The sequence below is a fragment of the Tachypleus tridentatus genome, unplaced genomic scaffold, assembly GCF_004210375.1.
Source record: "Tachypleus tridentatus isolate NWPU-2018 unplaced genomic scaffold, ASM421037v1 Hic_cluster_2, whole genome shotgun sequence".
NCBI classification, from domain to species: domain Eukaryota; kingdom Metazoa; phylum Arthropoda; class Merostomata; order Xiphosura; family Limulidae; genus Tachypleus; species Tachypleus tridentatus.
In genome coordinates, this window is record NW_027467782.1 from 34,708,946 (window position 1) to 34,775,712 (window position 66,767).

At 32.3% G+C, this 66,767-nt stretch overlaps 1 protein-coding gene across 9 annotated transcripts; it reads left to right on the forward strand.

The window, feature by feature from the left end:
* The first annotated feature begins 45,446 nt into the window (after positions 1–45,446).
* LOC143242621 (uncharacterized) lies at positions 45,447–58,259 on the forward strand. 9 transcript variants are annotated; one of them, XM_076486095.1, is made up of 3 exons: positions 45,447–45,929; positions 53,541–53,987; positions 55,273–58,259. In XM_076486095.1, exons 1-2 carry the CDS (start codon positions 45,862–45,864, stop codon positions 53,797–53,799), a joined length of 327 nt encoding a protein of 108 aa, XP_076342210.1. In that variant the 5' UTR covers positions 45,447–45,861; the 3' UTR covers positions 53,800–53,987; positions 55,273–58,259. The 9 variants fall into 9 exon arrangements, 5 of the variants coding, with proteins under 5 accessions (XP_076342210.1, XP_076342213.1, XP_076342211.1 ...); XM_076486098.1 differs by having other exon boundaries at positions 55,804–56,269; XR_013023016.1 differs by having other exon boundaries at positions 45,449–45,834.
* Positions 58,260–66,767: the final 8,508 nt, after the last annotated feature.

Here is a 66,767-nt window from a genome sequence, read left to right on the forward strand (position 1 = left end):
TTCTTTGTAACAAGTGTTACATTAACATGAGTGTCTCTTGTTCTTTGTAACAAGTGTTATATTAACATGAGTGTCTCTTGTTCTTTGTAACAAGTGTTACATTAACATGAGTGTCTCTTGTTCTTTGTAACAAGTGTTACATTAACATGTCTCTTGTTCTTTGTAACAAGTGTTATATTAACATGAGTGTCTCTTGTTCTTTGTAACAACTGTTACATTAACATGAGTGTCTCTTGTTCTTTGTAACAAGTGTTACATTAACATGAGTGTCTCTTTCTTTGTAACAAGTGTTACATAAACACGAGTGTCTCTTGTTCTTTGTAACAAGTGTTACATTAACATGAGTGTTTCTTGTTCTTTGTAACAAGTGTTACATTATTACATGAGTGTCTCTTGTTCTTTGTAACAAGTGTTACATTAACATGAGTGTCTCTTGTTCTTTGTAACAAGTGTTACATTAACATGAGTGTCTCTTGTTCTTTGTAACAAGTGTTACATTAACATGAGTGTCTCTTGTTCTTTTACATTAACAAGTGTTACATTAACATGAGTGTCTCTTGTTCTTTGTAACAAGTGTTACATTAACATGAGTGTCTCTTGTTCTTTGTAACAAGTGTTACATTAACATGAGTGTCTCTTGTTCTTTGTAACAAGTGTTACATTAACATGAGTGTCTCTTGTTCTTTGTAACAAGTGTTATATTAACATGAGTGTCTCTTGTTCTTTGTAACAAGTGTTACATTAACATGAGTGTCTCTTGTTCTTTGTAACAAGTGTTATATTAACATGAGTGTCTTGTTGTTCTTTGTAACAAGTGTTACATTAACATGAGTGTTCTTAACATGAGTGTTCTTGTTCTTTGTAACAAGTGTTATATTAACATGATTGTCTCTTGTTCTTTGTAACAAGTGTTACATTAACATGAGTGTCTTTTGTTCTTTGTAACAAGTGTTACATTAACATGAGTGTCTCTTGTTCTTTGTAACAAGTGTTACATTAACATGAGTGTCTCTTGTTCTTTGTAACAAGTGTTACATTAACATGAACAAGTGTTACATCATGAGTGTCTTGTTCTTTGTTAATTAACATGTGTTACTTGTTAACAAGTGTTACATTAACATGAGTGTCTCTTGTTCTTTGTAACAAGTGTTACATTAACATGAGTGTCTCTTGTTCTTTGTAACAAGTGTTATATTAACACGAGTTCTCTTGTTCTTTGTAACAAGTGTTACATTAACATGAGTGTCTCTTGTTCTTTGTAACAAGTGTTACATTAACATGAGTGTCTCTTGTTCTTTGTAACAAGTGTTACATTAACATGAGTGTCTCTTGTTCTTTGTAACAAGTGTTACATTAACATGAGTGTCTCTTGTTCTTTGTAAACAAGTGTTACATTAACATGAGTGTGAGTGTCTCTTGTTCTTTGTAACAAGTGTTACATTAACATGAGTGTCTCTTGTTCTTTGTAACAAGTGTTACATTAACATGAGTGTCTCTTGTTTCTTTGTAACAAGTGTTACATTAACATGAGTGTCTCTTGTTCTTTGTAACAAGTGTTACATTAACATGAGTGTCTCTTGTTCTTTGTAACAAGTGTTACATTAACATGAGTGTCTCTTTACATTAACTTGTTCTTTGTAACAAGTGTTAACAAGTGTTATTAACATGAGTGTCTCTTGTTCTTTGTAACAAGTGTTACATTAACATGAGTGTCTCTTGTTCTTTGTAACAAGTGTTACATTAACATGAGTGTCTCTTGTTCTTTGTAACAAGTGTTACATTAACATGAGTGTCTCTTGTTCTTTGTAACAAGTGTTACATTAACATGAGTGTCTCTTGTTCTTTGTAACAAGTGTTACATTAACATGAGTGTCTCTTGTTCTTTGTAACAAGTGTTACATTAACATGAGTGTCTCTTGTTCTTTGTAACAAGTGTTACATTAACATGAGTGTCTCTTGTTCTTTGTAACAAGTGTTATATTAACATGAGTGTCTCTTGTTCTTTTTGTAACAAGTGTTACATTAACATGAGTGTCTGTTACATTAACATGTTCTTTCTTTGTAACAAGTGTTACATTAACATGAGTGTCTCTTGTTCTTTGTAACAAGTGTTATATTAACATGAGTGTCTCTTGTTCTTTGTAACAAGTGTTACATTAACATGACATGTCATGAGTGTCTTGTTCTTTGTAACAAGTGTTACATTAACATGAGTGTCTCTTGTTCTTTGTAACAAGTGTTATATTAACATGAGTGTCTCTTGTTCTTTGTAACAAGTGTTATATTAACATGAGTGTGTCTTTGTTCTTTGTAACAAGTGTTACATTAACATGAGTGTCTCTTGTTCTTTGTAACAAGTGTTACATTAACATGAGTGTCTCTTGTTCTTTGTAACAAGTGTTACATTAACATGAGTGTCTCTTGTTCTTTGTAACAAGTGTTACATTAACATGAGTGTCTCTTGTTCTTTGTAACAAGTGTTACATTAACATGAGTGTCTCTTGTTCTTTGTAACAAGTGTTATATTAACATGAGTGTCTCTTGTTCTTTGTAACAAGTGTTAACATGAGTGTTCTTTGTAACAAGTGTTAATTAACATGAGTGTCTCTTGTTCTTTGTAACAAGTGTTACATTAACATGAGTGTCTTGTTCTTTTAACTGTTATATTAAACAAGTGTTACATTAACATGAGTGTCTCTTGTTCTTTGTAACAAGTGTTACATTAACATGAGTGTCTCTTGTTCTTTGTAACAAGTGTTACATTAACATGATTGTTCTTTTGTTCTTTGTAACAAGTGTTACATTAACATGAGTGTCTCTTGTTCTTTGTAACAAGTGTTACATTAACATGAGTGTCAACAAGTGTTACATTAACATGAGTGTCTCTTGTTCTTTGTAACAAGTGTTACATTAACATGAGTGTCTCTTGTTCTTTGTAACAAGTGTTACATTAACATGAGTGTCTCTTGTTCTTTGTAACAAGTGTTACATTAACATGAAGTGTCTCTTGTTCTTTGTAACAAGTGTTACATTAACATGAGTGTCTCTTGTTCTTTGTAACAAGTGTTACATTAACATGAGTGTCTCTTGTTCTTTGTAACAAGTGTTACATTAACATGAGTGTCTCTTGTTCTTTGTAACAAGTGTTACATTAACATGAGTGTTAACAAGTGTTAATTAACATGAGTGTCTCTTGTTCTTTGTAACAAGTGTTATATTAACATGAGTTGTCTCTTGTTCTTTGTAACAAGTGTTACATTAACATGAGTGTCTCTTGTTCTTTGTAACAAGTGTTACATTAACATGAGTGTTTCTTGTTCTTTGTAACAAGTGTTACATTAACATGAGTGTCTCTTGTTCTTTGTTGTTACATTAACATGAGTTCTCTTGTTCTTTGTAACAAGTGTTACATTAACATGAGTGTCTCTTGTTCTTTGTAACAAGTGTTATATTAACATGAGTGTCTCTTGTTCTTTGTAACAAGTGTTACATTAACATGAGTGTCTTTTGTTCTTTGTAACAAGTGTTACATTAACATGAGTGTCTCTTGTTCTTTGTAACAAGTGTTACATTAACATGAGTGTCTCTTGTTCTTTGTAACAAGTGTTACATTAACATGAGTGTCTCTTGTTTTAACAAGTGTTACATTAACATGAGTGTTATTCTTTGTAACAAGTGTTATATTAACATGAGTCTCTTGTTCTTTTTGTAACAAGTGTTACATTAACTTTAGTGTATTTTGTTCTTTGTAACATCTGTTATATTAATATGAGTGTCTCTTGTTCTTTGTAACATCTGTTATATTAATATGAGTGTCTCTTGTTCTTTGTAACAAGTGTTACATTAACATGAGTGTCTCTTGTTCTTTGTAACAGGTGTTTCATTAACATGAGTGTCTCTTGTTCTTTGTAACAAGTGTTACATTAACATGAGTGTTTCTTGTTCTTTGTAACAAGTGTTACATTAACATGAGTGTCTCTTGTTCTTTGTAACAAGTGTTATATTAACATGAGTGTCTCTTGTTCTTTGTAACAAGTGTTACATTAACATGAGTGTCTCTTGTTCTTTGTAACAAGTGTTACATTAACATGAGTGTTCTTTGTTGTTACATTAACATGAGTGTGTTCTTTGTAACAAGTGTTACATTAACATGAGTGTCTCTTGTTCTTTGTAACAAGTGTTATATTAACATGAGTGTCTCTTGTTCTTTGTAACAAGTGTTATATTAACATGAGTGTCTCTTTCTTTGTAACAAGTGTTATGTAACAAACAAGTGTTACATTAACATGAGTGTCTCTTGTTCTTTGTAACAAGTGTTATATTAACATGAGTTCTCTTGTTCTTTTTGTAACAAGTGTTACATTAACATGAGTGTCTTCTTTGTTCTTTGTAACAAGTGTTACATTAACATGAGTGTCTCTTGTTCTTTGTAACAAGTGTTACATTAACATGAGTGTCTCTTGTTCTTTGTAACAAGTGTTACATTGACAACAAGTGTTACATTAACATGAGTGTCTCTTGTTCTTTGTAACAAGTGTTACATTAACATGAGTGTCTCTTGTTCTTTGTAACAAGTGTTACATTAACATGAGTGTCTCTTGTTCTTTGTAACAAGTGTTACATTAACATGAGTGTCTCTTGTTCTTTGTAACAAGTGTTACATTAACATGAGTGTCTCTTGTTCTTTGTAACAAGTGTTACATTAACATGAGTGTCTCTTGTTCTTTGTAACAAGTGTTATATTAACATGAGTGTCTCTTGTTCTTTGTAACAAGTGTTACATTAACATGAGTGTCTCTTGTTCTTTGTAACAAGTGTTATATTAACATGAGTGTCTCTTGTTCTTTGTAACAAGTGTTACATTAACATGAGTGTCTCTTGTTCTTTGTAACAAGTGTTACATTAACATGAGTGTCTCTTGTTCTTTGTAACAAGTGTTACATTAACATGAGTGTCTCTTGTTCTTTTCTAAACAAGTGTTACATTAACATGAGTGTCTCTTGTTCTTTGTAACAAGTGTTACATTAACATGAGTGTCTCTTGTTCTTTTTGTAACAAGTGTTACATTAACATGAGTGTCTCTTGTTCTTTGTAACAAGTGTTACATTAACATGAGTGTCTCTTGTTCTTTGTAACAAGTGTTACATTAACATGAGTGTCTCTTGTTCTTTGTAACAAGTGTTATATTAACATGAGTGTCTCTTGTTCTTTGTAACAAGTGTTACATTAACATGAGTGTCTCTTGTTCTTTGTAACAAGTGTTACATTAACATGTTGTCTTCTTTGTAACAAGTGTTACATTAACATGAGTGTCTCTTGTTCTTTGTAACAAGTGTTACATTAACATGAGTGTCTCTTGTTCTTTGTAACAAGTGTTACATTAACATGAGTGTCTCTTGTTCTTTGTAACAAGTGTTACATTAACATGAGTGTCTCTTGTTCTTTGTAACAAGTGTTACATTAACAAGTGTTACATTAACATGAGTGTCTCTTGTTCTTTGTAACAAGTGTTACATTAACATGAGTGTCTCTTGTTCTTTGTAACAAGTGTTACATTAACATGAGTGTCTCTTTGTTCTTTGTAACAAGTGTTACATTAACATGAGTGTCTCTTGTTCTTTGTAACAAGTGTTACATTAACATGAGTGTCTCTTGTTCTTTGTAACAAGTGTTACATTAACATGAGTGTCTCTTGTTCTTTGTAACAAGTGTTACATTAACATGAGTGTCTCTTGTTCTTTGTAACAAGTGTTACATTAACATGAGTGTTACATTGTTCTTTTCTAACAAGTGTTACATTAACATGAGTTCTCTTGTTCTTTGTAACAAGTGTTACATTAACATGAGTGTCTCTTGTTCTTTGTAACAAGTGTTACATTAACATGAGTGTCTCTTGTTCTTTGTAACAAGTGTTATATTAACATGATTGTCTCTTGTTCTTTGTAACAAGTGTTACATTAACATGAGTGTCTCTTGTTCTTTATAATAAGTGTTACATTAACATGAGTGTCTTTTCTTCTTTGTAACAAGTGTTATATTAACATAACAAGTGTTCTCTTGTTCTTTTTGTAACAAGTGTTACATTAACATGAGTGTCTTTTGTTCTTTGTAACAAGTGTTACATTAACATGAGTGTCTCTTGTTCTTTGTAACAAGTGTTACATTAACATGATTGTTTCTTGTTCTTTGTAACAAGTGTTACATTAACATGAGTGTCTCTTGTTCTTTGTAACAAGTGTTACATTAACATGAGTGTCTCTTGTTCTTTGTAACAAGTGTTACATTAACATGAGTGTCTCTTGTTCTTTGTAACAAGTGTTACATTAACATGAGTGTCTCTTGTTCTTTGTAACAAGTGTTACATTAACATGAGTTCTTTGTAACAAGTGTTACATTAACATGAGTTTCTTGTTCTTTGTAACAAGTGTTACATTAACATGAGTGTCTCTTGTTCTTTGTAACAAGTGTTACATTAACATGAGTGTCTCTTTGTTCTTTGTAACAAGTGTTACATTAACATGAGTGTCTCTTGTTCTTTGTAACAAGTGTTATATTAACATGAGTGTCTCTTGTTCTTTGTAACAAGTGTTACATTAACATGAACAAGTGTTAACATCTGTTTCTTTGTAACAAGTGTTACATTAACATGAGTGTCTCTTGTTCTTTGTAACAAGTGTTACATTAACATGAGTGTCTCTTGTTCTTTGTAACAAGTGTTATATTAACATGAGTGTCTCTTGTTCTTTGTAACAAGTGTTACATTAACATGAGTGTCTCTTGTTCTTTGTAACAAGTGTTACATTAACATGAGTTCTTTGTAACAAGTGTTACTTAACATGTTCTTTGTAACAAGTGTTACATTAACATGAGTGTCTCTTGTTCTTTGTAACAAGTGTTACATTAACATGAGTGTCTTCTTGTTCTTTGTAACAAGTGTTACATTAACATGAGTGTCTCTTGTTCTTTGTAACAAGTGTTACATTAACATGAGTGTCTCTTGTTCTTTGTAACAAGTGTTACATTAACATGACTCTGTTCTTTTTGTAACAAGTGTTACATTAACATGAGTGTCTCTTGTTCTTTGTAACAAGTGTTACATTAACATGATTGTCTCTTGTTCTTTGTAACAAGTGTTACATTAACATGAGTGTCTCTTGTTCTTTGTAACAAGTGTTATATTAACATGAGTGTCTCTTGTTCTTTGTAACAAGTGTTACATTAACATGTGTTACATTAACATGAGTGTCTTGTTCTTTGTAACAAGTTCTTTTAACATAACAAGTGTTACATTAACATGAGTGTCTCTTGTTCTTTGTAACAAGTGTTACATTAACATGAGTGTCTTCTTGTTCTTTGTAACAAGTGTTACATTAACATGAGTGTCTCTTGTTCTTTGTAACAAGTGTTATATTAACATGAGTGTCTCTTGTTCTTTGTAACAAGTGTTACATTAACATGAGTGTCTCTTGTTCTTTGTAACAAGTGTTACATTAACATGAGTGTCTCTTGTTCTTTGTAACAAGTGTTATATTAACATGATGTTCTTGTTTCTTTGTAACAAGTGTTACATTAACATGAGTGTCTTTTGTTCTTTGTAACAAGTGTTACATTAACATGAGTGTCTCTTGTTCTTTGTAACAAGTGTTATATTAACATGATTGTCTCTTGTTCTTTGTAACAAGTGTTACATTACATTAACATGAGTGTCTCTTGTTCTTTGTAACAAGTGTTACATTAACATGAGTGTCTCTTGTTCTTTGTAACAAGTGTTACATTAACATGATTGTTTCTTGTTCTTTGTAACAAGTGTTACATTAACATGAGTGTCTCTTGTTCTTTGTAACAAGTGTTACATTAACATGAGTGTCTCTTGTTCTTTGTAACAAGTGTTACATTAACATGAGTGTTACATTGTTCTTTGTAACAAGTGTTACATTAACATGAGTGTCTCTTGTTCTTTGTAACAAGTGTTACATTAACATGAGTGTCTCTTTGTAACAAGTGTTACATTAACATGAGTGTCTCTTGTTCTTTGTAACAAGTGTTACATTAACATGAGTGTAACTGTTACATTAACATTCTTTTTGTAACAAGTGTTACATTAACATGAGTGTTTCTTGTTCTTTGTAACAAGTGTTACATTAACATGAGTGTCTCTTGTTCTTTGTAACAAGTGTTACATTAACATGAGTGTCTCTTGTTCTTTGTAACAAGTGTTATATTAACATGAGTGTCTCCTGTTCTTTGTAACAAGTTTTATATTAACAAGAGTGTCTCTTTCTTTGTAACGAGTGTTATATTAACATGAATGTCTCTTGTTCTTTGTAAAAAGTGTTATATTAACATGAGTGTCTCGTTCTTTGTAACAAGTGTTACATTAACATGAGTGTCTTCTTGTTCTTTGTAACAAGTGTTACATTAACATGAGTGTCTCTTGTTCTTTGTAACAAGTGTTACATTAACATGAGTGTTTCTTGTTCTTTGTAACAAGTGTTACATTAACATGAGTGTCTCTTGTTCTTTGTAACAAGTGTTATATTAACATGAGTGTCTCTTGTTCTTTGTAATAAGTGTTACATTAACATGAGTGTCTTTTGTTCTTTGTAACAAGTGTTACATTAACATGAGTGTCTTGTTCTTTGTAACAAGTGTTACATTAACATGAGTGTCTCTTGTTCTTTGTAACAAGTGTTACATTGACATGATTGTTTCTTGTTCTTTGTAACAAGTGTTACATTAACATGAGTGTCTCTTGTTCTTTGTAACAAGTGCTATATTAACGTGATTGTTTCTTGTTCTTTGTAACAAGTGTTATATTAACATGATTGTTTCTTGTTCTTTGTAACAAGTGTTACATTAACATGAGTGTCTCTTGTTCTTTGTAACAAGTGTTACATTAACACGAGTGTCTCTTGTTCTTTGTAAGAAGTGTTATATTAACATGAGTGTCTTTTTCTTTCTAACATGTGTTACATTAACATGAGTGTCTCTAGTTCTTTGTAACAAGTGTTATATTAACATGAGTGTCTCTTGTTCTTTGTAACAAGTGTTACATTAACATGATGAGTCTCTTGTTCTTTGTAACAAGTGTTATTAACATTAACATGAACAAGTGTTACATTAACATGTCTCTTGTTCTTTGTAACAAGTGTTACATTAACATGAGTGTCTCTTGTTCTTTAACAAGTGTTACAACATGAGTGTTATTGTTAACAAGTGTTATATTAACATGAGTGTCTTTTTCTTTCTAACATGTGTTACATTAACATGAGTGTCTCTAGTTCTTTGTAACAAGTGCTATATTAACACGACTTTGTCGTTCTTTGTAATAAGTGTTACATTAACATGAGTGTCTCTTGTTCTTTGTAACAAGTGTTACATTAACATGAGTGTCTCTTGTTCTTTGTAACAAGTGTTACATTAACATGAGTTGTTTCTTGTTCTTTGTAACAAGTGTTACATTAACATGAGTGTCTCTTGTTCTTTGTGTTAATTAACAAACAAGTGTTACATTAACATGAGTGTCTCTTGTTCTTTGTAACAAGTGTTACATTAACATGAGTGTCTCTTGTTCTTTGTAACAAGTGTTAACAAGTGTTACATTAACATGAGTGTCTCTAGTTCTTTGTAACAAGTGTTATATTAACATGAGTGTTTCTTGTTTTTTGTAACGTTATATTAACATGATTGTCTCTTGTTCTTTGTAACAAGTGTTATATTAACATGATTGTTCTTGTTCTTCGTAACAAGTGTCACATTAACATGAATGTCTCTTGTTCTTTGTAACAAGTGTTACATTAACATGAGTGTTTTGTATTGTTCTTTGTAACAAGTGTTACATTAACACGAGTGTCTCTTGTTCTTTGTAACAAGTGTTATATTAACATGAGTGTCTCTTGTTCTTTGTAACAAGTGTTATATTAACATGAGTGTTTTGTTCTTTGTAACAAGTGTTATATTAACATGATTGTCTCTTGTTCTTTGTAACAAGTGTTATATTAACATGATTCTCTTGTTCTTCGTAACAAGTGTTACATTAACATGAGTGTCTCTTGTTCTTTGTAACAAGTGTTATATTAACATGAGTGTCTCTTGTTCTTTGTAATAAGTGTTACATTAACATGAGTGTCTTTTGTTCTTTGTAACAAGTGTTACATTAACACGAGTGTCTCTTGTTCTTTGTAACAAGTGTTATATTAACATGATCTGTCTCTTTCTTTTCTTTGTAACAAGTGTTACATTAACATGAGTGTCTTTTGTTCTTTGTAACGAGTGTTATATTAACATGAGTGTATCTTGTTCTTTGTAACAAGTGTTACATTAACACATGTTTTCTTTTTTGTTACAAGTGTTACATTAACATGATTGTTTCTTGTTCTTTGTAACAAGTGTTACATTAACATGAGTGTCTCTTGTTCTTTGTAACAAGTGTTACATTAACATGAGTGTCTATAGTTCTTTATAATAAGTGTTACATTAACATGAGTGTCTCTTGTTCAAGTGTTATATTAACATGAGTGTGTTAACATTAACATGAGTGTCTCTTGTTCTTTGTAACAAGTGTTACATTAACATGAATGTCCCTTGTTCTTTGTAACAAGTGTTACATTAACATGAGTGTCTATAGTTCTTTATAATAAGTGTTACATTAACACGAGTTCTCTTCTTCTTTGTAACAAGTGTTACATTAACATGAGTGTCTCTTGTTCTTTGTAACAAGTGTTACATTAACATGAGTGTCTCTTGTTCTTTGTAACAAGTGTTACATTAACATGAGTGTCTTTGTTCTTTGTAACAAGTGTTATATTAACATGAGTGTTTCTTGTTCTTTTAACAAGTGTTACATTAACATGAATGTCTCTTGTTCTTTGTAACAAGTGTTATATTGACACGAGTTCTCTTGTTCTTTGTAACAAGTGTTATTATAACACGAGTTCTCTTGTTCTTTGTAAGAAGTATTACATTAACATGAGTGTCTGTTGTTCATTGTAAAAAGTGTTACATTAACATGAGTGTTTCTTGTTCTTTGTAACAAGTGTTACATTAACATGAGTGTTATATTAACATGAGTGTTCTTTGTAACAACAAGTGTTACATTAACATGAGTGTCTCTTGTTCTTTGTAACAAGTGTTACATTGTCTCTTGTTCTTTGTAACAAGTGTTACATTAACATGAGTGTCTCTTGTTCTTTGTAACAAGTGTTACATTAACATGAGTGTCTCTTGTTCTTTGTAAAAAGTGTTACATTAACATGAGTGTCTCTTGTTCTTTGTAACAAGTGTTACATTAACATGAGTGTCTCTTGTTCTTTGTAACAAGTGTTATATTAACATGAGTGTCTTCTTGTTCTTTGTAACAAGTGTTATATTAACATGATTGTTGTCTTGTTTCTTTGTAACAAGTGTTACATTAACATGAGTCTCTTGTTCTTTGTAACAAGTGTTATATTAACATGAGTGTCTCTTGTTCTTTGTAACAAGTGTTACATTAACATGAGTGTCTCTTGTTCTTTGTAACAAGTGTTACATTAACATGAGTGTCTCTTGTTCTTTGTAACAAGTGTTACATTGACATGATTGTTTCTTGTTCTTTGTAACAAGTGTTACATTAACATGAGTGTCTCTTGTTCTTTGTAACAAGTGTTACATTAACATGAGTGTCTCTTGTTCTTTGTAACAAGTGTTATATTAACATGAGTGTCTCTTGTTCTTTGTAACAAGTGTTACATTAACATGAGTGTCTCTTGTTCTTTGTAACAAGTGTTACATTAACATGTTACTTAACATGAGTGTCTTTTGTTCTTTGTAACAAGTGTTACATTAACATGAGTGTCTCTTGAGTGTCTCTTGTTCTTTGTAACAAGTGTTACATTAACATGAGTGTCTCTTGTTCTTTGTAACAAGTGTTACATTAACATGAGTGTCTCTTGTTCTTTGTAACAAGTGTTACATTAACATGAGTGTCTCTTGTTCTTTGTAACAAGTGTTACATTAACATGAGTGTCTCTTGTTCTTTGTAACAAGTGTTACATTAACATGAGTGTCTCTTGTTCTTTGTGTTACAAGTGTTACATTAACAAGTGTTATTTAACATGAACAAGTCTCTTCTTTGTAACAAGTGTTACATTAACATGAGTGTCTTTTTGTTCTTTGTAACAAGTGTTACATTAACATGAGTGTCTTGTTCTTTGTAACAAGTGTTACATTAACATGATTGTCTCTTGTTCTTTGTAACAAGTGTTACATTAACACGAGTGTCTCTTGTTCTTTGTAACAAGTGTTATATTAACATGAGTGTCTCTTGTTCTTTGTAACAAGTGTTACATTAACATGAGTGTCTCTTTGTTCTTTGTAACAAGTGTTACATTAACATGAGTGTTCTTTGTTGTTCTTTGTAACAAGTGTTACATTAACATGATTAACATGTTCTCTTGTTCTTTGTAACAAGTGTTACATTAACATGAGTGTCTCTTGTTCTTTGTAACAAGTGTTATATTAACATGAGTTGTCTCTTGTTCTTTGTAACAAGTGTTACATTGACATGATTGTTTCTTGTTCTTTGTAACAAGTGTTACATTAACATGAGTGTCTCTTGTTCTTTGTAACAAGTGTTACATTAACATGAGTGTCTCTTGTTCTTTGTAACAAGTGTTATATTAACATGAGTGTTCTTGTTCTTTGTAACAAGTTCTTTGTAACAAGTGTTACATTAACATGAGTGTAACATGAGTGTTGTTCTTTGTAACAAGTGTTATATTAACATGAGTGTCTCTTGTTCTTTGTAACAAGTGTTATATTAACAGGAGTGTTCTAGTTCTTTGTAACAAGTGTTACATTAACATGAGTGTCTCTTGTTCTTTGTAACAAGTGTTACATTAACTTGAGTGTCTCTTGTTCTTTGTAACAAGTGTTATATTAACATGAGTGTTTCTTGTTCTTTGTAACAAGTTTACATTAACATGAGTGTTTCTTGTTCTTTTTAACAAGCATTACATTAACATGAGTGTCTCTTGTTCTTTGTAACAAGTGTTACATTAACATGAGTGTCACCTGTTCTTTGTATCAAGTGTTATATTAACATGAGTTCTCTTGTTCATGAGTGTCTTGTAACAAGTGTTACATTAACATGAGTGTTTCTTGTTCTTTGTAACAAGTGTTACATTAACATGAGTGTCTCTTGTTCTTTGTAACAAGTGTTACATTAACATGAGTGTCTCTTGTTCTTTGTAACAAGTGTTATATTAACATGATTGTTTCTTGTTCTTTGTAACAAGTGTTACATTAACATGATTGTCTCTTGTTCTTTGTAACAAGTGTTATATTAACATGAGTGTCTCTTGTTCTTTGTAACAAGTGTTACATTAACATGAGTGTCTCTTGTTCTTTGTAACAAGTGTTACATTAACATGAGTGTCTCTTGTTCTTTGTAACAAGTGTTACATTAACATGAGTGTCTCTTGTTCTTTGTAACAAGTGTTACATTAACATGAGTGTCTCTTGTTCTTTGTAACAAGTGTTACTTTAACAAGTGTTACATTAACATGTGTCTCTTGTTCTTTGTAACAAGTGTTACATTAACATGAGTGTCTCTTGTTTCTTTGTAACAAGTGTTACATTAACATGAGTGTCTCTTGTTCTTTGTAACAAGTGTTATATTAACATGAGTGTCTCTTGTTCTTTGTAACAAGTGTTACATTAACATGAGTTCTCTTGTTCTTTGTAACAAGTGTTATATTAACATGAGTGTCTCTTGTTCTTTGTAACAAGTGTTACATTAACATGAGTTCTCTTTTGTTCTTTGTAACAAGTGTTACATTAACATGAGTGTCTCTTGTTCTTTGTAACAAGTGTTACATTAACATGAGTGTCTCTTGTTCTTTGTAACAAGTGTTACATTAACATGAGTGTTTCTTGTTCTTTTGTAACAAGTGTTACATTAACATGAGTGTCTCTTGTTCTTTGTAACAAGTGTTACATTAACATGAGTGTTTCTTGTTCTTTGTAACAAGTGTTACATTAACATGATGTGTTCTTTGTAACAAGTGTTATATTAACATGAGTCTTTGTAACAAGTGTTACATTAACATGATATTAACATGAGTGTCTCTTGTTCTTTGTAACAAGTTCTTTGTAACAAGTGTTACATTAACATGAGTGTCTTTTGTTCTTTGTAACAAGTGTTACATTAACATGAGTGTCTCTTGTTCTTTGTAACAAGTGTTATATTAACAAGTGATTAACATGATTCTTTGTTCTTTGTAACAAGTGTTACATTAACATGATTGTCTCTTGTTCTTTGTAACAAGTGTTACATTAACATGAGTGTCTCTTGTTCTTTGTAACAAGTGTTACATTAACATGAGTGTCTCTTGTTCTTTGTAACAAGTGTTATATTAACATGAGTGTCTCTTGTTCTTTGTAACAAGTGTTACATTAACATGAGTGTCTCTTGTTCTTTGTAACAAGTGTTACATTAACATGAGTGTCTCTTGTTCTTTGTAACAAGTGTTACATTAACATGAGTGTCTAGTTCTTTGTAACAAGTGTTACATTAACATGATTGTTTCTTGTTCTTTGTAACAAGTGTTACATTAACATGAGTGTCTTTGTAACAAGTGTTACATTAACATGTTCTTTTCTTTGTAACAAGTGTTATATTAACATGAGTGTTTCTTGTTTTTTGTAACAAGTGTTATATTAACATGATTGTCTCTTGTTCTTTGTAACAAGTGTTATATTAACATGATTGTTTCTTGTTCTTTGTAACAAGTGTTACATTAACATGAGTGTCTCTTGTTCTTTGTAACAAGTGTTATATTAACATGAGTGTTTCTTGTTTTTTGTAACGTGTTATATTAACATGATTGTCTCTTGTTCTTTCTTTGTAACAAGTGTTATATTAACATGATTGTCTCTCTGTTCTTTGTAACAAGTGTTACATTAACATGAGTGTCTTTTGTTCTTTGTAACAAGTGTTACATTAACATGAGTGTCTTGTTCTTTGTAACAAGTGTTACATTAACAGGCCAAATTTATGATTTTGACCAACTATTTACTGTATAGATTTCTTTTATTTTCTTTGGGTTACTAGATGATGAATAAAGAAGAACTCAAAAAGCTCATAAATATTGGAAACAATATTTTCTAGTACCTTAAACAATGTCATCTCCAAAATCTGGGCCCGGCATGGCCAGGTGGATAAGGCACTCGACTCTTAATCTGAGGAGTCGCGGGCTCGAATCCAGGTTATAATGTGACGGTCAATTCCACAATTTGTTGGTAAAAGAGTGGCCCAAGAGTTGGCGGTAATGACTAATTATCTTCTCTCCAGTCTTACACCGCTAAATTAGGGACGGCTAGCGCAGATAACTCTCGAGTATCTTTGCGCGCAATTCAAAACAATCCAAAATCTGGTGTTGGCTATCGACGATGTTTTTGCAGCTACAACTCTGAAGAAGAAAAAGAAATATTTTGAAAGCCACATGAATGACATACATATCAACGTTCATATTATAACTGAAAACAAAGAAAATGAAACAATGATGATTTTAGATTAAATAAATAGAAAAACAACAAAGTCTTTAACACGCTTGGCCATGCCGGGCCCCTCAAGAAATAAATAAAAATAGTTTGTATTCCACTGTGATATGAACAAATTAAAAAAAAGAAAGATGTAAAAAGGTCATTAGAACATCCAGAAATAGCAACATCTAAAATAGCTCAAAATCATTAAAAATCACCAAAAAAGACAAACATTTTACAATTCTCTACTTTTATACTGACTCTAAATCTTAAATTTTGCCTCTACTTGAGGGTAGTAGTAATACAGAAGGTGTTTCTCTTTTACCTGGATGTAAAAAAAAAGAAGAAAGAAATCTCTTCCATAAACCCCCCTTGATAGTACAGCAGTATGTCTACGGATTTGCAACGCTAAAATCAGGGGTTCGATTTCTCTCGGTGGGCTCAGTAGATCGCTCGATGTGGCTTTGCAATAATAAAACGCACACAACATGCATCTTTTCCCTACACTGCATTTCATGGTACAAAATCACTTCAGTTTGTCAAAAATTTAATTCAAATATTGTGAAAAATGTACAGAATTGTCAAAAAAGATAATATAACAAAAAAGAAAAACCACAAAAAATAATAAGTATTATAAAAATAGTCATGAATCATTAAAGTTTTTAACCCTCAAAAATAAAAATAACAGTCATTGCTACAAAATGCTAACGTATGTTAACATGAAATTACAAGTTCAATGAAACGATTTTTCTGATTATTTCAACAGTTATTCTCTTATAAACATCCGTAAGATGGGTTGTGATGACTAGCTGCCTTTCTTCTAGTCTTACACTGCTAAATTAGGGACGGCTAGCACAGATTAGCTCGAGTAGCTGTGTGCGAAATTCAAAAAACAAGCAAACAAAACCTGGGTTTAGTTCACGAAGTTTCGATTGTAACGGCATTTTATTAACATATATTTATTTTAATATGAACGTTTGTTTTAGTTAAGTATATATTAATATTTGGAAATTCACGCCACTTCTTCTGTTAAATATATATTGTGAAATTCTCATCTGTTATATAAATTTGTAGAAGATTCTAGAGTAAAGAATCATCAATTGAAGATATGTGTATTTAAGTTCTAGTGACTGCAAGTATTGTTGCCAACTGAAATTTCTAGAACCTTGTCTAATGATTATAAAAGATAGTCATCAAACTCGCTGAGAAATAGCATATATTATTAGTTTGCAACAGTCAGTATACTATAAACCTCAGAATTGGTAACTGTGATAAACATTTTACATTTTGATAATGGCTGCTATGACATATAACCCGGAACCAGGATTGGAAAGGCCAACTTCAGGTGACTGACAGTGGTTCCTGAACTTACCTGTGAGTCTTCCTGGCGAGTTATGATCATTACCATTTTGCTAGAGAAAGTCCTTTACCACTTTGTAGACTGGATGTCAACATTGGTTTTATGCTATTTATGTTTTTCAATGCTGTTTTGTTTTACCTTCATTTCCTTTTATGAATTTTACTACATTTATTTTTTTTTTACCTTTTACCGGATGTTTGTCACAGATAACCTATTTGCTTTGTGCCATAAAACACTAAATCAACTAACCAACTTGCCTTTGTTACGACTCTCAAAGACAGCACCATTGTAAACATGTTCTGTTCCAAGGTTTGTCCATGATGTTAGACATTGTTATTGTTGAGGGGGACAATGGGCAGATTAGGTGATACGTTAGTTTGCAAGACCGGTTTTTGTGGCAAAAATGACTGCTAACATGAGGTTTCTCGTGTATATGTTACTTGGTTTGTTCAACAAACCAGGTTTGGAAATCCATGACATGTATTTAAAAAATATAATATTGTAACTTGCTCTAAATTTTATCTTGGCACATACTGATGTTGTTAATAATAAAATATTCCAGGTATTCTAATGACAATACTTTGCAAGTCTTGCATGTGTTATGAACCTGAGTTTATATAATGTTTACTATTTATAATTGTTACAGTGAAAGTGTGGATATCTATTGATATATACATTTGCAGTCTAAATACTAGATTTAGGCTTAGGTCTAAAATAACATTAGTATTCTTATGTGTAGCCTAGTAATAAAAACATTGCTGTTACAACAACACTTCTTTAAATGGATATATTGGTATTTACAAATTCCATCACAAGTGTTAAGATCTGTTATTTAGGACAGTAAGATGTGCAGTTACTTAACTTTCAGAGTGGAATAAAACATTTAAAGATTTGTAACCAATAGTGGGGCACAGCACAGATAGCCCATTGTGCAACTATATACTTAATTACAAAGAAATAAACCTTTTGTTTTATATATATCAAGAATAAGATAAACACTAAAGTACAGCAAGAATCATGGTATTACTGGAATAATTCCTGTATTTGTTTTTTGTCTACTGTGATACATATAACATTAAAGTTGGATATCTGAGCCATATAAAGCTTTGTTTGATATCATTGTAACAATGAAAATGTAGTTTGTTGTTGATTGTTTTTCACAGAATTTTTCAATCCAAAAGCTGGATTTGGCTGAGACAAAATGAATCAATACATTCCCATATGTGGCCTTAATTTGATTTTTACAAACACTACTCTCACTAGTCATTACTGGCAGGAACAATTTCTGTATTACAGATGCTTGTCCTTTTTTCTGCTCCCTCAGTGGGGCAGTGATACATCTACATACCTCATAATGCTAGAAACCAGGTTTTGATACCCACAGTGAGCAGAGCACAGATAGCCCATCATGTGGCTTTATGCTTAAATTTAAATATATCCTTTCTTCCTAAGTTATTTTGACTTAAACTTTAAATTTGGTAAAATAATGTACAGCATTAGATTCTGATGGGGACAGTGGAGATGAGTTATTTGAAACCAAAAGCATGTAAACAAAATTCAGCAGTACTGAAATAAATTTTGTATGTCTTACCTCTGGTACATGTGACGTAATACTTCAGTATTAGGTTGTGCTTCTCAAGGATTAAAAACAAAGCTGTTGACTGGACAGCTGCACATATATCGTAAAGTTGCATTTTATACAATATTTAAACATCTATTGCATATGATCACAAAACTTCATTCAGATTTAATGTGAAATAAACTTTTGTTTTTACAAGACAAATCATAGCTGGTTAATTTAGAAATGTGTAACTAGAGGTCTTACAAACCTAATTGGATATGTTGTTTCAAATACTTTACTAAGTTTATGTGATTGTCAGATTGATTCATGTGGTAAAATGACAAGTAAGTGATTTGATTTTTGTTTACAAAGCCTATTTCGTACTGAAAGTTGTCCAGGATGGCTCAATATGCATCTAAAAATATGTACAACCCCATGGCTTTGGGGGGAAGAGGGCTAGGTGGCTTTTAAAACTCCAGCTAATATATATATTTCAGTGAAATGTTCACTGAAAACTCACCCATGTTTATCCTCGGTTTATTTTTCCAAAACTGTTCTCTTATAAGCTTTTGTATGTACATGGAAACTACATGGTACAATTTATAAAATGTAAATCATACTAAACATACCGTACTAGCCCAAACATAAGTTGTTGTTTTTGCTGAAAGCATATAAGAACTAAACTTTCCATAATTGTTGTCTGCTGTCTGAGGCACCTTTTGAGCACATTATCAATGGGCTCTTGTTCGGTCTTTAACGTTATCTTTCATGTTAAAACATGCTCATGTTACTGTTGGTCTTAGTTGCAGAGAAATGCATTACATTGTTTGTGATGTCTATGTTTAAGATTGTATTGATTAAAATTGATCATGGAGGAAGCATCCATTAGGTTTGTGATATCCATAGTTTGTGGTTTCCATGTATTTGTAGGTGAGAAAGAAGTTTTCATAATTAACTATAGTTCAACTTAAATATGGTTATCAATAGATCTTTTTAAAATCCAGGTTTAGTCACAGGTGGTGTATCCAAGTCACTAACTGAAAGTGATCTGATTGTTTTATATGCTACTGAAAATGTTCAACATTTTAAATTAGAAGTCTCATTAGTTATTGTATCCACTATATTTTGTTTGATAAGAAACATTTCAGTGTTTGTTCCTTTCAATTTTTTCAGGGAATATTTTGGACTTAAGATAGTCCTGTACTTTGCTTGACTTGGATTTTACACCTGTATGTTGATTCCAGCTTCAGTAGTAGGAGTGTTGTGTTTTCTGTATGGGTGCTTCACCTTGTTGGGTGATGCTCACAGGTATGAATAAGGGGGAGAAAATGATAGTTATCAATGTCTACTAGTGTTACTGTCACGAATGCCACCTAGTTGATGTATGTAGCATTTGTTAAAGAATATTGTACATTAATGCGTGATCTACCTAAGATTATTACACATGTTACCTTATCAATGATGGAGTTATTTCTCCCCACTGGAAGCGCAAACATGAATATTTTCCTCACAGTAACTAAACTAACAATATCTTTACAGCTGACTCGCCACATCTCACTCTTGACTAAAATTGAGCAACTCATTTGAAAGTTAGGTCTACCTGTATTGTGGTGTAGTATCGTTCATATATCAGTTGGAACTAACGATCCATCTCTCTGATAGTTTCTCGTAAAGGCATAGGAGCTGTAGAGTAACCCTATTAATAAAAATGATGAAAAACTGCCACGATATTCACTGAAATTAATAAAGATGGCATTCTTACTTATAAAAAACAATTTGAATATTATGCCATTAGGTATCAGCCATAATTTTCTATGGTTTACCTTATATTTGTAAAGAAGGAGTTTCATTACGACCTATTGTTTTCGACAATTGAGTTTTCAGCCATACTTTACTGGGCTTTAGTTGAATTTTTAAAATGTTCACTATCATTGAATTTATATAAATAAATATCAGTATGTGTCTGTTTCTTATACTTCTCCACGTTTCTTGTTCAATTAACACAAAATTTAACACAGTGATATCGCTCTATTTGTTATTCGTGTGTGAATGTACGACAGCCTGAAAAGAAAACCAAAACTAACTGTATTAAATATATGTTAAAAGTTTGAGTTAATTTAGGTAGTCTCATTAAGAATGTTGTCTCAGATCATTGGATCTCTGTAAACGACCATCTAAATAATAGTGGAGGCACTTTGTGGACAAGAAAATGACTACTGTTTTACTATTTTCAAAATTAATAATACACCATCTGTCAAAACCTGTCATTCATGTGACGTTTTTCAAATACAAAATCCCAAATATAAAGAAAAACTTCTAGGTGGCACGTACTTGTTTTTTTACTGATAGTGCTAGAACTCAGGATTCAATCCCAACTGTGGACTCAATGCATATACTTTACTGCGTAGCTTTACTTTAAAGTTAAAAAAAATATCAAACTGAAAGATGATTAACAGAAATAGGTACATTATCTTGTGATCTAAAAACGTCAAGTTATTTATCGTTAATATAAATAGTATGCGACAATCATACTCAACATAAAACTTGTGTTTATTTGTTCTAGAGAGGAACCACATTGGGGTATTGATGTTATTTACGGATATATCTATTTTAATTGTAAGAAAGATTACAAACCCTCCCAAATTTCCTATCTATCAACACAATACAGAAACAGGACGTACGATTTCTTTCCCCCACTTTAAAATTCTTTCAACAACCGAACAAGATACTGAACTTAAATAAAAGAAATGTTATACATTAAAAAAACTATTCTTCCGTCCCTGAATAACACACAGTCTTGAATGGATTTAAACCTCTTTTAACTGTGCAACTTGTACCTCAGTTTTCATTTTCTCGTTTTGTATTTGTTTATTTCTTATTTATATATTTTTGTTGTAATCATAAATATCAACCTTGTCCATAGTTCAAAGCGTCTGAAAGTGTCTTATCCATCTGGACGTGCCGAGCCATGTTGATTTAACGATCTTTCCGTTTTGCTGGAAAAATCTGACTTCAAAATAAAGAAAGTAGATACAGATATATCTTCTATCAGTTTTCAAAACAAAAATGTTATTCCTAAGTCCTTTAATTTAAAACTATTATGTTACAGCTTACAATCAATGTCAAAATACCTGCTGGAAAAACTCCAGTGAAAAAAACAAACAAACACCGGCATAAAAGTCATCTCACGGCAAAGTTCAACAGAAGCGAGACTGATTTTAAGAACAGTGTTACATTGTTAGTTTTTATACATTTAGTGTTTAATTTTTAGATGTAAAAACGGAAAACTGCTCGTCACGTACATTTACAAAATACATAAATTATTAAGCTCTGTAAAGTTACTAACAGCAAAAAGATACTGACGTTAATCTTTAACTTTAAGGCCTCCTTAGGGACTTAAAAACAAAGAACAACAAAATAAAACTTTACAAACAGTGCGTGCACCACCAGGTATAATATACGGCCTTCCTAAGATTTATAAACAGAATCATCCATTGCGCCCGACTAGGCATGGGTAGCTGGTTCGGGTGTTTGACTCGTAATGTAAGGATCGCGAGTTCGAATCCCCGTTACATCAAACATGTTCGTCCTTTCTGTTATGGGGGCGTTATAAAGTTATGGTCAATCCCACAATTCGTTGGTAAAAGAGTAGCCCAAGAGTTGGCGGTGGGTAGTGATGGCTAACTGCCTTCCCTCTAGTCTTACATTACTAAATTATGGATGGCTAAAGCAGATAATCTTCATGTATCTTTGTACGAAATTCAAAACAAACAAACCAGTACGCCCTATATCTTCTGCAAGCAGAATGCACAGTTATAAATCAACCAAATTCCTTATACCTATTCTTAATCCATTAACATTTAATGAATTTATTGTTATTGGTTCATTTTCATTTGTTAAAGAGTTAAAAGAGCTACGCCCTCGAAATGAATGTTTATTGGGTCCTTTTGATGCAAGTTATTTATTCATAAACATTCCTTCGGATTAAACTGTTGACATTTGTTTGCAAAAAACTTTCAATAGGAGTCTCTTGTTCATGGCTTAATTAAATATCAACTTAGATCTTTAATTATTCGTTCTTTAAATAACAACCGTTTTGTATTTGATGGACAAATTTAAAAAGTTTGTCGAGATTATGGGAAGATTACGATGAAAAAGTTATATTACATTAATTTATTAACATAATTGTTTTAGGCCTTTTTACTTGAACTCAAGTCAGCAACTGCTTACAAAATCTAAGGATATTTTTACCGGCTAATTCCTCCTGATGAATTATGTAAAATATAAATCAATTTGCTTTTCCTTCTTTATTAAGAGCTCTGGATCAGATTTATTTGTTTTTGTTTACTTCCACTTAATTTAATATCGATAGTTTCTTGTGCTAACACTTTTGAGTTCAATCTATTTTCACTATTCGAATTAATGTTCTTTTCCGAATTTTGGGCTCGGCATGGCCAAGCGTGTTAAGGTGTGCGACTCGTAATCTGAGGGTCGCGGGTTCGCCTCCCCGTCGCGCCAAACATGTTCGCCCTTTTAGCCGTGGGGGCGTTATAATGTGACGGTCAATTTGTTGGTAAAAGAGTAGCCCAAAAGTTGGCGGTGGGTGGTGATGACTAGCTGCCTTCCCTCTAGTCTTACACTGCTAAATTAGGGACGGTTAGCACAGATAGCCCTCGAGTAGCTTTGTGCGAAATTCAAAAACAAAAACAAACTTTCCGAATTTCCGTTACGTTGCTATGATACAGTGACGTTTAACGATAGTTCTTGGACGTTGGACGTGCAGTGGTTGTTGAACTAGAGGTTCAGGTTTTTGTAAGAAGTTTAAAATATCCTTAATTTATGACATTAAAATGTTTTTATAATTACTTTCATTGATATGTAAATCTTATTTTATTCTTTTAAAAGTTGTATTTCTTTTTTATTACTTGGCGATGTTCCGATCAACCGTTCTTTTCAAGACAAAAACAAGCCTATCATTAGACAAACCCTTAAGAACGTTTTGAATTGAAACAATACGCGAAGACGGAATGTAACGGAGATAATGCAAAGAGAATTAAACAATTCCATAGTTTTCAGTTAATTTTAATTTTATTTCGGATAAGTCTCTGATATATTTGCATGTTTCGTACAACATCCAGAAGTTTGGATTTGAGCCTGGAAATTAATTAAATGTTGGTATGTATTAAATTTATGTTATTTGCCAATATGATTGATGCACACAATTTCCTTTTTTGTTTACATAAACACATTTTAATACAAAAACATAACAACAATTTTATTTATAATAACATTTATTACTAATAGTTATTACAAATGATGGTTTATATACAACAGTTTTACAAACTTACAAACAATACTGAATCTTATACCTGGCTTAGAACTGAATCTTTTATAGGCTAAGTCCACGCCGAACAAGTTGATGTTGCTGCACCTCGCTTGCTCTAACGCCGTCTTTCTTGGCTGGCCCCACACCCCTTACTTTATGGGTGAAGATGTCACAGTAAGAATAATAACGTCCGAAATTATTCTCTGAAGTTGAATGATTGGTAATGTTCAAAATCAATAAACGCTTCTGGTTCATTTCTGTTGTTTCCGATTAATAAACGTTACTCACAGTTATAGCTTCCTAGGCCTATAGCACACTGACTGGTTACTGTCTCTCAGCTCTGTATAAGAATTACGGAAGAGTGTACAGGATGTTCGGAAAGTCACTGTGCAGTTTTGTAATCATATTTTATTCAGTCTATTTCAAGCCAGCAACTGATAGCGGTGTTTAGGAACGAAGTAAGAAGGATCCAGGCCTGTATTGATGCCAACGGGGGTCACTTTCAACATTGTTTGTAATTGCCATTCATAGTTACTTCCTATATTCTATATTGAAACATGTCTGTTAATAAATGTAGAAGTGAACAGTGACTTTCCAAACACACTAGTTATTTTGACACTGTTCTCGCGCGCTTTTGTCAACTAGATATTGATGCTTTTCACTTTCAACAATTTTTAACAAATTTCAACAACAAGCAAGACTTGCACACAATACGTAGTCAACAATATACGTCACATGGAAAAAGAGAGCTATATAGAAACAAACGCAGGTATTAAAATAAATGTACAGCGGAAAATTCGTTACAGTACACATACAGATTCTTCTACCAAAGGTAAAATTTAAAAGAGGACTAATGACGTTGAGGCATAATGTTTCCCTTGATTGACCGTAACCACTGCTGTTGGTTGCAGTTTCGCCTGTTGAAGGCTCATCGGCGCAGCTTGAACTGGCTAATCAAATAAATATAATTAACTTCTTATTACCGTGATTTGTACACAACATTAACGGAAGGGGGGTTAAGTCGTCTTCAATCACCAATAAAGTAACCTAAAATAGTTTAAGTATTTGAATGATGTTAGAGGTCGTGCCTAAATCACTATTCCACATTATATATTGGACCAAGTATTTATTACTTTGTTAATGTGATTTATCGCAAAAAATTTATTTATTTATGACATTCGTATTTTTTTATGTATATACATATATAACTCTAATTCTCAAACATATGATTTCAGTTGTTTGTAAACATTGTTATACACGGTTATTTATTTTACATGAAATATTAGATTTGAAACTTTTTTCGTTTACGAATTTAATAATCAATTAGAGATACGAGGAGGTCTTTGTTTGAAATGCTGTATCTACAGCATAGCGTATTTTATATTTATCTGTACTTAACAACTTATTATCCGTGGTTAATATGTTATCAATTATTGTAAACAATAAGACAGTGAATTAATATTTTACGTCGTGTTCGCCTCCCAGAAACTGTCAAAGAATGATTACACATACTCTTGTAACACATATAAGTATTAAACCTGTTACATTTTTAAAAACACTCTTTTCTTCCTGATATTTGACTTTCCTTGATCATTAATATAATTTACTATTTCTATTTTACTTTTTTCTATAATATTTTCATTTTCTGCCTCGTTCAACTATTTTATTTTATTTCGTTTTGATTTCCTGTCACTGTTTCTTAACTCCAATAAGCCACCAAGTAACTCAGCAGCATGTTTTCGAACTTACAACACTTAATATCAGGTTGATGGACACAGCACAGATAGCCCACTCTGTGGCTTTATGTGAAACTACAAACCAACAAACAACTCCAGTAATACTCATAAGGTCATCTCAAAGGTTAAAGATTAATTAATATTATATTTTAATTTCACCAAAATAATCCCAATTCTGAACTTCATTAACATATTATATCTTTAGTTGCCTTCTTTTATTACCTGTTAAAATTATGTCACGTTCGGTTTATTTACGGATGAAAAATCTCAATTTATTTCTGCCTTTGTCTGCTACAGATTTGTTAATCTTGAAATTTAGTTTCACATTTACTGTCCATTAATTTTGAAAGTTAAGAAGTTGATATAAGCTTCCTGTATCATACTTTATGTAATGTTCAAATATAATTAGATTGATATGAAATTCTGTGTAATAGTATTTTGCGCTTATAAAGTACCTTTCATCTTTATCCTTTGATACCATTCTGCCTGACGTCCATACCAAGTCAAACATATTCTTGTTTATTACGTAAAGAAGTAAAAAAACTTCTCAAACTATCAAAAGTTGTTAACTTTTCGAAACTGTTAATGCGGTCGTGTGGCTTTATACATCAGGTAATCTAGGAGGTTACGTGAGTCATGGTTTCAAAAACTGTTACCAGATGGCAGTATCAGTAGGAGCAATTCGTGATGACGAGTAACCTACTTGAAGTAAAAATGTATCTCAGGACGCTGCTCCTCGCCAGTACAGTGGTATGTATGTCTACGGATTTACAATGCTAAAATCAGAGATTTGACTCCCCTCGGTGGGCTCAGCAGATAGCCCGATGTGGCTTTGCTATAAGAAAAACAAACAAACAAATCTCAGGACAGTTGGTGTGGGTATTAACACTTTTGCCAATAAAGCAGAGAACAACGTTTCGACCTTAGGTCATTTTCAGATTCAGAAAGATACAATATTTGTAGGAGTTGTATTACTAGGAGCGTTTTGATAGGGGGCGTGTCAGCGACAATCCTCTCAAAGACCCAAACCACACTATTCTCTCACAGTTCTCAGGTGATGTTGCAATCTGGAATAGTGTCGAAAAACCAATAACAGCAACAAACAACCACTGCTAAACAATATAAAATTTTCACTGTACTGAGTGGATAATTAAAATAAGTGCGCACAAAATACAAGCCATATTATTTGCGAAATCGTAGAAAAGGTTTGGCTTGTTTTAAATTTCGCGCAAAGCTACACGAGGGCTATTTGCGCTAGCCGTCCTTAATTGTGTAGTGTAATACTAGAGAAATGGCAGTTAGTCGTCACCACCCATCGCCAACTCTTGGACTACTCTTTTACCAATGAATAGTGAGATTAACCATCACATTATAACGCCCCCCATGGGTGAAAGGACGAGCATATTTGGTAGAACATAAAGCAAATTAATATTACAGTTATATCTAGACATGACTCTTACAGGTAACAATATCAGCAAAATTCTTAAGGATTACTTTGACTCAAACTGCATACAACACATTAATAGCATAAAAACCAGAATTTTGAAAATAGCGAGTTACTTTAAGAATGTGAATGATAAAAAGAAGATTCAACAGAAAACATATTAAAACTTTACAGAACAAACATCAGACCAGTCGTAGAATATGTTTGTATAACATGGATAAATGTATCAAAAACACTCATCAACAAACAACATATACAACATTGTATTTTAACGCAAGCATATACAGTCCCACGATCAACAAAATAAATATTTCTACAAAACTGTTCAAACATGCCAATTCTATACAGACTCCTGGATAACTCGCTTCAATATTATAACAGAAATATTAATTCAAATGAACTGATGAGCAAACTAGAGAGTTACATAATACATGAAGAATCTAGCTCTAAGTACCTCTCCTCTCTGAACGTCATAAATGAAAAACTTAAAAGTCCAAAAAGTGCTAGGCTAATTGAGTCGTAGATAGAAACGTAGCTCAATTTTAAAATTTTGTATATAAAAATATGATTATGCGTTTGGGTGCATATGACTGTTTTCTGAACACAGACTAATAGTTCGATCATAAAAAAGAAGAGAAGCTATAAAAATATATGAATTAATATTATCCCATGAAAAGACTAAGTTAATTACAACTACGGACAATGGGCAAAATGTAATGTACTGTAATACAACAACAAAGTAAATGCTAATTAATTACCCAGGATTTAGTAGCAGTGCAGATAAAATAACAGTTCCAGAGAGGGAGGAAGAGGTATAGAGTAAACCTGTCCCTTTCTGGTCCGAAACATGGACTAAATCCAGATGAAGAAGAATAATTTGCTAGTGGATGTATAGTTCTAATAAGTGGCACCAGAGGATAGTGTGTTATCTACGTCTTCCTGAAAGAACTTTTTCGTGTCGCAAAACACATAAAATGTCCAAACTCAAAAAATGTATCACTAACTGTAACGTATTAATGTGTTGTGTTATTGTTATTAAGCAGAAAACTACCCAAACAGATACCTATACCCTTCTCACCGAAAGTAACGAAACCCTATTTGTAGCGTTATTAGCCCTTTGTCTTATCGCTGAGCCAAGTAATGCAGTACAGTTGTATTCACCTGTTTCTAGACGATCGTATATGAAAGTATATATTCATACATTTAATGTTCTCAGATTTATATGATATAAATATATAACTAGAGCTTGACGGTCAAGTCTTTGTATATAAAGTCAGCATGTTACACATATTGGTCAATTGATTTTGCAATGTTTAGGAAGATTATCTACTGCAATGCAGTTGTGATTCAAAAGTGATTTTGTAAGCACATTTACTTAAAATTTTATTAATATAACAAACATTATCTACTTCTTCAATGTGATACAAAAAGTGATTTTGACTTTGTAAGCACATTTACCGTTTATTAATATTTTTATGAAGCTTGAATTAATATGTATATTTGTTATTTTTGTGTAGGAATTAAACTCACTATCCACTAGTTCTAATGAAATGGAGAAGTTAGAGAAACAGACTGTTTACAGTTTAGATTTCACTACATTCACTCTCAGCTATTAACATATAAGTAAACTTACAAGCTAAAGAAAGACACAATAACAAGTTATTTTATTATGTATGGTGAAGAAGGGGGGAAATGTTTTCATATAATTAAATTCTTTTTACATGTTTACAGATTATTTTATAATAGACATTTTGGGGGTATATATCAAGGGTCAAGTGTTCTCGTTCTAATGAAGATCAGTCTGGCCGTTTTTCTGTTATTTGTTCTTTTCACAGACACGATCAAAAGTACGTGGAAAGGTTCATTTGGTTTAAGTTTGTATTGCTCGAATTGGGATAAAGGATTTGCATAATTAAATAATCATCATTGTTCAATCTATTGTATTGTACATTACTCTAACATTTCTACAGAAGGTCAATATCTATAGATTTCAACAGGTTTTTCAAATCGGTAAGCTGTTATAACAGGTAAAAATTATAGATAAAACTCCAACTCTATCATCTCAGGTGTTATCAATACAGATATTATTTCAAAGTCTTGAAAAAAACCAATAAAAACAACGTTTTTCCAGAGAATTATTGGTGTGGAGAGATTAAGTATGAAGGCTGTAAAATGTACATTCATAGAACCAAATCATTTGTATTTTCTTCAGTTTAGGGATGTTACAGATATTTCACAAAAATATGGTTTTGACACTAATAAAGGAAGATATGAAATTTATTACTAAGTGGTCCATAATTTTGACGGTAAGAAAACAATTTTTAAATGGTATAAAACTTATTTATTTGACGTTAAACACAAAACTACACTAAGACAAGTATCATTGCCAGTAAAGATAAAATACTTCAAGTTAGGGAATGACATTAACAACCTCAGTTTTATTACTGCAGCTTTAGCTGTGTTGTGACTTACTAAAATTATAGAATGAATATTTCACATATTTGTTACACAGAAGAACCATAGATAATTGCCAGGGACACGTACCAAACATCAGACTTTATTCATAAGACACAATGCCAACAGTACTTCGAAAGAAATTTCTGGAATGACATCGATAGTAACGGGAGGAAAGTTACATCTTTGTTTTACAGAAACAGATGTACAGGTGATATCTAACATCAAATATTAAGATATTTTGTTATTGAGTTTTTATACATTTTTAAAACATATGTACATAACCAACCGATAACTGAAAGTTTTACTCACATATGCCGTTCTGATATCGACATATTCCGATGGTACTTTATCTAATTCAAGGACAAGATGTTTTCAACGCATGATAATTCCCTCTTATAACCACCAACAGTTTTCACGTGTACGGTTATATATACGAGTAACTCTAGCCCTTAATTATACACCACTCTGATCCATCTCTAGGATAGTTTCTCGTAGGTTTTACGGATGAACTTGATAAAGATCGCATCTCATCGTGGGTCGATGGTGGACTGAGAAACTGCGCATATCAAAGTATTAAATAGAGAAACCTAAACTTTTCATCAGTGAAGTATATGGTCCTGAATATGTTTTATATTGAAGAACAATCTACAATTCCTTCAAATTCATCCCTTAAACAGCAGCCATCATCTACTGATCCTGCTTTCTAGAACATTCCCACTGTTTAAGAGTTAAATATAATATATTGAAACTTTAAAGACACTCCTAATAATCATTCGAGAATAAAACTATATCTGTTGTCTAATTTACATCAAATGTCATATCCTTCAAGTCTACTTTATGATTACTATATGACAGCATCTTTTAAAAGTAAAATGAGACTTGCGAGCTGAAAAGTGATGCATAAACAGGACCTAAAATCGTTCAAATATAAAATGTTCTTTTTCTGTTTTACAGGTCCAACAGGATCTGTACAAGGTGATAATAATTTTGACTAGTTACTGAATTACAATTAAAGGTCCTTTTCAGGACCATCGAATCTTTAAAAAAGATGTTACGATTACACATTTAATGTTTTATATCTGTGATCGACTTAGTTTTCAAGTTAAGTTGATGTACGTAAATGAATCGTGATAAATTCAGCATTTTTAACATAAAAATAAATACAGTATTTATTCTAATATATCAAACAAAATAGATGTGTGAGCTATCTCATTTCTATAAACATTTAACTTTCGTTAAAAGTATAGGCAGAGGAACTGCATTGTAACGCTATTAATAAAAGTGATGAAAAAACTGCCAAGATAATCATTGAAATTAATAAAGATGACATTCTTAATTATAAACACAATTTGAATATTATGCCATAATTTTCTATGGTTTACCTTATATTTACAAAGAAGGAGTTTCATTACGACCTATTGTTTTCGACAATTGAGTTTTCAGCCATACTTTACTGGGCTGTAGTTGAATTTGTAAAATGTTCACTATCATCGAATCTATATAAATAAATATCAGTATGTGTCTGTTTCTTATACGTCTCCACGTTTCTTGTTCAATTAACACAAAATTTAACACAGTGATATAGCTCTATTTGTTGTTTGTCTGCAAACCATTAACTAGATAATCAGACCAACGTCTTGCAATTCCATCTTTCACAAATGCTAATAGTTATCGTTAGTGTTTTAGGACAGTGTTTTCTGTGTATTATTATTCTCTGTTCTTATTGTATCATTTAATTACATAAAAACATTATTGATTGTATCAATACCTTTAGTACATTAAAAAGTGAGCTTAAGTTTTATGACAGTTGACAGCAAAAAAGAGAAGACCCAGGTGAATATTATATTCTTTGTTTTTCATGAGTATGTTTTATTTATTATTTATATCACTGAGTAAAATGTAAAAAATAGTAACTTATGAGATAAGGTAAAGTAATTCTTTTTAATATGGTATGCTTGTATGCAGCTCATGGGTTATTTAATTTTTGGGTTTTGGTTTCAGTTTCGGATCTCTTGTAAAAACAATCTTGTGAGGGATGTCAACATATTTAACATGATTATTCTTTTAGTTTCATGTACAATAAGATTATGTTCGCTTCGACAACGTTTTAATTGGCACATGGGTGTTGGTTTCGCAGCTCTACCAATAATAAATTTGTTTCGGTTTTCAACATTTTCAATAGCAATAAAAACGTGTCTCTGGTAATGTTCTGTTTTACTGCCAAGTCTCACAGTAATAATTTTATTAACATTGTGAACAAGTCTAGTAGAGGGAGGCCTGATGTTGTTTGACACCTCCCTCTGGATACGTTCATCGTCTTTCACTTCTTGTGGTGTTTCTGCCTGAAGATGTAAATCATAATTAGTGAGGCAACAACACTCATCAATCGAAAAAAATGTTTTAATAACAATAACCAGTTAATAAACATTTTAAAAATATATAATTTATTCTTTATGTAACAATCATTTTACTATAATATGAGTAAAACCAAATAAGTGTTTATATGAAAATTGTAAATTATGAAATTGTTTTCAGGTATCTGATAAACGTTTTCTCAAAACTATGAAATATATCTCAAGCATTGTCCCAAATAGTGAGGAAGGTAATATAGAGCAGACAATAGCTTTAAATAATGTTTAACATTTGTAAACTGTAATAAAAACAAAATATACACCATAAATGTTGGAAGCTACAACTACCGTAGTGGACCGATTATAGGGAGATCTCTAATATAATACGATCCATAGTATCAGAAACCATGGGAAAAAATTGAGAGTCACAAGCCCTTTTTTTCAGGTCCACAAAAATCAATAGTGTAACTGAACAGCCTACAGGTGGATTAGTTGCAAGATTAGCGTTGGCCATGAGCGAACATCTGGCGCGCATGCGTAGCTGGATGCTATCTGGAAATTCGAGAATGCGATAGGTGAGAGTAGGGGTTTAAAAGACCTGTAGACAGCTGCAATTATAAGGCGACTATCAATCTTATGCCTAGTTATTAATCAAAACATGGTCTTGTAATCGGTACTTCAAAACATCATACAATTAAGTTTGCTCCAATGTTAGTTACTTTTATTTTGACCCAAGATAATACTAAAGCCATTCAGTTCTCTGCTGTCGCAGACTTGAGTAGAATGTTATAACTAACAAAATATCCTACAATAAACACGTCATTATATATTCACCTTAGAGCCCTTCAAAAACGCCTGATCACCTACCTCAAATTAATTCACTAGAGATATCATAATTAGTATGATGCCCAATTAAAGCGACAGAAAATAATTAACAGAGCAAGTTAATTACATAAAACCCCCAATTTTGTCTGACGTATGGGCGACTTTCTCTAAAGTTAAAACTCTTTTAATTAGTTCATGCATACAACTATACAATTCTATGAATATTCTACTCGATCTAATTACGTCATACAACGTAAATTTACTGAGAAAATGAAGTTCATTTAGAATTTTGATAAATTCTTCTGATAACGTGGGTTGTATATAAAAAATTAAAAAGACTGCAAAGATAAATATGGACAATTCCTAGTTTTGTTTCCTGTTTCTTTGCTTGTTTTAAATTTCGCGCAAAGTTACTCGAGGGCTATCTGTGCTAGTCGTCCCTAATTCAGCAGTGTAAAACCAGAGGGAAGGCAACTAGTCATCACCACCAACTTTATGGCTTCTTTTTTACCAGTGAATGGTGGGATTGACCATCACATTTAACACCCCCACAGTTGAAAGGGCCAGCATGTTTGTTGTGCCGAGGATTCAATCCCTCAACGCACGGGTTACAAGTTGAGTGTCTTAACCACCTGATTTGAAATTAGTGTTTTGAAGGAAATGTTTGAAAAATTTTGTTGTAAGTAAATTTTTCTTATCCAGTTTTCGTCATTGAGTCATAGAAATTGAAATGAATGTTATGATATTATGCCATTCAGTGGACATGTGGTATCAGAATATGTACTTTCACCACCTCAGTTTCAAAAGGGGTATGTAAAAAAAACGTTTTTTTATGTAACCATTTTTTAAATAATACAAAAGTTTATTTCATCCATACTATGAAATTCCATTGTAATTAATCATTTTTATTAAGTAAACTGTATCTGGTCTAAAAACAAAAGTTTTTGAACATCACCCTTTCTTCATAAACTATAACAACAACAACAAAAAGACAAGTTTACTTGTGAATACACTTTGCAAAGCCTGAGAAATTGTGCAGGAGGAACTGTGAACTTTTGACTGGTTATGCTGATTTCTCCAAGCCAGTTCCCTTGGCTGTGGTTTTGCTAGATAGTAGATAAAGGGATAGTTGGAATCTCCTTAATCCATTCATGCACGTCACTAATCAGATGAGGAGACATTTGGCTAATCATTGAAATTAAATTTTCAAGTAATCATGGTTTATTCTCCTTAGAAAGCACACAAGTTGAGCCAGCACTCAGTTTATTAAACTAAGCCTCAGATTGACCTTAATGTGTGGTATTCAAGTACAGTAATGCCTGTCACACAGTTATAAGTAGCTGCAAAATACAAATCCCTAAATGTTTTGCACAGAATTGTTTCAAACATAAACAATAAGAAATCCCACCTAATATCATTGTGCAATCACCAAAATAATCATTACTCAAACATTAAAACTAAGTCTCCATCCAACCATTGTCTTATAGGTTTCTTAGGACTACAACAGGCTCATGGAGAATTGAACAATAAGATGTGTAGATAGAGATGAAATCAATATCTGCAGCATTATCAAGGTCTGCTTACAGATCTTACATCATAATGTCATTAATGCATGTGATAAAGTTTTTCGCTGATTTCTCATTTATGTACGTGTCTCCATTTATTTTCTGTAAATCGCATAATGGCCCAAATAGAGAAAACAGCTGTTCTGTTACTACTAAGTAATAGGCGGTAGTGAAAAGTTTTTCCAGTTTCTCAAGCTCATAAGCATGTAAATTTCTCATGCATAAATCTATCTGCTGAACCTGTGGTTTAGATTCAGCATTGACAGCTTGAACACACGGAGTATGCCCTCCACTTATATCGTGGGCTTTGATCAGTTGTAGACGAAAATTACTGGTACCTTTTACAAAAACACTATTACCTTGGCACACGTTTTTTGGCTTTTGCGTGCCTTGCAAAACATTTCAGTAGTTTCTTGATCAAACTTTAACCAAGGGAATGTTTCTTCCCATTTTGGTTAGTAACTTCGAGATCGTTTCTCTCATACTTTTCATTGCATTCCGCAGAAGGCATTGACTGCTTGATCTTCCTGCCGAAGCGGCAGGAATGATCCCACTATGACTACTGACACTCACTAGGTGCCTGCTTTTCCTCGACTTTTTTAACCTTGTCAATTCTGACATCTTCACTGGAGAGTTCCTTTCACTTCGTACGACTGTCGTCTTTACTAATGTCACTTTCTCTATTCAATTCTAAACTCTCATCATCAGATTTCCTTCACTTTTTGAAATATTTCAACAAAGTCACTTTCTTTGGTAAAACCACACATTAACCACAGACAAGAACTGCTATTCTGTTTATTAGATGCACGGACTTGTTGGGCTCGGTAAATTATATGGAAACAGACAGATATTGGAGGGAGGGTATCTGTTCACAAAAATCGCTGGCACTGAAACCTTGTCACCCAAAGGTGATGTCATCGGCACACAGAAACTACCGCACAAGGCTGTTCAATATAGTTTTCACATGTACCTTCTAATCTGTATGTTACAATACGTGTTGCCGGTGCGGCAGGGGAAATACGTCTAATGAAAGAAATTGCAGCTTGTTTGCTCGGTTTCCAGTTTTATTACAGGCTGTTATTGCCCATTATCGGCAAAAATCTGTTAAGGATGACCAATAAGACAATTATTTAAACGTGAAATATCACTTAAATAGACATAGCAAGAACTGTTGCCTGTAGGTAATATTTATATGCCCCGGGATGTCGGGCAGTTCATAATTTTGAACTCTGGACTGCAGTAGCCTATATACAGTGATCGTTCTGTACTGGTACACGTACACAACATATAATCAATTGTAAACTGCACTGCATGTTGAACTACTAAATAATGGGTTAGGCCTAGGTTAGAGTATCTTAATCCAACTCAAATATCTGAAGAATGAGTTGTAATCTCAACTTTAAGCTCAGTTTTGACCTGGGAACTTGAAATGAGCCAACAAACCATACATCAACAAAATAGGCATATTTCTGAAACTTTATCTGCATGCATGAATGCGAAAGTAAATTCAAAACAACGGCCTAAAGTTGGAAATAGTACACTGGAAATGCTACTGTAGCCCGAAATAATTTTGAATTATTTCAAAATGTTTTGAATTTACTTTTGCATCCATGCATACAACTGAGAACGTTAAGCCTAGTACTCAGTACTAACTTTGCTTACTTGAACTTGTTGAACTCGTGCACGTTTCCAGACAATCCTAAATTGATTTTGTTGATTTGTCGGTTCTTTATACTAACTTTATATGAAGACGGTGCCACAGTACTGTACTACCACCAGTCGTATAGTGTATACATAACAAAGTTAAGAATAATGTTGTCATACATGTCTAAGTCTTACGCAATTTGACCTAAAAGGTCGAATTATCGTCTTTAGACTGCTCAGTTCAGTCAGTTGTTTTTCCAGCTTTTCAGAACATACTGATTTGAATCTACAGTCGCAAAATAGTTGAATAGTGTGATACTCTTATTTTTCTGTAGATGTGACTAAATAAAGCAGTAAATGATGAAACAAAACAGTTCCACCACCTATAAGTTCTTATAAATAGTTATAGCAGAAAGAATGTCAGTTATCATAACATACAATCATCTTTTACTTGAAGTTTTATCAAGATTATGTGCTGCTCTTTACAGTAATATTTTGCAAACCAATGACGACTTGCTTCAGATACATAGTTGAGTAGTTTCTCGAAACTTTATTTACTCACCGAGCAAAAAAAAATGTGTTCTTAACAATGCAGAGTAAAGTCGAACATGGCATATCAGGACAATTACAAAAAAATTGACTAAAGTTGAGTGTGGCAGTGAAAGAGTTAAGGGCATTGTAGCTGGGGGAAAAAACTTTGTGGTGTCCTCTTCCCTTGGTGCGCTAAACATGTGCTTATTTTGCTTAATGGTTAATTCAGGGTTGAGGTCAAAAAGCTTTTCATTTGGTTTGAGAACAATTCTTTTGGAGGCACAGAGAGATCTGTCTGCACTCTTACTGTAGTAGTGGAACGAATTGCAGCAGCATACGTCCAGGATGAAGTAATGGACAGCAACTTTTGAGCCTAAAGTTAATTAATGTATTGAATTGTCTTCAAATGCTGCCCTACTTTTCTCCCAATACTTTAGGGCAAGAATAGAAGTAGAATGGGTGAGAGCCATTTCAACTGACGCAATGAGGGTCCATTTCACACTCATAGACCTCATGGTCCTTGCCACCACAATGAGCACACATCAAGGAACCACAACATGATGTCTTCGAGTGACCAAACTTTTGACACTGAAAAAATTTGAGAGGTTTTGGAATGTATGGTCGTGCCTTGCAATTAAGATAACCTGCCTTGATGGTGGCAGGTGCAAATAATGATGTAAATGTTAAAGTGGGAACATTGGTCAGCATCATAATTCCACCTCTGCAAATTGAGATATGCCTCACTGCAGAAACTCCTTAGGTGGAGAAACCAAAGAGGATCTATGACCTGGGGATGCTCATCAAATCCTCAACAATAACTCCTCATGATGAATTCAAAATAGGATGAGGCATAACCTCAATAGGTATATCCCCAATCGCCTTTGAGTGTAAGGAGTTCACTGCATTTAGATGTGGATGTTTCCACCAATATGTCACCAGAGCGAAGCTTTTTGACTTACTTTTGAGAGCCAGCAAATCCTTCTATTTCCTTCTGAATGAAAAAGAAAGACATTTGCAAGAAAATGAGGTACAGGTGTTACAAATGTTGAAGATTGCTGCCCAAAATCTTCAAGACGTGGGCTGTTCTTCACTATTTTATTTAAGTTTTTATTTGGATGGTCCATAATAAGAAAGAATATTTTGGTGCTCACTGACCCCACCCGCCATGGAGTTCTACGACGGGATGGACTACAATGCCAAACAAGAACACTGCAGCAACACCAGGGTTTCATGAGCACTATACCCAAAGACCAGTATCAGATAACATGTCCACAACACCTGTTGAGAACATCCAACACTAGTACTTGGTTGACCCTAGCCCAAGTGGATTAGCCAATTGACCTTAAGGGGCTATTCCAAGGTCGCCCATCTACAGGAATTCAAGGCCAAAATAGTGTGTTAGGGTTGAATCCCTCAAAACCAGGAACCTCTCCTCCCCTTTATAGGTCATCATGCACGGCAAACACGTGTGTGGATGTTTAGATCCCAGAGAAGGTAAACTGAAAGAATAACCTTCCCTGGGAGGTCTTCTCACCACGTACAGGAATCTACACCGAGGGACTGATGTTAAGAGATGAAGTTTGATAATTTAATGAATGGTAATTGTTTATTGATTCCTTCAACAGTGGTCTCAAATGTGTCCTCCTTCTTAACGATAAGATATATGTATTTGTTACTATTACTCATTTTGGTCACTTGAAGGAAACACGAAAATCTCGAACTTTTTATTTATAAAGTCAAATATAAAAAAAAAATGTGTTTGGCTACTTTGTGGAGACCTAAAAGTCTTTTGAATGTTGTAGGATTAACAATACTGTTATACAAAGTTTCTGCGTTGTTGTTTTTTTGTGTGTATGTGAAATGGGACGAGCAAAGTACTAAATCAGCACCAGATAAAGAAGTAATGGCCACCCGGAGTTAGCAGGATAGAAAACATTGAACGTGAAAGTTTGGTTGACACAAAGAAAGTCCTGTTAGCTTCACTTCAAATTAAAGTGGGCTTGATGAATCAGTTTGTGAAGACCTCAGACAAAGATGTTAACTCTTTCTTTATGGACAATTTTCAACCTTTTCAGAAGTTCCATTTAAAGAAAGGACTTTGTTTGGCCTCGGATTAGAAAATTGACTTTTGGCATTGTTTCACTACATGTATATATGTGCATGTATAAATAGCTTGCATACTATAGATTGCATTTATTGTTAATAGGCGATTAAATGAGCAACATAAAAAAATAATGAATTAAATATTTCATTACGATTATTTGTCCAGGTTTTCAAATTGTTGTCATAATTGATAATACCACCCGAATGTACTTGGTATATTCCATCATTCAGAAATAATCCAAAAATCAATGCCAATTTAGTCAAACATCATGGAAAATCGTGAAAAAAAATTAAAGTAAGTAATGGTAGAAAGCTGAGTGTTTACACCAACAACGATTCAACTTCTACTGCCTTTCACTGTCTAAACGCCCCCCGCTAGTACAGCGGTATGTCTCCGGATTTACAACGCTAAAATCAGGGGTTCGATTCCCCTCGGTGGGCTGAGAGGATATCTTTTTGTGGCTTTGCTATAAGACAAACACACACTGTCTAAACCTCGTTTTGGAAACACAGTTACCATTAAATACCTCGTAAAAGAAAGCAAATGGATAGAAGCCGGCCTCTAACATTTCGACTAATTGTACTCCCTACCTCCACCCTTCCAAAACAAAAAATATATAAAAATGTTTACCCTACCATAATATGTGTGTGATTTTTTTATGATTATTCATCACTGCTGACTGGATTACCATCACTGTTTGGATTTTGACTGATAAATGGGATATCTCACAGGCATTATCCATTATGACAATAAGTTGGTAACGTGAACCAATAAAAACAATGTGATACTGATATATATAAAGAAATTTGGGAATTAACCGAAATTACATCGTAAAACACATACATACGGAAATAGAAGTTATACAAATACAAACAAAACCAATATGTAAGTGGTACGCAAACACTAACCATACTGTTACTAACACCATGTTAAACATAATAATGGATATTTTAATTCTTTTTGTTTATATGTGGAGACATTATTAAATCCTGCGTAACTCCAATGTAAAAGGTAACACTGGCTATGTCGGTACATTTGATATAGTAGAGACACATTCACCACTATCTGTAAATATTTCAATTTTTTTTAAGTTATATGTGGGGACATTATTAAATCCTGGGTGACTCCACTGTAAGAGGTAAAATTTAACACTGGTCGTTGTTCCAGCAGTGTAGGTGTATTTGATACAGTAAAGACATGGTCACCACTATCTGTATATATTTTCAATTTTTTCACAAGCGTCTTCATAATTTTTCTAATTATTTGAAAAATCAACAGAATAAGTTTTATGTGTTTTTTCTCAACATATCATAAAGGAATAAAAATGTTTCATACTTTAAATTAAACGTCAGAAATATATTTCCATACATAAACATGAAAATCACGTGACTATATGTTTACACTTTTATATCATCACAGAACCAGTTTTATGTTTATAATTTAATATAATGTGCTTAAATATTAACTTACAGCCCAGTTATGTTTTAATCACAATATATATATGTAATTATTATCATATTTTGAACTTTCTCTGTTAATTTGTATGAAAACACAAAATTATTTATGGCATTGTCAGTTCATCACTAGATTGATTTATAACGTCTGCAAACCAAAAGGTAAAAGAATGTTTTTATTATTCGCTCTGCTCCCCAATGGTACAGAGGCGAGCTTACATATTTACAACGCTAAAATCACAGGTTTGATTCCACTTGGTGGACAGTGAAGATAGCCTGATGCGGCTTTGCTATAAGAAAATACATTACAATTCACTTACAAAATCCTTCTCAACTGTATAGATAGCTTTTCTCCAGAGTTACACAATTCACTTCCAATATTCACAAATCTTATTGAAACAATAAATTTCTTAATTCTACAAAATTTGATTAAAAGAATAGATAAGCAAACAACTAACTGTAAGCATAAAAAGTGTTTTATTCATGGTGGAACATATTACATGTTTCAAGAATACATTGGTCTGTCTTCTTAAGACACAGAAGGCATATTTTCACTATTTTTTACCATCAGTAAAACACTTCTTTATGTTTATAAATCACTCTGTGCGCATACTGTTATAATTACACGATGTTCTTCACAATTAATGTATTTAGTTAAAATGTTATTGATCAACTTAAGGTATTATTCAATACTTCCTACCAGTAGTCATATCCAGTTACAGTTTTAACGTCTTTACTTAAACCTAGTTTTTATTAAGTTCTTGTTCCACATTTTCAAGTATTTATCTTCATCAATCACCGTTGTTGTACATTTAACTTTTCAAACAACACTCGAACTACAAGTGTAAAAGTCTTATCTCTTTTCCCTTTCCTTAAGTTTCTGATAAAACATGTAAATAAGTTAAAAATGTATTGTATCGCAATAAAAATAAATACATTAATAAAGCTATCAGTCACCATCGTCTTACTGACAAATGAATGTACATGATTTATAATATTGTCTTTTACAAAATACAGATTATATCCTTTTCTAAGTTCTTGGTTAATTTAAAGATAATTCAAACAGTTTTCTCATGATAATATCTAAATTATATTTTCCTTATTTGTAGATATTATTGGGAGATCAACTTCACATGAAACTTGTCCTTCTGTATTTCTTACACTTATTCTAAGCCTACACAAAAATCAACCAAGGGTATTTAAGTTAAGAGTGTTTTGGTCTCTGGATCAAGGCATCCCACTGTACTTACACGCAACAATCCTTCACAGATTCAAAATTATCTTAAATAGAGCATAATATATACAGAGCTATTCAATGTTTAATTCTGCACGCGTGTGAATAACTTATTTAGAAAATAAAATTACTTTGATTTTCTCAGATTCTAAATATACTGCAGTATACAGTATGTGAGAAGAAGATGAGGTATGACAGACATCAGAATTTTTAACGTTTCGTCTGTAGTTGTCATGGCAACTGTGTAACACAAAACAAACCAAATCTACATCTGTTTCTCGCGATATCGATTGTAGAAAAATGAAAATAATCCACTTAACAAAGAAAACACACAGTAATAACTACAACGTTAAAAAACCATAGCTAGGCAAAATCGAAAGTCACCACAACCTGAACGGATAAAATTCCACACAAACAAAGCTCAGCCTTACTATGTAACTACTGGCATGTGCCTTCTTTGAAACAGTTAAAATATGAAAAACAAAATGTGCAGATAAAAAATATAGTTGCCTTTTATGCAAAATTTCGAATAAAACTATATACTACGTTATTCCTCCCATCAGCAGTACTGATACTGAATGGTATTCTCGAAACGGTAACTTTTAAAATGTGAACTTCAGATATCGTATTGAATCAGAATATGTTTCCCATACAGTTGCAACAGTCTGCAGTAATATGCAAATAAGTTGAACTTAATTCAAACTCGTAATATAACTTATGATATGTATAAAATTAATACATTTAATCTCACTTCCTATAGTTTGTTTAGAACATTCGAGTAAAGCTATAAAGCGCTATTTTTGAATATTTCGATGTGACCATCAACATTTTAACGCTAGCTGATCCTAATTTTGAACTTCATAATATCGTTGATTTGTTTCTTACCCAGACTGTGGTCTGGGGTCCAAAATTATATTGCCGTTTAACACATACAAATTCTTAACAACATTACAGAACTGGTTTGTTCGATCACGTTTTCGTTTTCTCAATTCGAAATTCCCACCTGTGAAATCTTTAGGTTCTCCACGACTCAACCACAATCGGAAACTTGATTTTATTTGAAGTATGCTATTTCCCCGAAAAGAAACCGAAGGTAACCTGGAGGACTCTTGTATTTTAATTACTCGCACCACGGTACAGTGGAATTGTCCGGCAGGTAATCATCAGACACTAAAATGACGTCACATAAGAGAAGTTTTCACGTTGCAATTTGTACTGTCGTGACGTCATTAAAACGTACGAGAAGTACTATACACTCTCTACACTTCAACCCAGAGTGACATATGAATTTCAAAAAATAAAGATATTTCACACCCTTAATTTGGGTTAAATTTACTTATGAAGAACACTTTCGGGGACCTTACAGAAGTACTTCTAGTAATTTTGAATATTATTTTAATTACGGAAAGCAAAATATTCTTCTTTTAAGGTCTTCATAGTCCTTTGGATCCTTATCACCATCTTCTGCTTAAATTAGATTTTTCATAAAAACATAGACTGAAATGTAGCAGTTAATTAACACATCACGGAATATCCCCGAGAGGTTTCATAAAAAACCCGCTGTTTGGAAAAGATAAGTTTATTATAAAGTTTTGTCATTTCCTAGTAAAGTCGTCGGAAAAAATTCACTGTCTTGAGACATTCACAATAATTTAATAAATCTTATATAAAACAAATTAACTTGTCTGTGTGTTGTTAATAATGTGTACAGTAAGATATGCGACACTATTAACGGTCTTGAGAAATAACTACACTTGATTTTGAAAATAATTGTAATTTAAATTATAATTACTTTTACCATCAGAAACATAAGACGGATGAGAAGTAAGAAACAGTAAACTAATCAATAATGAAGTGAGTATATCCAATATTTTAACCTTTATTACAGACAAAACATGTACTTTGATAAACTGTACAGATGTTAGTATTTGTTAGTGAAAGGATAAAAGTGCATTCGAGTCCTTGTCAGTGAGATGATAGAGACAAAATTCTAATGTACACTGCAGCAAGAAGAGATACAATTATAGAAACTTATACTTTGGTGATTAAAATTATAAAAATAAAGAGTACAGGTCAATTAAAGTTAGTAAAGATAAAACTGATTTAAATTTAATTAGAGGATATGTAAGAGAAAACTTAATCACACTTTTAAAGAAAATGAAAGAAAACCCTGTTAAACGCTGAAAACACAAAGGAACGTGAAAGTTTCACGATATTTTTAAAGTAGTTATTCGTTTTTCAATAGAAAAGGTCCGGCATGGCCAGGTGGGTTAAGGCGTTCGACTCGTAATCTAAGGTTCGAATTCCGGCCACACCAAACATGCTCAACCTGTCAGCCGTGGGAGCATTATAATGTGATGGTCAATCTCACTATTCGTTGGTAAAAGAGTAACCCAAAAGTTGGCGGTGAGCGGTGATGACTAGCTGACTTCCTTCTAGTCTTACACTGCTAAATTAGGGACGTTTAGCGCAGATAGCAATCGAGTAGTTTGAGCGAAATTAAAAAACAAATCGAATAGAAAACAAAGTGCATTACAAATCCCAAGCTACTGTTTTCTTCCAAAAATCTCTAGGTGTCTGCCAGATCGTATCTGTTTTAAAAAGATGTATAAATACTTTATCTGTGGATATAAAGTTTACTACAAATATATACATGAGTCGAGCATACAAATCTGAACACCTCAGGAAATAGTAATATTATTTGAGATACCCACAGGTGTTACATCTCTTGCTGCACAGAGCTTTGTAGGATATAAGCTCTTTCGAAATTACTAAAGGTAAATCCATAAGATGCCAATGGATATCTGTCCAGTTCAGCTGTGTGAATGTGTTATATTGCAAACAAACACTATCAATGTGAACTCTTTGACAAAATTGTCCATTTTATTAGTCCATTACTTTGTATTTTACCTCCCAGGTGACTTAGGTTACCGTGGTTATAACGAGGCAGGAAAACAGTTTTTTTCTATAAAGATGGATACAACTTTTTTTAGTGTGGAAGATCTAAAATATTTGTTGCTTACAGGTGTTTTTTAAACTCGTAAATGTTGTTAATTTTAGAAGTCACACAAAGATCTAGAGGTGGAGTTAAAAGAATTGACAAGAAAAAAGTCGGTTCTACTGTAGAAGAACAGGATCTGGAACCTTTACCAACTGTATAATCTTAACGTTGTATTTACTCAAAAGTTGACGAATGAATTTTCTCATTAATATTAGTTTTAAGTAAACTTTTAGCTTAATTATTTTCACTTACGTAAAATAAGATATTTGAACATGCTTTCTTGGAATGGCTATAATGATTCTCTATAAGTGTGTTTACTAAACGTTTATTTCTAAACATTTATTCAAACGAATCTTTACTTCTAGAGCCTGAAACTCACACCAAAAACACCTTAATTAGTCTAATGGTGGTTGTAATGTTGGTTCTGCTAAATAAATATAATTATAGAGCAACTAGCGTGTGAACAATGAAATATAATAAGGGTAACTTATTTTACATAAAATATTTTCGTTGCACTAACACAAGGATAAAATAAGAAAATCGATATTCTGATCAAAGTAGAAGAATGAGTACCTTTATGTGACTACAAAACTGATATAACTCTTGGGGAATTAAAGAAACTGTTTTATCTTCTCCCTTCACATTCAGCGATCATTGTGATTATGTGTATTTTTATAGGAATTAGAGAACATTGTATAATGAAATATTATGCTATAATTATATGTGTAGCAAAAACAACAACTATTTAATGATTTATGATTTTAGTATAAAATATTTTCTCACATTATTTTAAAATTTAAGCGGATGCATAACTTCTCATCCCCCTACTTTACAAGACCCTGTCAAGATACTGTTTGTTAAAGTAATGAATAACACGTATATTAACGGCAATGTTGAAATATAAACCTACATGATATAGGGGTTAGGGGAAGCTGGATTTACCAAAAATTCACAAACAATTAAACAGTAAGTAGTAAATCTTAAAAGGAAACTAATAAAAATATATCACATTTTCTTGGACGTTTTTGTGACACCACACGACAATGAGATTTGTAATGATTTATTTTTAAATCTTTCTTTTCATTGAAACTATACCATATGTTTCCAATAAAAGAAAACAATATCATCTTGACCTCTTCAGAATTACTATTGCATACGCGAATGACGGTAATATTGGTTGTACGATATCAGAATTCATCAGGTCGTAATGGAAATACATTCGATAAAATAGTATGGGAGCAGTAAAAAACATTTGTGACAAGATAAACGTTCTTTGTGTTACGTAATGACACACCAATACAATAAATTCCACCTCACCAGCATCTAACATTATTTACTATCATAGATAATAGCCTGTATAGCGTTACTATCTGACACCACTTGTGTCATATTTACTCCCCTGTCTTTTGTCTATGTAAAACTTAAATTATATCAAACAGCTAACTTATTTCTCATAATATGTCTATAGTGGATTAGAAGTAGAACATCTCTCACATTTTTATTTGATTTTTTTTTTGCTTTGATGCATGTGGAAATGTGAACATTCAATATGATTTTTTTCAACGTGTTTGTAAACGTATCGTGGGTTCTTGGATAGTTTCCCTTCATCTTCTCTCTTCATTTCACTGAATTTACACTCTCAAGCACTATTGCACGGGTTGCACCCCTTTATATCCGGTACTGTCTGTGATGTAGTTTGTACAGTATTCAAGCTGAGAGGTGACTTAGAGTGTTGTATGAGTTACCATGACTCATTTGTTCGAGTTTTTCATTCTTCTTCGTGTCTTAACTATCCTTGCAAAACGTCCCGACTGGTACGGCGGACTAACTGCTTGAAACCGGATTTTGATATCCGAGGTGTGCGGAGCACAGATAGCCCATTGTGTAGCTTTGTGCTTAATTCCAATTAATCATTCAATCAATCAGTGTTTGCAAAATTTATCCTAAGTCTACTATATATTAAGGATCCTTAAACTTTAACCTGCAGAGCATAAATTTCCTTTATATGTGACTTACATGTAATACTGTGTCATTAATTAATATTTTAATTTAATACTGTTTGTTATTAATTAATATCTTAATTTAATAATTTATGTTATTAATTAATATTTTGATTTAAAACTGTATGCTACTAATTAATGTTTCATTTGATACCGTTTTTTTTTTTTTTAAGGACCCGGCATGGCCAAGCGCGTAAGGCACGCGACTCGTAATCCGAGGGTCGCGGGTTCGTGCCCGCGTCGCGCTGAACATGCTCGCCCTCCCAGCCGTGGGGGCGTTATAATGTGACGGTCAATCCCACTTTTCGTTGGTAAAAGAGTAGCCCAAGAGTTGGCGGTGGGTGGTGATGACTAGCTGCCTTCCCTCTAGTCTTACACTTCTAAATTAGGGACGGCTAGCACAGATAGCTCTCGAGTAGCTTTGTGCGAAATTCCAAAACAAACAAACCGTTTTTATTAATTAATATTTTGATTTAATTACTGTTTATTATTAATTTATGATTGAATTTAATATTGTTTGTTATTAATTATTATATTGATTTAATACTGTATGTCATTAATTAATATTTTAATTTTAATTTTAGTTGATAAAATAATATATATATATATACACACACACATATATAAGTGTGTATGCTTGCATTTTAGAAATGATTTAGCTATGAAAGGTTATGTTTATAAGGGGTGTTACTGTGTCTGAAATATTAAGATAACAGAAATATTAATTATTTTAGCCATAATGGAGGATACATTTTAAGTAGATTAAACATTAATGAGAGAGTCTTCGAAAGGAGTTATTGTATTTGTGACTGTATATGTTAATTGTTTAGTCATCGGCTGTACATCTCTAGGAAGCATACAGAGTGTTTGATGGTATCTTTCTTGGTACTCTACGAGTAAGTGTATGAACTGTGTAGATCTAATATTATAAAGATGTTATACATCCATTGTTGGTTGCTTAAATGTCAGAAAGCTCTCCAGGATGGTAAGAAAAACAAGTGCACGTTAACATTTTCATAACTTGTTGCTGGTAGAGATCTGTAATAATTACTTCTCAATTCCGTACACAACTTTGCAGTATACGTTGACTTCTGATAGTGTTAATTTCTGTAGAAGCATTTTCTTATAAATGTTTATGTCCATTTATGTTACTTTTTTTTTTTTTTTTTTTTTTTTAGTTTCTTTCACATTTCAAATTACTCATTCTAATTTTCATTGTTAGGTAAGCTTCATGAAATGAGCCCTTACATGTGTGTCGTTTTTATTAACATTACAAAATTAAAAGTAATTAATTACATTATGTAACAATAACAGTATTTTAAAACCAGTATTGAAACACCCAAACAAATCCATATTGTAGTTGGATATGTGGGGTTGTCAGATTATATCTTTTATTACACAGTATTTCCAGTAGGTATTTATACTTACTACTAATTGTGATGTGATATGAATAATCAGTAAAATCTGAGAACAAGACTCAGAACCAGAGTCAGTTTACCATTTTAAGTTTAACTAACACTCACTGTGAGAACTGTAATTAGGTGTTTTCAGTTACTCTGAGTAGGTTTTATTTCATTATTACAGTTTCATATGCCTGTTATTAGAAGGTTAATCTATAATAAACTGACTACATGATAAAAAGATATCATAAAATAGCTTTACTAAATTCATTCAGCAATACATGTTAGATTTGTTAATTTAACACACTTACTACTTATTGTCAGCTAATACTGATAGTGTAGTTTTATATACAGGAAAAGTTAAAAAATAGATAGTGTAGGTATTTACAGTGAAACTAAGATAATAGTCATAAATCACTGTAACTGTTCTGTGTTTTAAGAAAAGTAAGTGAAATTTAAAGATTTATTTGTAAATAGTAATAATATATACACACACACATGTGGAATGTATTAGAACTAAATGTGATTGTATTATACAAATTACTGGTCCTCTAAAACAAAGGAAAAAGTTGTACTTAATAAAAGTCAGTTTTATACTATTTTATATCAGCTGTAGTTACATATATACTTAATACACTAGATGTTGTTGCTAGTATGTACAACAGAAGGGTTGGAAGAGTCAAGTGATGTTAGTATATACAACAGTAAGAAGAGCCTAGTGATGCTGTTGTTAGTATACACAACAGGGAGCAGTGGTAAGAAACAGTAAGGGTTAAATGCAAAGCCACATTATGGGCTATTTTTGCTGTGCCCACCACAGGTGTCAAAATCCAACATTTAATATCATAAGTATTTTTATGTATCTTATGAGAATAATCGTTTGGTTGAATGTTATCTATTAAGGATATGAGGTATGACTATTAATCGATTAGCAAATTCCAGCCCAATTAGTTTTTGAAATAAAGAACTCTCAGTCCACAACCTTTACAATAAAATCTTTAAAAAATAAGACTTGATAGATTAATAAGGATAGATTTACATTCAATGAATCATCTTTGATTTTCTTCATGAAAGCATGTTTCACTAGAGCAAGAAAGTTATTTGAATTTGATAATTAATTAATCATTGGGCTCATTAATTTATTTTACTAAACTCTTGAGCTGTTCTCTCATGGTACTTGAATTGACATAAAAATAAAATAATGAGAAATACTACACTTTTGATCAGTTGATTCTTTTCACATGTCATAATACTAATTAGTTCAGCTGAGCAACCTTGAATTTAACTCACAATGGTAATACTAAATTATGATAATATTTTGATTATTTGGATAACACTATGCAACACAAATTTTGTTCCTGGATAGCATATGCTATTTCTTAATTACTTATGTTGTAAAAGTACAGAAAATGGCCATTATTCCCTTCAAACTTTGCTTTTGTGATCTGGATAATGAATTTAGAAACTAACCTATTTTCTATGTAAAAACAGGCAAATTTGCACATTTTCATTTACATAAGGTCTGAATAAAGCAACATATGTATGAAGATTCACATGTATCTACAGTAAAGTTATACACAAATGTTAAGAAGTGAGTAGTTTTCTTTTAGATTTGTGACTGTAATATAAATCACTTTCAAGTATTAGCCCCAAATACAGTCTTCCATTATGTTTTGGTTATACACTCCCAGGTCACAAAAGCAGTTTGAAGAGAGGTCATTTCCATTTACTTTAGGCATGAGCCATTGGGAAATAACATTTTCTGCCCAGGAAGTCTTCCAGTTTGAAGAGAAAAATAGGTCATTTCCATTTACTTTAGGCATGAGCCATTGGGAAATAACATTTTCTGCCCAGGAAGAAGAAAAAGTAAAAATTTGGTTACATAGTGTAGTTGAAAAGAGGGAAATTCTAATGTTTTTAACTGATTTCACAGGCTTATGAATTTGAACTTCATAAAAGTTTTGGTTTTATTTATAGATTTGCCATAATTCATATATGCAAATTTCAAAAATAATATATATATATATATATATATATTTTCTATCACATAAGGATGTCTTACAAATCGTGGAGTAGAAAAAACTAACTCAGATGAAATTACTATTTCATTTACTAAAGTGAACATTTATGTGTTTTATTGTGTGTTTCTTGTGGGTTCTAGATAGATTGATAAGACTACTTGGTCAATATTAGTTGTCATTATTTTAATAAATCACTTGTGTTGAAGTATATATGACATGTGGAAAATCTATATGTGATGGTGATAAATGGATATCATATTTGGATTCAATGTACAGGAATTACTGTAGAACATGTACACATTTCAAGACAGTAAAACCATTGATTATTTATAAATAAGCCTTTCTTATTTATGCTACACTAACCAAATCTCCAAGATAACCTAGATATGTTGTATTTCATTAGAATTTTTGCCAAGTTTATTTCATTAGATGTGTTTAGAATTCTTCACATACTAATGTAACAAATATTAACTGGTCTGCAATTTCTAGAGTAACTATTTTATTCCCTTTAAAAATAGAAGTAACATCATTGATAAGTCACCTGGCAATTTTCTGTTCACATGTGTCTGATCTTTGACTCTTAAAACACAGATAAATATTGTTTGGCTCTGGTGCTTCAACTAGTATTAATTATTCAGTCTTGTTATTTTTACCACCAAATTATTAACTTTTACATTCTGTTACAGTGTATGGTATAAAGTGTAGTCTGAAACTAGCTTATGCTACTGAACATACTTTCAGCTGTGTGGTGAATCTTATACCTGATATTTGGTTACAAGTAGCATATTATTAAGTGATTCTGGTGTTGACTAGTTTTCTTCCACTTGGTTAGCAGTTCTGAATTTGTTATGACTATGCCTAAACATTATAGGACTCCAGCCTAGGTGTTTACTATAAATGTTGCAGAAAATACCTTTCTTTCTTTCTTTGTATTCAGAACTGTACCATAAATGACAGGTTTTTCACAAATTTGTGTGTAGTGTTTTATAAGTTCAAAAAAGACAATTTGAATGAGTAAACAGTAAATGGTATCAAGATTTAGATATATGTTTTTTAGTATTGAGAAAATAAAGGATATATTTGGATTATCAGTACTGTCCTATCTTTGTTATTGCTGTTTCATTTCGAAGTAGGTAAAGAGAGTTTGTGAATGTTTAATAGCTGTGTAGAGTATTTATTTTGAAAAGTATCTCTGAAAGTACTTGGTTACGTTTTTCTATATTATTATTATTACTGAAGGATGAACAGACTGTTTTTAGTGTATTTAATTTTGGAAATTGTTCTGAAATAGTGACTCAAGGAAGTTGGATGTGTTGTTGATTGGGCTTCTGTTAAAACTGTGATGACTTCATAAAACATTATATACCACTGGTGCTTTTAGTTTTGTATGAGAAATACCTGTTTTTCAGTACACTGGAGACAACATAGACTTGTTTCAGTCGAATGTTTAGATAATTTATCAGATGTAACTTATGCATCTGTATTGAATATGAGTTAGTAATGTGAGAAAGTTGCAGGTGTAAGTTGATAACAAATGGAAAACAAGCAGATATCATCCTGTGAAATGTGAGTGGTTTTCATGAGATCACAGGAAGCTTCGTACATATATGTTGATTATACACTTTAGGTATTGTTTCTCATGCACATATTCAGAAAAAGTATATGAAAAAACCAAAAGTTTGTCTGTTATTCAAATATAAATGTATGAATTGTATAGAACAGTCATATCTTTAAACATTTAAGCTGTCTGCTTGATATTTGTTGTGATTTGCTTCAGATTGCAAATTCTGTTGATTGACGTAATTGACTTTGTCTATTGATTGATATTTTTGTTAATGAGTATAACTCACGTGCATGTTACAGTTTATCACAAACAAGCACACATGTGGTCATAGATGAAATAAATCATATACAAGTCTACATATATATAAAAGTTTATTATATGATCATTTGAAATGCTAAAAAGAAGTTGTATATTATAGTTTCAGAGGTGATCTGATAACATATACATGTAATTGGTGATAAAGCAATGTTATGCCATTTTATAAGCATTTTGTTCTGAAAGTAATTACAACTTAATGATCCATCCTACCCTAGACCTAATTAACTTGCATTCTCTTAGGTACTGCCAAGAAATGTTTTGTGTTTAGCTGTACATTATTAGTCTATGGAGACAGACAAAAATGTTTTTTTTTTATTTAATGTAAAATAAAATAGAATTTTAAATGTACAGGTCTAACTAAAATAGGAGTTGTTAGAGTCTTTTATTTATTACCCTGTTATTTAACTCTTAAGTTTGTACTTCAGACTGTATTTCACTCCTTAAATATGCTCCAATGTGTGGTTGATCTAATCAGGACTTTAGCAGGTTCTTAATGTTTGATGAAAGAGTGCACATACAGCATACCTTTTTCAGAATTTCTACAGATAAATTTGAGAAGTCTGTTTACTTACTTATCACATCTAATTTATTTTATTTCTATACAATGCCTTTATGTTCCTCTCATCCAAAATACAAGTTCTTTCCAGAACTAAACTAAACTAAACTACCGTGGCAGGGGTTCAGTTTAGAGAGAGAGAAATCAGAAGAGTTCTCTCTCCAACTGGGGTGTTCAGGAACTTTGTAGTTCCTCTTCGTCCCCTTTCGTGGATTGTGATTAAGATTAAGTGGTGATTTTTTAATTTTTTTTTTATTATTATTTTAATAAATTAATTATCGTTATTATTCATGATTTTTTGGGTGGAGGATGTCTCTCTAAATGCTGTTTTGGGTGGAGGCAAAGGCAGCAGTGGAAAGAAAGGCCGGGACTTGTCCCGAAAGGAAGAAGTTGGGGAGATGTGAATATGAATATAATTCATTCAAATCCAGATCAAATCAAACGGCATGATTCAGGGTCTGGCAAAAGAGTTGCCTGGGCTGGGATCTAGAAATCCAATGCCTAAAGATTTTGATGTGGGGGGAAACGGGAGTGCCCCGAGAAAACCCACTTTCACACGACAGGCGCCGAAAGTTTTGCCTGTCGTGTGCCCTGTACCTGAAAAAAAGGAATACATATTAATAACATGGATTTTATTTATTTAGATTCTTTGTTGAGTGGATTGTGATTCTTGAAATATGTTGTAAGGTGATATGTATTTTGTTGGTGCACTTGATAATTTGTGTAGTGATGCCGTTAGTTCTTTCCAGAGTTTCACACCCAACTTTATATTACTCAAGTTATTATCCACTCACTAAGATTGTCCATGTTCTTATAAGTTTGAAAACAAAATCTCAACAATTCCTACATTTTAGTATCACCATCAGACATGGAAAGTTACTACAGTGCACAGTTACTGTAAATATACCCATTAAAAAAGGTTTCAAAACAGGCTTTTAAAAGATCCCAACTATTGTAAACTTTTATCAGTACCTTCTGCTTTGCAAACTTACTGTAAAATTAATTTTTTTTTACCTCCTGTTATAATTATACCTAACTGTTGAATCTTTCTAAACATTGTTTCATGCTTTTTTATCAGTTTGTGTTTGAAATATACAAAGATTTACTTTTCACCATAATTTAGTTGATGAAAGGTGCAGTATATTCTTTAACTTGAATATAATTAGTAATTTATTATTTACATTATTTTTATTTACTGAGTTTTGGTTCTAAAAATAAACAAAAAAGTCTTAAAATTGATTTGTTTTCTTAATATGTTTATGTTATAAAGTGTAACAGGATACACAGTGCATATTCAATGCTTGATGCAGTTTGGTAGAGTGCAGTCCAATTAACCATTCGCTGAATAATAATTTGATTTATAGATCATCTTTTACTTTAATAATACTGTTGAAGTGTTTTTGTTATGTTTATCTTACAATATAGTCAGTCTGAGATGTCCATTTCATTCATTGTTATGTTATTTGTGTATTTTGTTTTTAAAAAAAGTGATGTTAGAGGAAGTTCTGAAATAGCTGTTCTTTTGTAAAGAACATGACTTGAGTGTGCATATGCTTTTTTCTTCAGGTATTCATCCTGTTGGAAACATTGGACGAGAACAAGGCTCCTTCTGGTGGCCACTGTTAGGTGCCTACTTGACACACCCATTATACTTTTGGGACCTAAACTCTGTCTTCTCAGTGTTTTTTTAACTGGTATTCTAAGAAATGGCAAAGAAAACCCCTTCCTAGACGTTCCATCTCGAAACGACTCTTGGTCCTTTCTTTTTGTAGAGCATTGTACATCTCTCTCTGGACTTCATGGCTATATTTCAACTGCACTGTGACAGATCAGAACGGAAATGAAATGAAGTGTTGAGATGCAGCTAAGAATTTTTTTTGACAAGTCTTGTGTGGCAAGAAGTTAAATCTGTCATGAAAGATATTTGTCTTTGCTCAGTATAATGGTCGGAAAGAAATATGGCACCAATTAATTCAAGTATTTGATCTGCAAGTAGAGAGAAATGCTTTAAAGGTAATAGATCCAAATAAATTGAATTTTCACATTTTAATATTTTATTCATGTTGTTTTATTTATGTGATAAATTAATATATTATGTAGATAGGTTTTGTTGTTATATTTACTTTTGACTAGAAATAACTGAAGAAATGTATAAACAATGTAAAAAATATGTTTAGTATAATAGCTTATTTATTTCATTTTTCTAAGACAAACTTTGATATCTGTTTTTAGTGCTCATATTAAGGCTAGTAAAATGAACAATGCTTATCTGCCTTTTTCTATACCCTCTTCTCATACATAAAGTGATAAAATGAATCTAAACCAATTTTTATAGACATCCAACATTTAAATTTATGTAATTGGTACTGTTTTATGAATGTGTTAAAAACACATTTAGAACATCACATGCATTTGTATCTTTATAAATAAACATTTGGTTGCTAAAGTTATTCCTGTATGATTTATGTTATAACCAGTTCTTGGTTGTGACACAAGTCATGATACTAGAAAGAGAAAACAAATAGATATTAATAAGGTGGAAGCTAAAGCAACAACCTATTGTGTTGGTGGAACTTATCATAACTAACATTTGTGGTAATGTAATGAATCATAAAGGAAAATTTGCAAGCCAGTGTGATTCAGCATGTCACATGTTGCATTGGTTGTATACTCTTGTTATAGTAAATGGGAAACACACAGAACACCTGATCAAAGGTCAATGGTGACATCCTCCATAACTGCTTCCAGTTGTGTCTTGGAAGCTTGATTTCTACTGGTACAAAAGGCCAGGTTTTGGTTCTGCATATTATCATAGTCTCCTTATACATCTCAGATCACATTATAAAACAGATTTGTTTCTTGTAAATCATACAGATGTCTGTTAGTGCTCTGTGAGACATATAAATCCAGTTCTCTCCAAACCAAATCCAAAAAGTTCACTTTGTTAGTCAAGCTGGTAATTAATGCCCCTTCAAGTTTGTGTCCTGGACAAACTTACTTCTTGTATCTCAGAATGGCTGGTATGGGTATTAACACTTTTACTAATAAAGTGGAGAACAACATTTTGACCTTCTTAAGTCATCTTCAGGTTAACCCAAGAAGATCGAAACATTGTTCTCTGCTTTATTAATAAAAGAGTTAATACCTGTACCAGCCATCCTGAGATACATTTTTACTTACCTCTTGCACTACCTATGGTACAGAGCTGCATGGTAAGATATTATTTCAAATGCTCAAACTGTAGCAAAATGAACTTGCATTGAAAGTCATAAAAGTAATATTTTCCTCTCATTTTTAGGTTTCAAATCTGTAGTCCAGTGCTATACAGGAAGAGATCACTGTTCATTACCGGATACTCTCCATACAGTGACATCCTGATGAGCATAAATATCCTGGGGAGAAGGAGGTAGTACAACAGGGGGGTCTTCCCCCCACAGCAAAATCTCTGGCATCGGACCTGTAGATCCCAGCCTTATTCTGAAAAGGGCCGTTTACCCAGTCACAGGGTATCTAATCAATCACAGTACATTTCAAAATCAATTCGCCAGCTGCCAGTGTACTCCGTCCTCGAGCCAAGGATTGGCTCACTTCACTTTCGCTGCTTTCGTCCAGTTCTCTCGTCCTTCCTCTCACTCACAAATACACCACTCCATTTTTTGAAATGTTAAAAATAAAGTAAAAACCCCACGGATATTTTAAAACATTTCTCATGTAAGGGGACGAAGAGGAACTACAAAGTTCCTGAACACCCCAGTTGGAGAGAGAACTCTTCTGATTTCTCTCTCTCTAAACTAAACCCCTGCCACGATAGTTTTGTTTTTTTGTTTAGGTAGCACAAGAGAAATTCATTGAGATATGAAGTGCTGTCTCAGATCAAGTCCAAGAGGCTGACTCATAACAAAAAGTAACAAGATAATCCTAGGGCAATGCAAAACTAAGTAGGAATTTATAATGGAGCAATTAAAATACATATCTGTTTCAGTATGACCACATCATACAAAGAATCTACTGATAAACTGGTCTAAATATCTGATATCTACAAAACATTTCAATCATTCTTTTGTTTATATAATGTTTACAGTTAGTTAGATTTCTTCAGTATATGTGGTCTGAGGATTATTATTATTCTGTCTATTTTGTATAAGAATGGAAATTTCCAGTATTGTTGGAAGAAAAGAACTTATGAATATGTTCAGTGAATCCGTCAAAGTACAGCTTTTAATAGTCAAAATACAGTACTGTGAAAAGTATTTGGTTAACTAAATGTATTCTCCTTTAATAAAAGGACTAAATCTGTACTTCTATTGGGTAGTTTTATGTGTAACTGATAATGGTTTATTTGTAAAAAAAAATGTAGACTTGAATTCAAAGTTTGTGTTTTATGATGGTTCATTGCTTTTGGAAACTTTCTTTTGAAAAATTCTCCTTCTGAATTAATTCCTTAAACCTGAGTGGATGCTGCCAGTATTCAGCCAAAAATCCTGATTTTATCCACCGAACAGTGACAGCATCTGACAATGTGTACGTCTCTTTTATGAAAACTAACCTGAACCATGTTATTGTCTGTAAAATTAAGAAAATTGAAATTTCATAAAGTATGGTGACAGTTTTAAGGGAATCATTAAAATAATTCCAGCAAAATGTGCAACAAATTACAGCTTTAAAGAATTGAAGCACAACAAGTAATCACTTTTGGGGAGGATCCGATTTCTCAGTGTGTTTGTTTCTGAAGTTTCCTTCATGCACCATTGAAACTTAATTTCCAAGAAAAAGAAACAAAACAATTTGATACCAGTTTAAGTGATTGGTAGTAATAAGTAGAAGGAAAAATATAATGGAATATTTAAGTTTAGAACTACCTGGATGATAGTTGTTGAAACACAAGTAGAAAGACAAGTGTACAAAGTTAAGTATTATTTTTTGGACAAGTATTCAAAATCTCTTAGAAAAGCTTCTATTTTATTTATATATCGTAGTTTAAAATAATTTTTTCTAGGCAAGACAGTAAGTTAACCAAACTCAATACAGAATAATAACAATTATTTATATGAGGAAAATTTTGTAATTCATCATATCTATTATTTCCTTGGATCTGAGGTACTACTATTGAATTATGAGGTCCATATTTTCCTTAGCTGTAGAGCATACTTTGATAGCAGGTTTGAAGATTTTTCATGTTATGGATTACTTACAGATGTTTTTCTTTTCTTTTACTTGTTTTTAGAACTATATAAAATATCTTACCAAAACACAGTAACATATGTTACTCAGACTGTTTATTTAACAAATGAAGGTTTCCATTAATGCTACACCAGCCAAGTTAAAATTATGTCCCTTGTGGCTTTTTCTTTTCTGTTGTTGTCAAGATGTTTTCTTTACTGTGATGTTGAATTAAGAATAATTTTTGGTATTTCAAAGTTATTACAGTGTATAGTATTTTTTTCTTTAAATATAAGTATCTGAATATTTCAATTGTTGCACTAATCCAAACTCTCTACTGTTTTTGATGTATTTGTTACATCTTCTCTTGGAAATATTAATTTTTACAAGTCAGAGCTGAAATATGCACTGTTCATTTAGTGCAGAAACAATCAAATATGAACATGTTGTCAGGTATAAACTAAAATGTTGTATAATATTCTGTGTGCCACATTTGTCATTTTACGAATATGAATTCAGAGCTTTGGAAGAAAGTAAATTTGCAGTTGTGAAACTACTGTAGTTGGTTTTACTGTCATCACATTGGTTCATGCTTATTAAGGATGTTACATTTGTCTGACATTGAGTCTTGTTAAAACTGTTGAAGTTATCACTTCTAATCATTATAATTGTTCAAAATTAATTGATGGTGGTGATGTGTAGGTTTAAAATAGAATGTAACAAGCAAAATTACCCATTTATAGTGATGGTTGCTGTTTAAGTAATCTAGCAAAAGTACACGTACCCAGTGACAGTTACTGTTTACGTTTGTCTTGCAAAAATACTTGTCCCAAGTGACAGTTGCTGTTAAAATTAATTTTTCAATGTAAATTATTTCATAAACGTTTAAAAGGTTAACTTTTTTGCAATCTTGGTTTCACTTAGAGCCAAAGCTCTGAGCTATTTATACTTCACACCATAAAACAATTAATCACTTCAGTCATGCTAAGAGCCTCTCGACAATAACATATTGTAAATGTACATTTGTATTTTTTTTAGTATGTCATATTTTGAAATGTTAATGATAGTCTGATAAATTAAATATAGAACATCCTACTTGTGAAATAAAGTTTGGTATTAACATTATTCATACTTGTTTTACTATCATTTCAAAAGTAAATGTTAAACTTTGCCCAAATGAACAGATCTTCAAATGCTACATGTTTCCAATATATAAGAATTCAGAAGTTATTAACAGTTGCCAGTTTTAAACATAATGATAAAATAATGAGTATAAATGAAGATTATCTGTTGACAGTAACTGTTGACAGTAACTGTTAGAATAATAGTTGTACAAACAGAAACAGTTGTAGCACCAAGATGAACTCAATTTTACTTTTCTGTTATCTACGTGTAAACAGAAGGTTAACAATTGCTTTGTTCAGTGAACCAACGGTAATAACTTTGTATTAATTGTTAGTAATGTGTGTCCATTGTCTGTATATTTCACAAAGTATTCAACAATTCCAAACATTTGCAGTGTTTGATTTTATCCTTTTATGGCAGATAGAAACAAAACAAAGTATACTTTGTACATACTGGTTGACAAGTATTCTTAAAGTAATAAAAAATAGTGCCTTATTTAAAACAAAGTACTCTAATAGATTAATAAATCTTCATTGCCACTTATTACATCAAACTAAAAAGGTCATACTGTATCACTAGGTGTAAATGGAAAGGTTTATAAGTTATTTTTAATTGAGAAAAAAACTATAAAATGTGACCAGAGAAAGGTTGTTTGTTATATAACAGTTTTCATATGTATTCATCTTGAGCATTGTTTGTCGTGTATGAATATTTATGTCTAATATTTTGCACATCTGTTTATAAGTAGCAGTTGAAGCCTATTTAATATCATTCTAAAATCTTAAAATGGAAATATATAAAGGCAATTTAAGATGCGAGTACAAATTTAAATGAAATTGAAATATTTTTAATAGGATGTTAAGGTTTAGTTATTCATTGGGTCCTAGAAAATGTAAGAAATGTTTGGTAATGAGGAAATGTATTTTTCTTAAAATTTATATTTGAAGATTTAGTTATAATCATTCATATATTTTTCAAGCCATTACTTATGGGGTAGGTGAAAATGATTGATACTTAAAAGATGCTTCTTTTTTAATTTTGCGCAAAGCTACTCGAGGGATATCTGCACTAGCTGTCCCTAAATTAGCAGTGTAAAAGAAGAGGGAAGCTAGCTTGTCATCACCACTCACAGCAAACTTTTGGGCTACTCTTTTATCAACGAATAGTGGGATTGATCGTAACATTATAATGCCCCCACGGCTGAAAGGGCGAGCATTTTGGCGCGACGGGGATGCAAACCCACGATTTTCAGATTACAAGTCACACGTCTTAACCCACCTGGCCATGCAGGGCCTAGTCAAGAGAAACGTGAACCTCACAAAGATAATAGTTGAACAGTTTTGAACAGCTTATTTTATTAAGTAGTTAATATCTATTACTGAGTATATCTTTCACTTTGTGCCTAGCATGGCTAAGTGGGTTATGGAGTTCGACTCGTAATCTGATGATCGCAGGTTCGAACCCAGTCGCACCAAACATGCTCGCCCTTTCAACCGTGGGTGCGTTATAACGTGACGGTAAATCCCACTGTTCATTGGTAAAACAGTAGCCCAAAAGTTGGCAGTGGGTGGCAATGACTAATTGCCTTCCCTCTAGTCTTACACTGCTAAATTAGGGACAGCTGGCGAAGATAGCCCTCGTGTAGCTTTGTGCGAAATTCAAATAAATATTTAATTTTGATCTTGGAAGATATCTTCATCTGTCGGAAGTTAATGTTAAACGTCAATGAAAAAAGGCAAAATTCGACAATAAATAGAGCACTGCATTTTGTTTTTTCTCTCTTTGGTTTTGGGTATCATATGTACTCTGGAGTGTCAGGTGCTCTCTGACTTCTGCCTTTCTTTACTTATATGATCATGCAGTGTTGGTTGGTGTTAGTCACTGCTTTAGGTTCAGAGTGGGCTGAATTTACTCCGACCCTTTTAAGATCAATGTAATTTTGGTCAAAAAGCTTGATGTTAGTTTCGTCTGACCAAAGAATACTCTTCCAATAGGTGAAGGGTTTATCTACATGCTTTCTTGCATACCTCAATCAGTTTAATTCACAAAATAATTTATGTAGATGTGTATTGGTATAATATTTGTAATATATTATATTTCTATAAGTCTTATCGTGATACTTTTTAAGTTATGAGCAAAAAACTACTCGGGACGCAAGGGATACAAACACTTTCTGTCGTAACTGGAGTTATGTTGAAAGAGAATAAAATTCATATAATACGTTCAAAAATCTTTACAGTAAAGGTAATCAGTTTCTAAATGCAGGTAACTTTACACGTGGTTTGGGGTTCACCACGTTAATATTTGGTAACACACACATGCGAGTGAGACGGCATTACGAGAAGTTACTGAAAATCTTTCCCACCACTGAGAGTCTATTTTAACACCGTATTCACTATATGGGAGGAGAGTTGTATATTATCTTGTTGGAAATTGTATAGTCCCCCCATCCCCCCTGGAATAACAGTAGTTATAATCCTTGTCTTCTTAAATTAGATCACGTTGTTCAACAAGATATAAAGCTCTTACGGAAAATGGAAAGCCAACTTCAAAGAAAATTTAAAATTTTAGCCTCGCCATAATGGCTCATAAAATGTCTTTAAGTTGGTTGTTGTTGTTTTGGAACAGCTCTTTTTTCTTTCTTATTTTTGTCTTTATTTCTAGGATCATTAAATAAAATATTTCAAATGATTGACTTAAGGTTATCAGGATCTCAATAGCAATATTCTGCAAAGACAAAATTCATATAATAGTTTCAATTCTCAGTGTCAAAAATTTGAAGCTCTTACCTATTTCACCAACCAGTTAAACATGCAAATCTCTTGTGCTGAGATACAAATGTTAACACTTTTACACTTAAAATGTATTTTTGATAGGTATCTATCTCCTATCACACAAAGCTATCTCAATTACTCTTTGCACTCTAAGCTTTGCTGAAAAATATTTTGTAATCAGTGCATCAGTCTTTATACCCTATCAACTTTATGCTTTTTCTAAACATGTGCATATCATGTGACTGTTCTCCACCAGTAGTGGCACATCTGTCTCCCTCTACTATTCCTTCTTACTCCTCACTTTCAAGAATTGACCTGTTCTAAGTGAAGAACACCAGCCATGAGGAGGGTGGATGTGAATTACCAATGGGAAATTATATTTTGATGTCAAAAAATAACTTCTGATGTGGTATTATCTCCACTCTATAAAAGTAAAAGGGTCAGTTAAGAAGCACAGCAGAATAACTAACTATCCAGAATGAACAGATGTACTCTGAGATGAATAAAGCCCATAAATGGGGTACTTCTGGAACAGGTATGTTCCTTACACAGGAAGGTGGGAATTAAAGTAGAATGTGTGAAAAATGGAACAATAGGTTCAAGCATTATTCATGTATAAATAAATGTTAGTACAATGAACTATATACTTTCTCACCCTCAACAGGACAGATTCTATAACTCATTTGTAACCACAAGATTGTGGATAAGGCATGTAGACCAATATACACACACACACACCAACAATCAACTGTAAGTAGAATACCATCATTGTTTGTTCTCTTGTCTTCCTGAGAGACAGTCAGTCACACTTTGATGGTGTTACAGAACAGTTGCCATCTCTATTTTTTCATTTTGGGGATTTTAATAGACACTCCCCTGTGGAGTAGTACTAATATATACATGAGGGATTGTTCCATTGAAAATATGTTCTCAGATCACAACCTATCTCTCTTCAGTAGTGGTTCTTTTCCTATTTCCATGCACCTAGTCAGTCTTTTATTGCTGTGGATCTACGTATCTATCTGTTCCCCTTCACTTTTCTTGGAGAGATGACAATGGTAAGTGAAACAGTGAAACTACCCATTGTTTTAAGAGAGAATGGTTGTGGTCAGTGCCCTCTTACTTAAGTGCCATGGTGAAAGTTGGACCAGGTTGACTGACTTTTTTTACCACTCTTTTGGAACTTGGTCTTGCAGTCCTCAGTCTTCCATCTGTTAACAACTGCATGGAGGCAGTAAGTAATTGCATAATTCAAGCAGCTGCCAGTATGCCAACTGTATAACATTTCAATAAAAGTTATTTTCTCATTCTTTAGTAAGAAGAGGTATCATCCAATTTTCACAACATCAGTAATTGTAAAAAAACATTACAATGCATCTAAGAATGGTTTTGTAATAGTATTGACATCATTGTTGTTTAATGAAAGGAGAGATCAAAAGAAATCTGTATGTATGTCATATTGAAAGAAATAATGGTGTCTGTAACTGTTTGTTAACAACAGCTTAGCATTCTTATGTTAGTTCCTGTTAAACTATGTTGAAGCATACTAAATAACCCTATCCATCTGTTAACAGGATTAAAATTATATATTTCTATATCAGTTCCTGTTGAACAAGTCAAAATTGTGTTATCATCAAGATTAAAAGTGATGTAACATTAACAGTTGCCTGTTGAAAAGTCTAGGAATATGTTAAACAGTTTCTTTCAAGGTTAAACATTGGTTCATGTTATACAATCTTGGAGTTAAACAGCTGATACCAAAACTAAACGTTAGTTATTTTCAACAAATTTCAGACATAGTAAACAGCTGGTTCAAAACCTAAACAAACATGAGACACACAGTTGCCACCACTTCTAAGCATTGCTTCCTGTTGAACACAAGTAACACATATTAAAAGCTGTTACCAAGATTTGTTAATTTCTTCTATACTCTTTGTGTTGAATTTCTTTAAACAGAGAGTGAGATTGTCATTGAATGATTTGTAAAGATGATCTCATTTTGTTTTTTCTCAGTCTCTTAAATATACAGATCTTTTTTAGACATCATTACTGGCATTTCCAGATCTACATTTGCTGCTAACGTACATTACAAATGCACTGAGAGCTCTTTCTATTTACATTTTAATTATTTCTATCTTTCTTGGTACAAACACTACCTTTAAGGGTCAATTCCTACATTTGAGATGTCTATACTCTGACATTACAAACAACATTACTTGTTATTTCTAGACATCAGAATTATTCCAACAACACCAATAAAAAGGCTAAATTTGCCACATTCTTCATTGCAAGCTGTCTCTGGTCTAAAGACAAACCACATAGTGACAGAGATCCTTTAGTCTTTACATACTTTCCTTCAACTTGACAGAGTAGTAGAACTATCCAATGCAACATCACCTTACTGACAAGAGAAAACACATCTCTCAACATTTTGTCACTCCACTTTCAGTTTCTTTCAAATGTAAAAGGAATTTCAAAGACTGTACATGTCAAATTACAGACAGAATCAATCACCTTCACTTGTACAAACTGACAGAACTGGTCTGTGTTGGCGAGCTATTTGCCTTGCATGTGATTATATCACTAACTTATCAAATCTCTCCAGTTCTACCTTTCACGTAAAAGGCCAATTTAAACCGACTGCATTGCTTATTTACTTTGCTTTACTGTAAACATCCCTGTAAACATCCCTGACTTGTACGCAATGACACTCTTAAACCCTCAGATCCCAAACACCTCAACTTTCCAAATCACAATGGCATTGGTGACATGAGTGTACTGGTTTTATGACATGATCCCCACAAAAAAGTATCATTGCAAAATCGAAGAACATAAACTTATATTTAACTAAATTTTTGCACCACATGGAAGTAATAAATGTTTTTTAAAGTGATTATTATCTTCCTTGTATTTCACTTTTCCACTCCTGTTACCATGACATCATATACATATATTCCCTGATCAATATTCTTTTTATTATAAAATTCTTTTCTTACTTATGGAAAAATGTTATTTACAGAGTTGTGAGAGCATCATACAGTTTTTTATATATTTTTTCGTTTGTGTATGTTATAAATGAAACAAGTAATAAACTGTCAGTGACATAGATAATAGTTTTTATTTTATTTATACAAACAGACAAAGAAAGATAAAAGCTCTTGCACATCAATTAAAAGCACAAAAGATGTTTGTTCTGAGATTTTTTTTCAAATAATTTATGAACAAACTTATATAAATTAGTGACAGGTTATAATGACTGTGGAATTAGTGTATCCAGTGTAGCTAAACTGAATGAACAATTATCAGTGCTAGATTTTACTTCTTACAGTAGAGTTACCCTGGATGTAATAATGTCTCCACTAATAAATAATATGAAATTGAAAAGTCCCCTTATTCATATAATGCTAATCATAGTACAATATATATGCACCACTTACATATTAGATTTGTTTCTTTTTATATAACTTCTGTTTGTGTATGTATGTGGTTTATTAAGAAATTCCAACTTTTAGTAATATGTGCACTGTTGCAACAAGGAAAATATATAGAGAATAATGCAACTGAAAATAACGCACTTTGCAACTTAATTATTCATATATGTTTATATGAAATTTGTCGTTGAGTCACATTTATAAAAATAATTCATATGATCCCAGTGAATTAACATGCAAAGTCTATCCAATTTATAAGATTTAAATTAGAAAACGGTCAGCAAAGTATACTGATGTTTTTTTTAAACTATTGTCATACACCAATTGCTTCCACAAATTCCAAATAAACTTTATCATAAACCTAATTTTGTTGGTGAACATTGAAATATTAGATATAACTGCATGTGTGTGAAAGTCAGCACCTGTGTGTGTAATCTTATAGAAGAAAGTACATTTGTTTTTATTCATGACATTTACTTTTCTCATAACGTTTTCAAATGCATTTGGGAACACAAACTCATCCACATAAGAAAAAGCCTCGAATTAAGACAAGTAATAATTTTGTTTTAAAATTTCTCTGATCATCTTTTCAGGTGAAATTAAAAGCATGGTCATTTCTACACATAACCAGAAAAAATTGTTTCCATAAAACTAAAATGCAGAGATTATACAATTAATCTGAGAGTTACCAATGGGGGTCATCAAATCCATTAGTTGCAAAAAGTTGGGTACACTATAAACCAAACATCTGAGTAAACTGAGGGTTCAGTACATTATAAACAAAAATTTAGAGTATAAAGAGGGTTGAGTGCATTTCATTGAGACAATTCTGAATAATTACTTCAAGAAATGTTACAATAACCATAGCAGATATAAATAGCAGTTGAAAGGCATGCAAGTGAAGGACATTTATAACTTGTTTGGCGTCATGGGAACAATAATGCTACCAAAAATGGTCACATTTAAAAGGTTATTTAACACCCTTTTCTACACAAAATTTTGACATTGGAAAACAAAGCAATACATGTACAGATTAACTTGTAACGTCAAAACCATCCAAAAAGAGACCTGAAAGAAGTCATACCCCTCACCCATGGTACAGAACGTGCAGCATCTTGCAACAGATGAGAAAACATCAACATGGATGTCAGTCAGTAACAAAATGCATCTTCATCAGCATGTAACATAATAAAGAGTATGCACATCTAAAAAATGCCAGAAGTCACATTTGAAAAGGTATCACTATTTTATTTTATTGCAAACAACCTCAGTTATTACCTGTTGCGAAACTCAACGGTAATATCAATGACACTTAATACTAATAATTAACACCAGAAAACACTTAATGTTAATCAATTATTAGACATAACACTACACAACAGCAATTAATAATGACTAAATTAGACTCATTAAATCAAAATGTTCTTGTAAAACGACGCCATAGATTGACTGAAAATGAAGAATCAAGTTTGCCAAATCTCAATAATGAATATACTCGTATAGTTCAGAGATGTTAGCCAAAATTAATGTGTAATCCAAGGTTCGCTTATTCAAATTCCCATCACACCATACATCCTCGCCCTTTTCAGCCATGGAGAAATTATAATGTGATGGTCAATCCCACTATCCATTGGTAAAAGAGTTGCCCAAGAGATGGCAGTGGGTGGTGATGACTAGCTGCCTCTCCCTCCGTATAACACTGCTAAATTAGGAACGGCTAGCGAAGATAGCCCTCGAGTAGTTTTCTCGAAATTCAAAACAAATTATATTGATTTAATTTTGGTTTTAGTTGCTGTATAAGTAAAGCTTCTTTGATTTTGCGTTTTTGTATTTGGTTCCCTCTAATATCTGGTTGTTTTCTGTGGTTATGTTGTTTTAATTTCATTTGCAGTGTTCAAAACGTGTGAAGATGATTTCTGTTTTGTTTTTTTGTAGGTTCATTGAATCTAGTTTCCATTTTTCTTCTTGTTTCTGTAGTTTTAAGTCGTGGCAGTTATTGCATTGTATTTTATAAATTATGTTGGTGTTGTGTTTTTACATAGTATGGACTTAAGTTTTGTACATGGTTATTGAATAGATTTGGTGTTTCCTGGAATGTTCTGTTTTGTTATGTCTTTCTCCAAATGTTGTTTATTTTTTTTCGCTGATGTCAGAAACATATGGTATGCAGCAGTATATGATTTTGTAGTTTGTTATATCTTGGGATTTATTGTTTGTTCTTGGTCTATGTGTGTGCCTATTCTCAGATAGGAGACACAACAACATGTAAGGATGTTTTTTAGAGTACGAACAAGTTTGTATAA

Coding starts and splice junctions, on each gene's coding strand:
- LOC143242621 (XM_076486095.1), top strand. CDS start 45,862: ATGACTCATTTGTTCGAGTTTTTCATTCTTCTTCGTGTCTTAACTATC. Junction 45,930..53,540: donor CTTGCAAAACGTCCCGACTG/GTACGGCGGACT, acceptor TTTTTTCTTCAG/GTATTCATCCTGTTGGAAAC.